This window comes from Lactuca saligna, chromosome 8, assembly GCF_052625555.1.
Source record: "Lactuca saligna cultivar CGN05327 chromosome 8, ASM5262555v1, whole genome shotgun sequence".
NCBI classification, from domain to species: Eukaryota; Viridiplantae; Streptophyta; class Magnoliopsida; order Asterales; family Asteraceae; genus Lactuca; species Lactuca saligna.
In genome coordinates this window covers 246,916,756-246,988,844 of record NC_136424.1, presented here as the reverse complement: position 1 = coordinate 246,988,844, position 72,089 = coordinate 246,916,756, and positions in this window count along the sequence as shown.

The following is a 72,089-nucleotide window of genomic DNA, read 5'->3' as shown; positions in this document are numbered from 1 at the left end:
GAGCTGGCACAATCGCTTATTGATTATGGAAATCATAACACTCAACAACTTCTGCACTAGAACCACACAAGGGAAACAACAATAACAACAACAACAACAACAAGAGAGGGTGGAATAAGGGGAAGGGTGGATCTTCCCAAGAATCCTCGAAGAAACAACAACTGGTTTCCGTAAATGCTGTGATGGTACCTACTACCATTCCTACAAATCTCTACCCAAAAAAGCCTTATGTGGGCAGCATCCCAAAGTGCACCAAGTGCAATTACCACCACCACGGACCGTGTCGGGAAATGCAGTGCTCCAACTGCAACAAAAAGGGACACACTGTCTGTTTCTGCAAGGCCCCCGCAAAACCGATCACTCAAGTTCCGGGAGTTGTTGTAGGCCAAGCATGTTACGGTTGTGGCGAGGTGGGCCACTACAAAAGAAACTGCCCAAAGGCAGCAAATACCGGCGGAGTGGGACGAGTATTAGCTATTGGTCACGAGGAAGTCGTAGTTGATCCTACAGTAGTTGCTGGTACATTTTTCTCGATAATTCATATGCATGCATCCTACTCGATAGCGGAGCAGAGAGAAGCTTTGTGAGCCAAAACTTTATTCACTTACTTAAATGTAAACCTAGCATGTTAGAAGAATCATTCACTATAGAAATGGCAAATGGGAAAACGAAAAACACTAATTGCATATACATGGGTTGTACATTAACTTTAGACGGTCACTCTTTCCCAATCAACCTTATGCCAGTCCAAATAAAAAGTTTCGACGTTATAGTTGGCATGGATTGGTTAAGTCCTCTTCGCGCCGACATCATGTGCTTTGAAAAAGCCGTTCGTCTAAATCTCCCTAACCATGAAACATTAGTGATCTACGGCGACAAATCAAGTACAAACCTTCGCATCATTTCATGCATCCAAGCTCGAAAGTGTATGCGGAAGGATTATTGGGCATTTCTTGCACACATCGTTGATACAAGTCGGGAGGTAAAGGATATAAACAGCATCCTAGAGGTACGGGATTTCCATGATATCTTCCCAGAAGAACTACCGGGATTACCACCACAACGCCAAGTCGAGTTCAGAATCGACTTAATTCCAGCGGCTACCCCTGTAGCAAAATGGCCCTATCGTCTGGCACCAGCAGAGATCCAAGAACTTTCCAGTCAGCTTAACGAACTTCACCAAAAAGGATTCATCAGACCAAGTTTCTCACCTTGGGGAGCACCGGTCTTGTTTGTAAAGAAGAAAGACGGATCGTTCCAGATGTGTATCGACTACCGAGAGCTGAACAAACTCACTGTCAAGAATCGTTACCCTCTACCCCGCATTGACGGCCTATTTGATCAACTTCAAGGAGCGAGCTACTTCTCAAAGATAGATCTACGATCTGGATATCACCAATTATGAGTACTAGAAGAAGACGTTTCCAAGACATCCTTCCGAACCCGTTATGGACACTACGAATTTGTAGTGATGCCGTTCGGATTAACCAACGCACCAGCACTATTCATGGATCTAATGAATAGAGTGTTCCGTCCTTACTTGGATCAATTTGTCATCATATTCATCGATGATATACTTATCTACTCCAGAAGTAAGGAAGAACATAGTCAACACCTACGGAGGGTCTTAGAAGCACTACGATCAGAGAAACTCTATGCGAAGTTCTCTAAATCTGAATTTTGGATTCGAAGAGTCAAATTTTTGGGCCACGTTGTTAGCGAAAAAGGGATGCACGTGGACCCCTCCAAAATTAAGACCATTAAGAACTGGTCGGCACCAAAGACACCTATTGAGATTCGTTAATTTCTATGTCTAGCTGGCTACTATCGCCGATTCATAAAGAACTTCTCTAGCAATGCGAAACCTCTTACTACATTATCCCAGAAAGGCGTGGTCTTTGACTGGGAAGCAAAACAAGAGAAGGCGTTCCAAACTCTGAAACAAGCCTTATGCACCACACCAATACTTGTTGGATTAATGTCTAAGTCCATAACTATAATTGGTAAGACTTGACCCGACCCAGCATGGTCCATTTGGGTTGCATGGCATCATGCACTTGGATAGACTATAATGAGAGAAATAAGACACTTATGGTTATTAATATATTATAAGTTCTAGTATATTAATAATAAGAATAATAAGATTATTTAATTATTATTGATCAAGAATTAATCTAGGATTAATTAAGTGATCAAAAGAAGACTAATTAAATATATGGGTTGATTGTGCAAATCATCCAAACTTATATAGTGGGCTAATGCTCCATGGATTATCTAGTTGGGCCAAAACCCATATGATGCTCCATGGATGCTCCATGGTGTATTTGAACCCATGGATCCAAAGAAATGGAAATTCATGACAATTAGGGTTTACCCTAATTGTATAACTATACAAGCATCTTATTCTTGATCTAAATCGGCTACTAGAGATAGTAAGAAAGGGCTAGCCGATTTCATGAAGTGTAGAATTCTCTCAAGTTATTCCAAGTGTATTTGGTGTTGTGTGAACCATTTGAGGTGTCACACTTGGGGCACTAGGCACTCAAGCTTCATGAAGACAAGCACTAACAAAAGGTATGTTATTCTAACTTGTGTTATTCAAAGTTTAGTATGCTAGAATAGAACAATACCTTGGAAAGTTGATATTTGCATGTATAATAGAGAAAACATAGATCCAAGGTATTTAGGGTTGCATGTACACTTAGGAGTGTTAGAATGCTCATAACCCAACAGTGGTATCAGAGCAACGGGTTGTTTTCTGTTATATTGATGCAAATATTTTATTTTCAAAGTTGAAAAAAAAAGAAAAAAAAACATGAAGTTTGTCAAATTTTAAGATAATTACTTGTTCTTGTGAAATACTAATTATTTGTAAAATTTGAATAATTTGCTATATGAGTTGAATTAGGTCAAATTTAGTAAAAGATAAAATGATATGATTATTTTATTAGTTTTAAAAGTTTGATCTAAAGAGTTTTATTTTTTGAAACCTCCATAAGTTATGGATATGAAAAGGTTTTAAAAAAAATGATTCAAAGTTTTTATGGAGTTACAAAATTTGGTGTTAATGTTTTAAAGAATTCCATAATTTAAGAATAAGTTATGGATCACCAAAAGTTTTTTGTGTTACCTTGTTTTATGAATGAATTTAGATTAATGAAAAAAATTATGTGATAGTTGGTTTTAATCCAATTTAATCCAAAAGAAGTTCATAAAATGTGTTTATGTAACTTAAAAGTCACATTTATGAATCTTAAAACTCATAAAAGTTATCATAGGTTACAAAAATGAAGAGTCTTGTTTTCATTGAATGCTTTGATGACTCCATAACTTGTCCTCAAGTTATGGAGGTTCAAGAGTCACTTTATTAAATCATTAAAATGTGTAACCTTAATTAATTCCATATGTTACAAATAAAGAAAAAGTTACATTCTTCTATTAGTTTAAAGTCTTCCATAACTTGTCCTCAAGTTATGGAACTTGAAGAGTTTTTGGATTAAAACTACTTTAAACACATAAGTTATGGAATTAATTAGTTTTGAATAGTTTCAAAACTTGCCCTCAAGAGGAAGTCAATCTTACCGTTAGTAGGCCTCATTCACGAAGCTGGTCTATAAGGGGGGTATAAGGTTACTGCCTATAAAATGGCAGTTTAATGGGTGTCCACCCTCACCCACCACTTCCTTTATTGGTGGAGGGTCATTAGCCGAATGGGTAGGATACGACTTTAAATATTCATTAAAAGTATAATGAAAAATACTAAGTAACTAAACACTTATAAATTCCCAATCTTAGTTACTTAGGAAAATGTGAAAAGGTGCTAGCCCATAAAATTACACTTTGTACCTTACCAAGTCGTTAGTGGAGTGTGTGTGGTTAACCGGCACACTAACATGGACTAGTAAGAGTGGCAAAGGGTAACTTGACTTTATTATAGATCGGTGGAGCGCGTGTGGTTAACCGGCACATCGATTAGGTAATATTGTTGAGGGTACCAAGTCAATTTGTATGGTTATTCACACCTTGTTTGTGATCCTCGGAATCCCAGTCACAAATTTGAAAGGGCATAATCGAGATTCAAACATGCCATTGAAAAGTTCAATGTATCTCAAAAGATCTTGGAGTTTCAAAACCAATAAAACCTAATAATAAAATATTTCGTTTTCATGGTGGAAATTAGTAAATCGTCATTTCCCTACCTTCAACTATTTTATAATTTGGATTACGGCATCCCTCTTCCAGTTATAAAATAGTTTGTTGGGTCCTAGCCTTAATATTTCATATTGGGTGTCATATTAAGGACTTTAGATCAACTATCTTGAATATCTCCCATAACATGTCTGGTTTAGACATTTATGGTCTTCCCAAATCTCTTGAAAAAAGCTTTCCTAATGAAGATGATGTCCCATGGATATCATACTTCTTTCTCCTCCTCCAATTATTCTCCCCAACCCACAAGTTCTTGAAAAGTTTAAGGTCACTCAAGTCCTATTGGCAAGGCAAGGTCTTGGTGTGGTCACATCTTGGAGATGTAGTCACATATTGACAAGCCAGGAGAGTTGGGTGTCAAAGTCTTGAGAAAGTTGGTGGTTCAATCACTTTCTAAGTCACATAGTGAGTTCTTTTGGAACACCTATGAAACAGACTATGACAAGACCCTTAATGATCTTATCTATTTGTTAAAATCAACTTCCTCAAAACTTGATGGACATTGACAAAAGTGACACAGGAAATCCAGAAAAGCATTCTCTTCCCAATGGAAAGGGATCGGCCATAGTCAACTCGGTTGAGCAAATGGTAAAGAGAAAAGGCTAAGTCTGTAGTAGTCCCGTGTACCATTATCAAAGAGTCCATATGTTTATATTGCCAAAGAAAGGGGCATTGGTTGCGAAGCTGCCAAATTTACCTAAGGAGGTTAAAGTCAACAAGTTTGACTCTACTTCAGGTAACGTCCACTAATCTAACTCTGTTAAGTTTTTATTCTGAGATTCTTGATACATGATGTGACTGGGTCACATGGTAATGTTTTAAGAATTAAAGAAAAGTAAAGGAATTTAAAGAAAGAATATGTTGAATCTGATCGCATAGATGGATTTCTATCGCGTAGTTTGAAAATCGGATTCTTGAGCTACTTCTTAGGAGTTATGAGATATTGCTTAGGAATAGATAACAACAACTTTTCATATGGATTGTAAGGATAAGTTTTTCCGCATAGTTTTAAAATAAAAGAAAATTTTTTGATTTTATTTATTTTAAAATATCCTTACAATGGCATTTCAGGAAAAATTGTTGCTTATATGATTCCATTAATAGCAAGGGTGGAAATATGAAATTGATTTTTTTATTTGTCGTAATGTCTAAATTTACCAAATAAGGAAGGATTCTCATCACCTAAGTTACAATTGGACCGGAACTTGGAATCATGCAAGTAGTATAACATGATGAATGAGAACTTTCAAGTATTGGAAAAATTAAGACTAATTACTTGTTCACATGGATGTTTGAGTCAAGTAATGGACTAAGGGATCGAGTACATAGTCATGTGCACTGATTAAGTCCACCACAAAAGATTGATAAGATTATTCATCATAGTTTACTAAAGCTCAGTAAATATGATTATACTTACAAGCTTAAGTGTAACTCTGAGAAATTGGAAAAGGTTTCAATGTAAGGCAGAGCGAATAAGAAGAATCAAATTAGGCAGAAGGATAAAAGTTTCTCAAATCTGAAAAGATGGGAGAGTACTTTAGTATCAACTTTGTGATCATCTTAACGCTTAAGAAACCATATCAAAATTTGTCCTCAAAGGAAAGAAGAGGAACTTGAATTGTTGAAGTGGTTAAATCAAGAAGATGAGTCGTACTTCGTTCCAATACAAGTCTTAGAGTTATACTCAAAGATTGTAATTTGAGTGACATGTCTTAAAGAAGGTTTAAAAACACTTGCCAAATGTAACAGTAAAAGTTTCGTTTCCTACTATTGTACATTTGAAATTGGTAAGTTGTGATGTTTTGGATAAAACAAAGACCAACTAAGGCCAATTTTGTGAAGTGTTTTTCTTGATTAGAATCCACACTATCTATTGAATATCTGACAAGAGAGTCTTATATGTCAAGAGGACAGTGGGAGTCTTAAAGGTCTTGAAAGTCTCAAGAACTAATCAAGAATAGAACCTAGAGTTCGTCTCTAGCACACGACTTAAGGTTTATAACCTATCGTGTTGACATATTCTGTGCCCATTCCAATTAAAGTTGGCTTTGCATATGAGTTGTTAGAGTTCTCAATTGGTTGCACAACAACTTGGAAGCAATGGCAGGCCCTTGAGCTGCCAGGTGGCAAGAAATTAAGATTGAGTTCAATCCATATGAGTTTGGATTTGTCATTATCCTTGTCTTGTGACTATGGTTTTGACAATTCAAATGGATAAGATCACATACACAATTAAATCTAAGTGTCATAAGGTTTCTCTCAGATTCATGAAAATGATGGTGAGGAAACACTTTCACTATGTAGATTTTAGTTAGATAGCAATTGTGATATTTGCATTCTCAAAGTCGTTAGTGGAGCGTGTGTGGTTTACCGGCACACTAACCTGGACTTGTGAGAAATGGAAAAAAGGTCTAACCATTATGATTACGACATCCCTCTTCATAATTGTGTAGACACACGAGTGTGCTATCTAAAGGAAGGTGTATGATTTTGATAAAGTTTTATCAAAACAATCTAGTATTAGAAATCTGAACTTTGGTAAGAAAGTTAAATGATTTCTGAGTACATGTCAAAGCTAGTGGGAGCATAAGTGTTATGCTAATAATCATCATGTTAGTGGGAGCATGATAATTATGATAAGTATTGCAGGTTAGCAATGTTAATTATAGAAAACAAAAGGTTTCAATTGGGAAAAGTTGTTTTGCTATAAATAAGGGAGAGGAAATTATACTTCATATTAAATCTATAAGCTTAGATCGTGAGGCTTTAGTCATTTAGTCAAGGAAATATATATGAATTTCATGTTGGAATGGCTCAACATAAGGAAATTCTGTATATGGGTCCATTATTTGCGTTCTTAAATTCGATTATGATTACGGCATCCCTTTTCATAATCTGAATTATGAGAACTTGGCAAATAGAAATGGAAATGTTATAGCAAAAGACTGGTTTAGTCTTTATGTGAGACATCATGAATCGTGTCCCATATGCTTCGGATATAGGATCGATTACATGTGCTATATTCATCCTTTCTAAAAGTTTCCAAATGCCTGGGGCGTTAGGAAGGGAAAAGGTTTAGAACTGGATATGACCAAAAGGATTAAACAATTGTCGAGGACAATCTAAGGTTTACCAAAGATTGGTTGCTCAAGGATAGTTGGAAGTATAGTGATAATTCTGGAAGGACCATATTGACCTAATCTGTAAGGAGGCAACTCTTGTTCAGAAGTGATAGTCAAAATGAATCTGGAAATGTTTCAAAGTTAGATTTTTCAATCTATGTAAGATTAAGGAAACTTAATGCAAGAAGGATGTTTCCAAGGACTTGATCTCCTTTGGAATGCTCTGTAATGTTTGTTGTCAAGTCTTTATGACTTTGTGCATAATCATTACAGGAGGACCAATGCATATAAGTTTAGAATCTAACAGATTTCAGTAAATGGCATGAATTTGGAATTCTTGCATTTGCAGGAGGGTTTTGGGAGTGTGAAAAGAGAATCATTGAAGTTATGTTCAATTGATCTAGTTCACAAAGTAAAGATCATAGAAAAACATAGTATGCATACTTGGTGTATGGCATGACTAGTGTTTAGAAAACATAGTGTACATGCTTGGAGCATGGGACAACTATTGTTTTAAATTCAAGAATAAAGTTGATAGCTGAAACAGTATACAATGAATAATGTGTAATCATATGGTGATAAATCAAAGGTGTTTTATTTATGTTCAAAGGTTTTGATACCATATTGGATTCAATTATTATTGTGTTTCACTTTGCATGTTTTGACTTCCCGAATAAACTAGGTTATCCTTCCGGAATGACTAAGTTATTCAAACCATCCACAGTCGGTCATATGTTGGAAGTAGATATGAATTAAGACTGTCATGGGTTGGCTTGTAGAGGTTTAAGGTGTTGGATAAAGGGCTACAACACTCATGAGTGCTCATAAGTTCTGAGTATTGGATTCAACCCGCGCTCATTGGAATCACTTCATGCATTTTACCACGAGTGATCATGAGACGATAATATCTTATATTCTTCAAACCTAGAGATATGAGTTGTTACTATGAGTTGGTTGTACATTGATTGCACGAAACCACATTTGGTAACTCGGTGCTATAAAACGTGCCTTTGTGTATGATTCAACAAGTAGTAGAACAAGCCATATGAGTCGAAGTTTATCCATTCCTTTTACCTTCGGGATAAAAGCGATATCTGTGGGCCCCTCGATGATTTGATGATGACAAATGGAAGTGCTCGGCCGGGCCAGGACTGATTTGATTTGTTCAATTAGTCAGTCGTCATAAATCGGAAATCGGGAAACAGTAAATGGACAGAGAGAATGATTATAATCCATGTCTCAGTCCATATGATATCTAGAATGAAGGAATATATGATCCCTTATCTAATGGACAAGTCATTGACAAAGGTTAGCGTTTATCGACAAGGTCAGAGTTCGATAGAAGCTTTTGAGAGCTACGATTGCCAGTTGGTTCCTGAAGTCATACGCAATAATAGTTTTAGAGTTATCCAAGTGGGAGACTGTTGGATTAATGTCTAAGTCCATAACTATAATTGGTAAGACTTGACCCGACCCGACATGGTCCATTTGGGTTGCGTGGCATCATGCACTTGAATAGACTATAATGAGAGAAATAAGACACTTATGGTTATTAATATATTATAAGATCTAGTATATTAATAATAAGAATAATAAGATTATTTAATTAGTATTGATCAAGAATTAATCTTGGATTAATTAAGTGATCAAAAGAAGACTAATTAAATATATGGGTTGATTGTGCAAATCATCCATACTTATGTAGTGGGCTAATGCTCCATGGATTATCTAGTTGGGCCAAAACCCATATGATGCTCCATGGATGCTCCATGGTGTATTTGAACCCATGGATCCAAAGAAATGGAAATTCATGACAATTAGGGTTTACCCTAATTGTATAACTATACAAGCATCTTATTCTTGATCTAAATCGGCTACTAGAGATAGTAAGAAAGGGCTAGCCGATTTCATGAAGTGTAGAATTCTCTCAAGTTATTCCAAGTGTATTTGGTGTTGTGTGAACCATTTGAGGTATCACACTTGGGGCACTAGGCACTCAAGCTTCATGAAGACAAGCACTAACAAAAGGTATGTTATTCTAACTTGTGTTATTCAAAGTTTAGTATGCTAGAATAGAACAATACCTTGGAAAGTTGATATTTGCATGTATAATAGAGAAAACATAGATCCAAGGTATTTAGGGTTGCATGTACACTTAGGAGTGTTAGAATGCTCATAACCCAACAATACTATCCCTCCCCGAAGGGATAGAGGGTTTTGTAGTGTATTGCGATGGATCGAACCATGGGCTCGGTTGTGTTCTTATGAAACGAGGGAAGGTTATTGCTTATGCCTCCCGTCAGCTCAAGACAGACGAAGTAAACTATACGACACACGATCTCGAGTTGGGAGCAGTGGTATTTGCTTTAAAGATCTGGAGACACTACCTATACGGAACGAAGAGTACTATTTACACCGACCACAAGATCCTTCAACACATTTTCGATTAGAAGGAGCTCAACATGCGACAACGATGATGGGTCGAGTTACTCAATGATTACGAATGCGATATTCGTTATCACCCTGGCAAGGCCAATGTAGTAGCTGACGCTCTCAGTCGAAAAGAGTACACTGGTCGGAGAGTCAAATCTCTGAATATGACCATCCATTCCCACTTATCCACACAAATTAAAGAGGCTCAACTGGAAGCTTTACAACCCGAGCATGTGACGGGTGAATCCCTGAGAGGAATGGAAAATAATCTAGAAGTCAAGGGTGGTGGAGCCTATTATCTCATGGATTGTATCTGGACACCAAGACATGGTGGTTTCAGGGATGTGGTCATGACTGAAGCGCACAACACGAAGTATTCCGTTCACCCAGGTTTAGATAAAATGTATTTGGATCTTAAGAAACTGTACTGGTGGCCTAACATGAAAGTAGAGATTGCTATCTTTGTAAGTAAATGTCTTACTTGCGCTAAGGTTAAGGTCGAGTACCATAAACCTTCAGGATTACTACAAAAACCAGAGATACCGGAATGGAAATGGGAACAGATCACTATGGATTTCATAACCAAGTTGCCCAAGACAACGGGTGGACTTGATACCATATGGGTCATCGTCGACAGATTAACCAAATCCGTGCATTTTCTACCAATCAAGGAGACTGACAAGATGGAAAGGCTTACAAGAGCTTACATAAGGGAAATAGTACGCTTGCATGGGGTTCCGATGTCCATTGTCTCCGATAGAGATAATAGATTTACATCAAGGTTCTGGCAGTCACTACAAAGTTCCCTAGGGACTAGATTAGACACGAGTACAACCTACCATCCACAAACAGACGGGCAAAGTGAGAGAACGATGCAAACTCTGGAGGATATGATGAGAGCCTGTGTGATTGACTTTGGAAAGGCATGGGATATCCACTTACCTCTTGTCGAATTTTCATACAACAATAGTTATCATACGAGCATAAAGGCTACTCCATTCGAAGCCATCTATGGCCGAAGTGCAGATCCCCTCTATGCTGGACCGAAGTTGACGACACACAACTAGCTAAAGGACGAGATACTGAAAGCACTCTCACTGGTCCGGAAATCATATGAGAAATGACAGAGAAGATCGTTCAGATTCGTGAACGGTTGAAAGCATCTAGAGACCGTCAGAAAAGCTACGCTGACCAACGGAGAAAACCTTTGGAATTCCAAGTAGGAGACCGTGTTCTATTGAAAGTCTCGCCTTGGAAAGGTTTGATATGCTTTGGAAAGCATGGAAAGCTAAACCCAAAGTACATAGGGCCTTTCGAGATTCTCGCTAGAATCGGCCCTGTAGCTTGCAAACTTAATCTACCACGTGAACTTAGTAACATACACCCAACATTCCACGTATCGAATTTGAAAAAGTGTCTGTCCGATGAAACTCTTGTTATCCCACTCGACGAGATTGAGATCAACGAGAGCCTCAACTTCGTGGAAGAACCGGTAGAAATCATGGACCGAGAGGTCAAACAAACAAAACAAAGTCGCATACCCATCGTGAAAGTCCGCTGGAACGCCAAGCGAGGACCTGAATTCACATGGGAACGCGAAGATCAGATGAAACAAAAGTACCCACATCTTTTTCTCTGATTCACTTGTATCTTTCTTGCTTTAAATTTCAGGACGAAATTCTCTAACGGGGGGATGATGTGACAACCCAATATTTCAACTACATATAAACGACCTAAAAAGTAAAGTGTTGTAACCACGTTAGTTGTAATAAAATTTACTTCGAAAATAAAATATCCAAAAACCACTAATTAAATTACCTTTTATGATAGATGTCATTAAATCGTGATCGTACGTAAAAAGAACGCTCAAATCCGACTTGGTATAAGAAGGTTAACAATTTTTAAAGTTCGGCTTAACGGCAGACGACTAAAAACTTGAATCAGAGATCGAGCAACTTTTGGCCGGAATGACCTAAACGACAATCGAAGGTCTCAACAATGGTATTTCAGCGGTAAAAAGTCTGGCAAAAGCCGACGTCAGATAAAGAAGTTATGAATTTCTAAAGAAATTTTCTTACCGCGATCTTTTAAAAATAAATAATAAAAATGATTTCGGAATTTGCCAACGGGATCTAAATGAAAGTTGTAGAGTATGGTCGCACCTTCGCGGGGATATAAAGAACGTCGAAAACGGAGTTCGTATGAAGAAGATATGAATTTTTGAAGTTTATTAAATAATTTATATATAAATTTATTTAAAAATTCTTGGTATTATCCGAAGGGGATTCACCAGATAGGGCCGAGCTACGCCTCGCGTAACCCCGTACGCCCAGCGTACGCGAGGCCTTGGCATCGGTTCATCCACGCCGCCCCTATGCGAGCTACCCCGGCCCATCCCATCCGAAGCCGAGGCAGTCGAGGACTCGGTCACGCATGACGCACGAGTACGCCCCGCGTATGTGAGTACGCCCTGCGTACCGAGGCCTCTCAGCCCCTTATAAATAGAGATGCGAGGGTTCCAGGAAAAACACCCCATTTCTCTCATTTCTCTCACGATCTTGCCTCGTTTTCCGTGCCCGCACTACCCCGAAGCCCCGATCACTTTGCTCGAGTCCCGAAGGTCGTTTGTGCCCTCGAGATTCCCAAGAATCCCGAGGAAATCCACTTTTGCAAGCCGAAATTCTGTCTGGTTTTCATCCCGCAACCTCCGATCTTACAAGTGAGTTCATACCCCTATAATTCACACTTTTAAAAGTTTTATGATTACTTTTACATGCTTTTAAGGGGGGAAATACAAGTAAAACACTCGATTATTATCGTGTGTTATATAAACTTTCACTATACACGTTTTATCAAAGGAATCACACATGATTTAAAACTATTATAAGGAAACTTTCATATGCAAATTATACCACGACAACATTTTATCTTTTGAAATGAGAAACGATTTATGTATTTATATAAATCAGATATTTGCTTACACTACATTTCTGTGTGTCGGTTTTGGCACTGCAAAAACTACACTTTTCATAACAAGTGAACATTTTTACTGAGGGTTTATTATACAAACGAACCATACTTTTAGGAAACTATAATAGGTATAGTTTCATGAGAATACTACGAACTTTTACATACATGGGAATACTATTTCAAGAAGATACTTTCATATACAATAACGAACGAACGTTTTCACACGTAAATCAGTTTTATACTAAGTTTTGTGAGACATTAACTTCACGTACGTTCGAGTACACATTTCAAGTCCTGTATTATATACCAGAATCCCTTGGAGGGGGAGCATGGTGTTTGTGTATAGATCTATACGGGCTTGACAACCCGCGCCCTTACTGTTAGCTACAGTCCACCATTTGGAGTGACAAACGTTAGAACATTCCAACGTCTGAAGAATGTTGTGTATAGGCATTCCTTGTCAATAGCATGGTTATAAAACTCACATGAAGTATTAAAAACACAATTATTTACGGGGTTTTTCAGACATATTGGAATTTTTATACGTACATACATTTACTAGAAACAAACATTTGTCCTGAAAGAAGGTTACATATATACTAGTAGAAAATATAGGATTTTCTAGGAACATGCAAACAAAGAACAAAAACATATCATTTCATACAAAAATTGTCATTAAATACTTATGAAACTCACCAGCTTAAATGTTGATCTACTCTTTCAGAACTACTTGTATGTCCTAGGGATTCAGTAAGTACAGGTAACAAACGGATTTAAGAGAAGGGATGTTGCGGCGCCAGTTTAATTTCATATTTTTATATCATAATGTAATTGATTTTGAACATGTCCACTTTTAAACTATGTAAACTTTCAATTATATATATATGATGGTTGTATTGCTTTCTTTACTATGTATTCATTTGTTATGTTACCACCTGAAGTCATCCGCCCCCGAACGTTTCCGCCGTTCCGGTTTGGGGGTGTGACAGTCGGGTTTAACACAGAATAGAAGACGCTTTGGTTGAAGGCTACGATTAAAGGTTAGGATCATGATGCTAACTTTATGATTCCTTAATGTATACACTATAGGATACATATATGCTATGTAGATCCTGACAGCTAATAGGATGTGTGTTCTTCGCTGTATGTCCTGTTCCCGTTGGATGTGGGCTTGCACCTAGGTCACCCAATCTATTATCTACCCAAATTTATATATATATATATATATATATATATATATATATATATATATATTTATACTTAGTATACATTAAGTCATCATAAGGGTACCAGGTATGGATCAGGTCATAGGAAACAGAGTCAATGCGCAGTTATTCTAGTACAAAACTTACTTTTCAAAGCCAGTACGTTTGGTATACAAAACTAGCGATTTCCCAGTTAAGGCCTTAATCCATTTTATTAAGCCAACACAGTTTTAAAGACTTTAAGTGAGTTAACTATATAACACCTTAGTTTATACACCATGTTTATATATAAGACTAATATCCAATAGATAGTTAAATGTGTGTCTTCCCCCGACGTCCTGTTCCCATTGGATGTGGGCTTAGGTTAAATTCCCCCAATTAACTATCTACCCGATATCAAATTATATATAGTAGTATAAACAACGCTATTATAAAAGTAATCACCGTAGTCAATGTTTTACTATAAGAAATATAGATTTTATTAAAAGAACTCTCCATTAGATTTAAAGGAATCATTAAAAATAACTCCGTGAGTAACAAGTGAATACACTAAGGTTATATATGACAACGATATAACAACCAATGGAATGTGGGCTATCCGCCTTACTTGATGTTCCCCGTTGGGTTGTCAGTTTAGGATAGGTAAGCACAATCGATTGTTTATTTAATCTAAGTACATATAACTTGTACCCACATAGTATGCATAGAAAGGTTTGTAGTGTCATTTTACTTAACTTCCATTAAAGTAGGAAATATAGGATTTTCTAGAGGAACAGGCAAACTTTTCAAAACAGAACTTACAGCGTACATCACTTTTACATATATATTTTCCACACTTTACAGCTTACTCATATCACTAAAATCTTATGAACTCCCAGCTTAATTGCTGATCAACTCTTTCAAATAACTTGTATTCTCAGGAGACTAGTAGACAGGGGCTCGCGCTAGGACATCAAAAGATGGAGCATTATAGCTTCAAGTCTTGTTTTGATATTTGTTTATGACTTATATGTTTTCTGAATACACACATTGTGAACACTTTCTTTCTAAATGAAATGGTTGTTCATTACTTTCTTACCATATACATATCTCGTGATACTTGACATGACGTCCTCCACCCCTGAACGTTTCAGCCATTCCGGTTTTGGGGTGTGACAGATTGGTATCAGAGCGTTGTTTATAGTGAACTAAGTATATCAACCGATAAAAGATATACGTCTATAAATACAATGGGGCTTGAGTGCTCAGGATAATGATATATTTTAGAGTATAACTACAAGTTATAAAAATATACCTACTTGCTCATACATGTACATAATAGAACTAGGGTCACGAGGAGAACAAAACTAAAAGTATTTAAAGGGTGGACACTATCGTCAACCTAAATAGTTATCTAATCATAGCTAGGATCAATATAGCCTGATCAACTATATTCATTCGACATGTGACCGACATGTGTTTGGGAATGATGTGGTGTTGCATCAGAGTTAAAACTTACTGAAAAACCAGCCAAGAGAACGCCAGAACAAGTACAGTTAGAGTTAGAGTACTATGGGAGTATTCTATGATACGATAGCACGGTAACAAGTTTAGAACATACCAACTACATTACGTTAGAATACTATAGGAGTATTTTAGTCCAGATAAATAACTTGTGTGATATCTTAAAAGACCCTTGCGGATAGACCTATAATCTTAAAGAGTATATTCATATAGTTTTCTATATAATCAAGATCTTATTGACATAGAATCTGTGACCGACGCTTCGCTATCCATTCCTTTTAAGGAGGTAGTGTTGAGGTGGGATCAATTGTTCGAAGGTCTATTTGATCTTCAATTATATACAATCCAAGCTGGTGTACCTTGTACAATTATAGGAGGATTTCGTAAGGATCACCCCATAAAGTTACCTTAAAAGCTCATACGTTCTTTAGTCACTTTCATTCTCGCACGACAAGCCCAGATAAACATAACCACTTCCTTATAGTAGACAACAGAAGAGTTCAGGAGGAACAAGGACAAATTCATGAGAAGATTTCAAGGAAAGATCAGCTGAAGTGACCAAAATGTCTTATGCGTCACACTAATAAATATTAATTAGGTTAATTTATCGAGCAAGTGGAAACATTGCTCACATTACATCTGTTGGAATTATTTTCTTACATGCAACTGGTAACAGTTATTCAGGAAACAGATATTCATTCGAGGATAGTTATTTCAAATTCATAAAGTTTATTTGGTATAGACTCATTTATGAATTGTTCCTAGAACCCTGTGGAAGTCAGGACCCGATACATCTAGAACTAGGATAACCTTGTCTTTTCATCTTTCGGCTTGTGTCCGTTGCTATAGACTTATTCCGTCTTAAATTTGTTTTCTTTTAGCAAAGATGCCTCCTCACAGATCACCCAGACACGCCACTCCGATAACTCCCATACCTTCTCCCCAAATTGATGCAACAACTCTAAACGCTGCAGTCACCGCGGCTATGGCAACAACCATGGCACAATATCACCCCATCGGTACAGGTGGAGGTGAAATGCCATGCTGATTCTACTGATGGTGAGGTCCCTGTGCGCCAGGGAGAGTTCTCCTACAAGGACTTCACCAGATGCCAACCATTGTCCTTTAAAGGGACTGAAGGAGTCATTACTCTCATGCAATGGTTCTAGAAAACACAGTCGGTTTTCGAAATCTGTTTATGCCCAGAAGGAAGCAAAGTGAAGTTTGTTGCCTGCACCTTCGATGGCAAGGCCCTAACATGGTGGAACAGCCATGTTAAGTCACTGACCCTATCAGTGGCAAACTCAACAGGTTGGGAAAACCTAAAAGAGTAAATGCAGGAAGAATATTGCCCGTTAGGCGAGATTGAAAAACTAGAACAAGAGCTGTGGGATCTCACTATGGTCGGGTCAGACATAGTGACCTACACAGACCGATTCATTAAACTAGCAGCTCAATGTCTCGAGATGATTACCTCGGAGAGCAAGAAGATAGAAAGGTACATTTGGGGTCTGACTACTCCGACCCAAGGAAATGTGTTGTCTTCTAACCCAACCATGTTCACTAGTGTTAAACGCTTGGCTCAGCGACTCATCGATCATGGAGTCCACCACAGTGTGAAATTCCCTATTCTCGAGTCATCAAGGGAAGAGGACTATAATCAGGAGTCGGAGAACAAGAGAAGGAAGAAGCGAACAACACCAGACACCCCACAAGAGCAACAAGCGAGTACTATGTACGCCCCTACAACGCCTACTGCTTCAGCACCTACCAGTCGATATGCTGGAAACCTTCCGAAATGTTGAAACTGCAATTTCCACCACACCGGAGTATGCCAAGAAATGCAGTGTCTGAATTGCCACAGAAAAGGACACACTGTCCATTACTGCAGGGCACCGGCTCAACCTATCTCCTAAGTCCCCGAAGCTAGAGAAAACCAAGCCTGCTATGGCTGTGGTGAGACTGGACACAGTCAAAAGGACTGACCGATAATCCGGAAGTCAGGCGCGGATGGACGCATTCTGATGATCACCGCAGGAGAATCTACCTCAGAGTCGTCAATGAGTAGTGGTACGTTTTCCAAATGGTAGTTACTTTTAAAATTAATTTATATTCATATAAGATTAAAAGTTGGGGATAACTCTTAAAAGTAACTATAACAAATCACATGTTGAAATAGGTCGTAATATTCAAGAGAATTAAAAGATCCCTTAAGGAAGCTATTATGACTCACCATATACATCAGGGTTTTGAACAACTAAGATGTTGCAGACCTAGAGTGAGTGACTCCGCTTAGGTCCCCTTTCCTTAATTGGTTGAGGATTTGAGGCAGAGATGCTCAGTCGGCTGCCTGGCTCATCTTAAGTATTCACAACTTGTATATGACGGGCGATGGTAGTGGTACCATAGGGGATAATGGTATAAAAGTATCCCTTCAGTAAGTAAAGCAATTTTATTTGTATGTATGTGCACATAGCGGTACGATACATAGGAGTGTTGGTTTCAAAATAGAAAACAGGAAACTCGAGAACAGTTACAAGGAGTACATTTTTGGACATACTAGGAGTGCAGTACAAATCGTACGAGGGATACATCATCGTATATCAGATGTTTCTTTCATTTGACCAAAACGTTGTTTAGTATAAAGTCCGTTGTTTTCTTTCATCATGAGTTGGCGTGGACCTCACCATACTGAGTTCATATGTTTCTATTGCCTCGATCGGCAAGTTCTCGAAACTTTCGTCATTCGTATCAAAGGTCCGACCTAAACCTAGATTTTATCTTTCGCATTCTAAACCCTCGAAGTACTTGTGCGAAGAGGACTTTGTCCTCCAAAGCCTTATCGTCAGATGTTTGTAGACCGTCACGACATACCACTCGTCCAGCAGACCAAGTTCTAGCACAGAGGCTAAGGACAAATACAGCCCGCCTATTATTATTTAGTGTATACGTAAGGGTGGTATATGAGTTTGATTACGTAGATCTAGTATGTGTGTTTCTTCCCTATCTCCTATTCTCCGTTGAGTTGTGGACCTGGGGTGGAATCGCACATCCGATAGTCCTACTAATCCTAATTATATACGGCTTGTATACACGAGGTAATGAAAGATGGACCAAGTATGAATCCTATCAAGAACACTATGGCAAGTTGCCAGGTCTACGAGTGAGTATTCTGCAAATCAAAAGAGCGCAACCCCAGTAGTAATACTAAGAGAGCTAATTTCGGGACGAAATTCATTCTAACGTGAGGATGATGTGACAACCCAAAACTTTCCATTCTGTACAACCATCCACTTCAATAGAAGTCAAAACTGTTTCTACTAACTTTCAATCTTGTTGGAGTAAGTGTGAGTGTTTTAAAGTTAGTGCTTCAAGAGATATCAGGAGAGAGGATACCCTAGGGTTTATTATGTAACAATAAGTGTCCAAAACTTCAAGAGTAGGAATTTACAGTGCAACAATGATATTTAGACCAAAAACCCCCGAGACTATATAAGGAAAACTTAGCCATTTGGAATTCATTTCTTACATTTCCAACTAGAGAAAACCCGATTTCTCTCTCAAGGATCTTCACCCGATCACCCCCAATTGTGATTACTTCAACCTAGAGTGTATATAAGTGTGTTATATGCCTTAATAACATGAAAAATCAAGCCAAAACACCAAGGAATTGGTGTTCACGGCCCAAGATCTTCTTGGACCGTGAACACTAAATCTAGGAACAAAGTGTGCCCAATGTCCCCCTAAACCTTGGAAACCAAACATGGAACAACCCTTGACATGTCTAGGCGTCAAAAACATTAAGATTCAAGGGTTAAAAGTGAGTTCACGGCCAAGGATGCTCTTGGGCCGTGAACTCCATTTTATGGTGCTAAAGTGCCCTAATGCCTTCCTTAAGCCAAGAGACTAGCATAGCATTTTACCTTGATGTCTTTAGGACTCAAAACAATCAAAATACCATCACCCATAGGTGATTACGGCTGCAAACACATGACCAAATGGTCCATGGGCCAAAAAGTCAAGTTACGGGTGTTTTGATGCCACAAACACTTCGTAAGGCTTAGGCTTGAATTTAGGATGCTTCTTTATGACCTTTACGACCCTCATTCACATAAATGACCATGAGTTTATGGTAGTAAACTCATTTGCACCGTGAACTCCTCAAAAACTCCATAGAAGGTTGTATTTCTCATCCTACCGTAGAGCTAATGTCCCTAAATCACCTACTAGCCTTCAAACTTTCACTAACCCATGAGTAACCATGAGTTTACGGCCGTAAACTCTCTTGGACTGTGAACTCATGGTATTAAACTCATGTGAGTGCCATTATACCTTCCTATGTTGAATCACATGTGATTCCAACACTATATGTGTCCTTATATGTCATTTAGGACTTATTGTGTCTCGGGACTTCATTCGTGGAACTTCTCATGCTTACACGCATACCCGTTTGAATCGCCCACATCAGATGAGTTTGTACCCCGTAATGAATATTTTAACTATTTTAACTGTTTTAAGGGCGGGGGGGGGGGGGGGGGGGATACAGGTTGAACACAATCATAATTGTATAAACGTTTGTTATTAAACATCTTTCAAAATGTTACTTATGTTAATTAAGTTGTCAAAACATTTCAAAACTCGTTTAAAGTTATGTTACTTGATAGTTATACAAAACTCCGTTTTTAAAGTAAAAGCATAACTTAGTAGAGAAATGAGTATTTTCAGTAACAATCCAAGTAGAGCATTAGTAAACTATTATAGGTATAGTTTAGGAGAATGCTATTCATTACTTCTAGTACAATGAAGCACACAAAGAAACAATATCAGAACAGAACGAATAGTGAAGAGAATCAAACATTACCAGAACAGAACATAACAAATTAAGTTGCTATAGCATGAGAACACACAGACAGGATCTAGTTATACCAATGAAACACTAACGCATTAGTGATAGTTATATTGGGTATACATGATCATATAACTTTAATGTGAATTACACGGCTTGCATGGATTTGCTGGGGTCACGTTGGGTTCCATTAATCTCCTTTCATTGAGAGCATTTAGTAGGGGTTCTAGCTTTCACATTATGGCCGTAATAAGACAAATATGTTTTTAGATTATTAGTACATCCGCATGTCATTATAAATGACATCTGTGTACTTACTTCTCCCATTACATTCATAAAGTGACAATACCACTTGAAAGTTAATCTATTTTCTAGTCAAGATAGTTATAAACTAGGGATAATATACTTTACATTTGACAAAGGAACAGTCGGGTTTAATATAGAATAGAAGACGCCTTGGTAGAAGGCTACGATTAAAGGTTTGGATCATGATGCTAACTTTATGATTCCTTAATGTATACACTATAGGATACATATAAGCTAAGTAGATCCCGGCAGCTAATAGGATGTGTGTTCTTCGCTGTATGTCCTGTTACCATTGGATGTGGGCTTGCACCGAGGTTACCTAATCTATTATCTACCCAAATTTATATATATTTATACTTAGTATACATTAAGTCATCATTAGGGTACCAGGTATGGATCAGGTCATAGGACACAGAGTCAACGCACAGTTATTCTAGTACAAAACTTCCTTTTCAAAGTCAGTACTTTTGGTATACAAAACTAGCGATTTCCCAGCTAAGGGCTTAATCCATTTTATTAAGCCAGCACAGTTTTAAAGACTTTAAGTGAGTTAACTCTATAACACCTTAATTTATACACCGTGTTTATATATAAGACTAATATCTAATAGATAGTTAAATGTGTGTCTTCCCCCGACGTCTTGTTCCCATTGGATGTGGGCTTAGGTCAAATTCCCCCAATTAACTATCTACCCGATATCAAATTATATGTAGCAGTATAAACAAAGCTATTCTAAAAGTAATCACCGTAGTCAATGTTTTACTATAAGAAATATAGGTTTTCTTAAAAGAACTCTCCATTAGATATAAAGGAATCATTACAAATAACTCCATGAATAACAAGTGAATACACCAAGGTTATATATGACAACGATATAACAACCAATGGAATGTGTGCTATCCGCCTTACTTGTTGTTCCCCGTTGGGTTGTGAGTTTAGGACAGGTGCGCACAATCGATTGTTTATTTACTCTAATTATATATATAACTTTTACCCACTTAGTACGCATAGAAAGGCTTGTAGTTTCATTTTACTTAACTTCCATTAAAGTAGAAAATATAGGATTTCTAGAGGAACAGGCGAACTTCTCAAAACAGAACTTACAGCTTACATCACTTTTACATATACATTTTCCACACTTTACAGCTTACTCATATCACTAAAATCTTATGAACTCCCCAGCTTAATTGCTGATCAACTCTTTCAAATAACTTGTATTCTCAGGAGACTAGAAGACAGGTGCTCGTGCTGGGTCTTCAGAAGATGGAGCATTATAGCTTCAAGTCTTGTTTTCTTATTTGTTTATGACTTCTATGTTTTGTGAATACAAACATTGTAAACACTTTCTTTCTAAATGAAATGGTTGCTCATTACTTGCTTACCATATACATATCTCGTGACACTTGACATGACGTACTCCACCCGTGAACGTTTCGACCATTCCGGTTTTGGGGTGTGACAGATTGGTATCAGAGCATTGTTTATAGTGAACTAAGTATATCAACCGATAAAAGATATACATCTATAAATACAGTAGGGCTTAAGTGCTCTGGATAATGATATATTTTAGAGTACAACTGCAAGTTATAAAAATATACCTACTTGCTCATACATGTATATAATACAACTAGGGTCACGAGGAGAATAGAACTAAAAGTATTTAAAGGTTGGACACTGTCGGCAACCTGAATAGTTATGTAATCATATCTAGGATCAATATATCCTGATCAACTATATTCATTCAAGATGTGACCGACATGTGTTTGCAAATGATGTGGTGTTGCATCAGAGTTAAAACTCACCGAAACACGAGCCAAGAGAACGCCAGAACAAGTACAGTTAGAGATAGAGTACTATGGTAGTATTCTATGATACGATAGCCTGGTAACAAGTTTAGAATATACGAAGTACATTACGTTAGAATATTATAAGAGTATTTTAGTCCAGATAAATAACTTATGTGATAACTTAAAAGACCCTTGCGGGTAGACCTATAATCTTACAGAGTATATTCATAAAGTTTTCTATATAATCAAGATCTTATTGACATAGAATTTGTGACCGACGCTTCGGTATCCATTCCTTTTAAGGAAGTAGTGTTGAGGCGGGATCAATTGTTCGAAGGTCTATTTGATCTTCAATTATATACAATACAAACTGATGTACCTTGTACAATTATAGGAGGACTCCGTAAGGATCACCCCGTAAAGTTACCTTAAAAGCTCATAGGTACTTTAGTCACTTTCATTCTCGCACGACAAGCCTAGATAAACGTAACCACTTCCTCACAGTAGACAACAGAGGAGTTGAGGAGGAACAAGGACAAATTCATGAGAAGATTTCAGGGAAAGATGAGCCGAAGTAACCAAAATGTCTTACACGTCAAACTAATAAATATTAATTAGGTTAATTTATCGAGCAAGTGGAAACACTGCTCATATTACATGTGCTAGAATTATTTTCTTACATGTAGCTGGTAACAGTTATTCAGCAAACAAATATTCATTCAAGGATAGTTATTTTAAATTCATAGAGTTTATTTGGTATAGATTCATTTATGAATTGTTCCTAGAACCCTGTGGAAGTCAGGACCCGATACATCCAGAACTAGGATAACCTTGTCTTTTCAGCTTTCGGCTTGTGTCTGTTGCTATAGACTTATTCCGTCTTATCTTTGTTTTCTTTTAGCAAAGATGCCTCCTCGCAGATCACCCAGACATGATACTCCGACAACTCCCATACCTTTTCCCCAAATCAATGCAACAACTCTGAACGTTGTAGTGGCCGCGGCTGTGGCAACAGCCATGCCACAATATGTCACACCCCAAAAACCAAAGGTGGAAACATTTACGGGGTTGACTCCACGTTGTGTATCAAATCCAATGCACATAGTACGTTAAGTAAAACAACCATTACATTACATATAGAAAAGTTTACATTTGTTTCAAAAGTTAAGTTATACAAGTAATACATAGTATATATGAACAAAATGAAACGGATCTTCTGAGCACTCCATCTTCGAAAAAAAGGACCTTCGAGTACCTATCTAACGCTGACCTGAGAATACAAGAGTTTTGAAAATCAGCATAACGATGGTGAGTTCATAAGCGGTTTTGTTTTGCGAAAAATGTACAAGTTTCCTGTCCGTTACTGAAAATGTTTCACATACCAAGAAAATCCCATATTTTCTTAAGAAGGTTGGTTATTGGATTCCCAAAATGTAATGTAAAGTTGTACATTGAAAATATGTTTACTCTTGTGAATGTAAAGTTATCTGGTTTGTTACACTTTTCTGGTTATGTACAATGTTCCCCAGGAAAATCCCATATTTTCCTAAATGTTGGTTACCAATGTGAAGATGTATATTGAAAACCTGGTTATCTTGTGAAATGTATTAGTTTTAACACGTATATAAAACTAATAGTTACAAAGTAAATTAATTATTTTATTCATTATTACTATTAAGTAAATCTTTGTTATCCTAATTGCGAGTCCCATAAGCATACAATAAGACTAAATATGGCAATAAGTAGTCCACATCACCTTATGACTTTCGTCACCCTTGAATCATTTCGGTTCGGCTGTAGCTAGCAACTAGGTGTGGGGTAGTTAGCCCCGTATAGATCTATACACTCAAGTCACACTCCCTATCTAAGAGATTCTGGTTACAGTTGCGTATCTCTGTGGAGTGTTCACCGAGGATGTGTCTCCAATTATATAGGACTAACAAATTTACTAGTAATAATACGATGATCGTCCACTCGCGTATCTCTGTGGAGTGTTACCGAGGATAAAACAGTGTACAAAGTTTTATGTTCAAAGGTTCTAATGTCATGCTTTTAACTGATAAAAATGTGGAAAAAACATTTGTGAAATAATAAACATAACAGTTTATAACTAATTTCACAAATAATGTATATGATTATCCTGCAAGTTTCAAACGGTTATCCGTTATGATTATTAGTGTCAAAAGCATATGAATTATGAAACACAAACACGTAAAACAAGTTTTGAGTACAAGTAATCCTTTGTACTTTTCTTGTATTCCCCCTGAAAACAGTGAAAACAGTGAAAATGGGTAGGGGTATGAACTCACCAGACGAGAAGGCGAAACTGATTCGAACACTAAACGTTGGTTCGGGGCTTGTTTACATGCGAGGTTCCTATGTCATATGAAATGGTATCCAAAGGTATCTAATTAGACTTTAAACCACTAATTAGATATGATAATACACTCCAATGAGCGAAAACACTTCAAAACAAGTGTTTGGAGTGACCCGGGTGACATCTACAGATGTGTAATGATGCAAGGGACTTGGAATTTGAGTTCACTCTTCAAGAGTAAACTCCCTAATGAGTTTTCAGCCACATATCCCCTACATACATGAGTTCACAGCCGTGAACTCGTGATTGGGTGATTTTGAGTGCTAAATGGCTTAAATGGACATGGGGAATGCTAGAATGGATTTTTCTAATGCCTTGGAATGAATTGTATGAACATGTACACCAATTATGGGAGTTCACGGCTGTAAACATGGAGTTTACGGCCATAAACTCCCCCAAGCTCAAACGATATTTATTTTGTGATCCTTAGGACAATCACATGTGATTCTAACTAATTTTCCAATCCTTGGTATGAATTTAGGGTACCATTTGACATGTTAAATGGAGTTTACGGCTCATGAATATATTCTTAGGGTGCCATGGCCGTAAACACCTAATTGGAAGGTGTTTGATATGTTTAAGGTCCCCAAACTATTTTTAGATGATTCTAGGATTTATTCCAAGGCTTTTGGTGAAGTTACATGGCTTTCTACATGATTAAATGAGTTTACTCCCCATGTTTGAGGGGTTTACTATTGGATTAATGTCTAAGTCCATAACTATAATTGGTAAGACTTGACCCGACCCGGCATGGTCCATTTGGGTTGCATGGCATCATGCACTTGGATAGACTATAATGAGAGAAATAAGACACTCATGGTTATTAATATATTATAAGTTCTAGTATATTAATAATAAGAATAATAAGATTATTTAATCATTATTGATCAAGAATTAATCTTAGGATTAATTAAGTGATCAAAATAAGACTAATTAATTATATGGGTTGATTGTGCAAATCATCCATACTTATATAGTGGGCTAATGCTCCATGGATTATCAAGTTGGGCTAAAACCCATAGGATGCTCCATGGATGCTCCATGGTGTATTTGAACCCATGGATCCAAGGAAATGGAAAGTCATGACAATTAGGGTTTACCCTAATTGTATAACTATATAAGCATCTTATTCTTGATAAAAATTGGCGACTAGTGAGAGAAAGAAAGGGCTAGCCGATTTCATGAAGTGTAGAATTCTCTCTAAGTTATTCCAAGTGCTTATGGTGTTGTGTGAACCAATTGAGGTGTCACACTTGGGGCACTAGGCACTCAAGCTTCATGAAGACAAGCACTAACAAAAGGTATGTTATTCTAACTTGTGTTAATCAAATTTTAGTATGCTAGTATAGAACAATACCTTGGAAAGTTGATATTTGCATATATAATAGAGAAAACATAGATCCAAGGTATTTAAGGTTGCATGTACACTTAGGAGTGTTAGAATGCTCATAACCCAACACTGGTATCAGAGCCTAGGCTTGTTTTCATGTTATACTTGTAAATGGAGCTGAAAAATCGAGTTTGGATGTTGTCTGCCCTGCAGCCTCGCCGAGTCCATGAATGGACTCGACGAGTCCAAGGAAAAAAGCATCCAACTCGCCAAGTTGGTTAGTGCACTCGACGAGTTGGAACCCCAGACAACATAAATTCGACCTTTTTGGTTGGAAGTTGACTAGGAACATTACCCTAAGAGGTTTTTGAACTTATAAACTTGTTTTTGATGTGGTAATGTTCATGCTAATCCAATTTCAAAGATAATTGTCAATAAATTCATGTTTTGTATTAGTTTAAGGGTTAGACAAATTACATGGAAAAGTTTGATTTGAATTATCTTGTTCTTATGATTTGCTTAGATTAATAGAAAAGTTGAGTGAAATAGTTGTTTTCAATCCAAATAAATCTAAGAGTTGATTCTAAAATGTGTTTTTGTAACTTGTCCTCACGTTATATGAAAAGTCGTATTTAAGTTTCATAAAACTCATAAAAGTTGGCAAAGGTTACAAAATGCAGAGTCTAGTTCTAACTAATTGGTGTTATGACTCCATAATTTGTCCTCAAGTTATGGAGGACCAAGAGTCTCTTCATTAAATAAAAAAATAAAACAAGTGTAACCTTAATTAATTCCATAAGTTATAAAATAAAGAAAAGTTAATTCTTTTATTAGTTTAAAGTCTTTCATAACTTGTCCTCAAGTTATGGAGCTTGAAGAGTTTTTGGATTAAAACTACTTTAAACACATAAGTTATGGAATTAATTAGTTTTGAATAATTTCAAAACTTTCCCTCAAGTTTTGGAATTTGAAAAGTGTTCACCTACGAATACTTTAATTCCAAGTTAGCCCTTAGAATTTTAAGAGTTAAAATTCAACCCTTATACTTTATAATATTATAAGTTAATAATATATATGTATAAGAGTAAAGTCACTCTTACCGCTAGTATGCCTCATTCACGAAGCCGGTCTATAAGGTGGGTATAAGGTCGTTGACTATAAAATGGCAACTTAATGGGTGTCCACTCTCACCCACCGCTTGCTTGACTGGTGGAGGGTCGTTAGCCAAACGGGTTTGACAGGACTATAATTCTCCCTTCATTAAAAGTATTAATGATAAATACTAAGTAACTAAACTCTTAATAATACCCAATCTTAGTTACTTAGGAAAATGTGAATAAGGTGCTAATCCATGAAATTACACTTTGCACTTTGTTTAAGTCGGTTAGTGGAGCGTGTGTGGTTAACCAGCACACTAACTCGTATTTAACAAGGTAGACAAAGGGTAACTTAATGTTTATCATAGTATCGATGGAGCGTGTGTGGTTAACCGGCACATCGATTGAGGGGTAAACACTTAAGGGTACCAAGTAATTTGCATTGTTACTTCACACCTTATTTTGTGATCCTCGGCATCCCAGTCGCAAAACCAGAAGGGCACACTCGAGATTGAAACATGCCATTGAACAGTTCAATGAATCTCAAAGATCTAGGAGTTTCAAAACCAATTAAAACCTAATTATCTATTTCGTTTTTCATGGTGGAAATTGGTGAATCGTCATTCACCTACCTTCAAATATTTTATAGCTTGGATTACGACATCCCTCTTCTAAGTTATAAAATAGTTTGTTGGGTCCTAGCCTTAATATTTCAGATTGGGTGTCATATTAAGGACTTTAGATCAACTATCTTGAATATCTCCCAAAACATGTCTGGTTTAGACATTTATGATCTTCCCAAATCTCTTAAAACAAGCTTCCTAAATGAAGATGATGTCCCATGGAAATCATACTTCTTTCACCTCCTGCAATTATTCTCCTTAACCCACAAGTTCTTGAAAAATTTAAGGTCACTCGAGCCCTATTGGTAAGTAAAGGTCTAGGTGTGGTCACATGTTGGAGATGTAGTTACATATTGACAAGCCGGGAGAGTTGGGTGTCAAAGTCTTGAGAAAGTTGGTGGTACAATCACTTTCTAAGTCACATAGTGAGTTCTTTTGGAACACCTATGAAACAGACTATGACAAGACCCTTAATGATTTTATCTATTTGTTAAGATCAACTTCCTCAAAACTTGATGGACATTGACAATAGTGACACAGGAAATCCAGAAAAGCATTCTCTTCCCAATGGAAAGGGATCGGCCATAGTCAACTCGGTTAACCAAATGGTAAAGAGAAAAAAGAAGCCTGTGATAGTCCCGTGTACCATTATCAAAGGGTCCATATGTTTATATTGCCAAAGAAAGGGGCATTGGTTGCCAAAATTTACCTGAGGATGTTAAAGTCAATCAGTTCGACTCTACTTCAGGTAAAGTCCACTATCTAACTCTGCTAAGCTTCATTTCTGAGATTCTTGATAAATGACGTGACTGGGTCACATGGTGATGTTTTCAGAATCAAAGAAAAGTGAAGAAACTTAAAGAAAGAATATGCTGAATCTGATTGCGTACATGGATTTCTATCCCATAGTTTGAAGATCGGATTCTTGAGCTACTTCTTAGGAGTTATGAGATGTTGCTTAGGAATAGATAACAACAAGTTTTTCATATGGATTGTAAGGATAAGTTTTTCCGCATAGTTTTAAAATAAAAGAAAATTTTTGATTTAATTTATTTTAAAATATCCTTACAATGGCATTTGAGGAATTGTTTCTTATATGATTCCATTAATAGCAAGAGTGGAAATATGAAATTGATTCCTTCATTTGTGGTAATGTCTAAATTTATCAAATAAGGGAAGATTCTCATCACCCAAGTCTCAATTGGACCGGAACTTAGAATCATGCAAGTTGTATAGCATGATGAATGAGAACTTTCAAGTATTGGAAAATTAAGACTAATTAGTTATTCACATGGATGTGTGAGTCAAGTAAAGGACTAAGGGATCGAGTACACATTCTTGTGCACTGGTCAAGTCCACCACAAAAGATCAATAAAATTATTCGTCATAATTTACTAAAGTTCAGTAAACATGGTTATACTTACAAGCTTAAGTGTAATTCTGAGACATTGGAAAAAGGTTCTAATGTAAGGCAGAGCGAATAAGAAGAATCAAATTAGGCAGAAGGATAAAAGTTTCTCAAATCTGGAAAGATGGGAGAGTACTTTAGTATCAGTTTTATGATCATCTTATTGATTTAGAGACCTTATCACAATTCATCCTGTAAGTGCCAATAAGAAGAGGAGCTATGAATTGTTGAAGTGGTTAAATCAAGAAGATGATTCATACTTCCTTCCAAAAACAATTCTTCGAGTCATACTCCAAGAGTATAACTTGAGTGACATGTCTTAACGAAGGTTTAAAACACTTGTCAAATGTAAGAGTAAAAGTTTTCTACTCTTGTACATTTGAAATTGGTAAGTTGTGATGTTTTGGATAAAACAAAGACCAACTAAGGCCAATTGTGTGAAGTGTTTGTCTTGATTAGAATCCGTACTATCTCTTGGATGTTTGACAAGGGAGTCTTATAGATCAAAAGGACAGTCGGAGTCTTAAAGGTCTTTAAAGTCTCAAGAACTAATCAAGAATAAAACCTGAAGTTCTTCACTAGCACACGAATTGAGGTTTATAACCTATCATGTTGACATATTCTGTGCCCATTCCAGTTAAAGTTGGCTTTGCATATGAGTTCTTAAAGTTCTCAATTGGTTGCGCAACAACTTGGAAGCAATGGCAGGCCTTTGAGCTGCCAGGTGGCAAGAGATCAAGATTGAGTTCAGTCCATATGAGTTTGGATTTGTCACTATCCTTGTCTTGTGACTATGGTTTTGACAAATTGATATGGGTAGGAACTCATACACCATAAAAATCTAAGTGTCATAAGGTTTCTCTCCGATTCATGAAAATGATGGTGAGAAAACACTTTCACTAAGTAGATTTTAGCTAGATACCAATTGCGATATTTGCATTCTCAAAGTCGTTAGTGGAGCGTGTGTGGTTTACCGGCACACTAACCTGGACTTGTGAGAAGTGGCAAAAAGGTCTAACCATTATGATTACGACATCCCTCTTCATAATTGTTTAGACACACAAGTGTGCTATCTAAGCGAAGGTGTATCATTTTGATAAAGTTTTATAAAAACAATCTGGTATCAAAAATCTGAACATTGGTAAGAAAGTCAGTTGATGTCTGAGAACATGTCAGAGCTAGTGGGACCACAAGTGTTATGCTAATAATCATCATGTTAGTGGGAGCATGATAATTATGATAAAGGTTGCAAGTTAGCAATGTTAATTATAGAAAACAAAAGGTTTCAATTGTTTTGCTATAATTAAGGGAGAGGAAATTATACTTCATATCAAATCTATAACCTTAGATCGTGAGGCTTTAATCATTTAGTCAAGGAAATATATATGAATTTCATGTTGGAATGGCTCAACATAAGGAAATTCTATATATGAGTCCATTATTTGCGTTCTAAAATTCGATTATGATTACGGCATCCCTTTTCATAATCTGAATTATGAGAACTTGGCAAATAGAAATGGAAATGTTATAGCAAAAGACTAGTTTAGTCTTTATGTGAGACATCATGAATCGTGTCCCATATGCTTCAGATATAGGATCGATTACATGTTATATATTCATCCTTTCTAAAATCTTCCGAATGCCTGGGGCATTAAGAAGGGAAAAGGTTTAGAACTGGATATGACTAAAAGGATTAGACAATTGTCGAGGACAATCTAACGTTAACCAAAGATTGGTTGCTCAAGGACAGTTAGAAGTATAGTGATAATTCTGGAATGACCATATTGACATAATTTGTAAGGAGGCAACTCTTGTTTAGAAGTGATAGTCAAAATGGAATCTAGAAATGTTTCAAAGTTCGAATATTCAATCTGTTTAAGATTAGGAAACTTAATGCAAGAAGGTTGTTTCTAAGGAGCTGATCTCCTTTGGAATGCTTTGTAATGGTTGTTGTCAAGTCTTTCTGACTTTGTGCATAATCATTACAAGAGGATCAATGCATATAAGTTTAGAATCTAACAGATTTCAGTAAAATGACATGAATTTGGAATTCTTGTATTTACAGTAAGGATTTGGGACTGTGAAAAGAGGATCATTAGAGTTATGTTCAATTGATCTAGTTCACAAAGTGAAGATCATAGACAAACATAGTATGCATACTTGGTGTATGGCATGACTAGTGTTTAGAAAACATAGTGTACATGCTTGGAGCATGGGACAACTATTGTTTTAAATTCAAGAATAAAGTTGATAGCTGAAATAGTATACAATGAATAATGTGTAATCATATGGTGATAAATAAAATGTGTTTTATTTATGTTCATAGGTTTTGATACCATATTGGATTCAATTATTATTGTGTTTCACTTTGCATGTTTTGACTTCCCGAATAAACTGGGTTATCCTTTCGGAATGACTAAGTTATTCAAACCATCCATAGTCGGTCATATGTTAGAAGTAGATATGAATTAAGACTGTCATGGGTTGGCTTGTAGAAGTCTAAGGTGTTAGACAAAGGGCTACAACATTCATGAGTGCTCATAAGTTTTGAATATTGGATTCAACCCGCGCTCATTGGAATCACTTCATGGATTTTATCACGAGTGATCATGAGACAATAATATCTTATATTCTTTAAACGTAGAGATATGAGTTGTTACTATGAGTTGATAGTACATTGATTACACGAAAACGCATTGGTAACTCGATGTTATAAAATGTGTCTTTGTGTATGATTCAACAAGTAGTAGAACAAGCCATATGAGTCGAAGTTTATCCATTCCTTTTACCTTCGGGATAAAAGCGATATTTGTGGGCCCCTCGATGATTTGATGATGACAAATGGAAGTGCTCGGCCGGGCCAGGACTGATTTGATTTGTTCAATTAGTCAGCCGTCATAAATCGGAAATCGGGAAACAACAGATGGACAGAGAGATTCATTTACAATCCATGTCTCAGTCCATATGATATCTAGAATGGAGTAATATATGATCCCTTATCTAATGGACAAGTCATTGACAAAGGTCAAAGTTTATCGACAAGGTCAGAGTTCGACAGAAGCTTTTGAGAGCTACGATTGCTACTTGGTTCCTGAAGTCATACGCAATAATAGTTTTAGACTTATCCAAGTGGGAGACTGTTGGATTAATGTCTAAGTCCATAACTATAATTGGTAAGAGTTGATCCAACCCGGCATGTTCCATTTGGGTTGCATGGCATCATGAACTTAGATAGAGTATAATGAGAGAAATAAGACACTCATGGTTATTAATATATTATAAGTTCTAGTATATTAATAATAAGAATAATAATATTATTTAATTAGTATTGATCAAGAATTAATCTAGGATTAATTAAGTGATCAAAAGAAGACTAACTAATTATATGGGTTGATTGTGCAAATCATCCATACTTATATAGTGGGCTAATGCTCCATGGATTATCAAGTTGGGCTAAAACCCATAGGATAGTCCATGGATGCTCCATGGTGTATTTGAACCCATGGATCCAAGGAAATGGAAAGTCATGACGATTAGGGTTTACCCTAATTTTATAACTATATAAGCATCTTATTCTTGATAAAAATTGGCGACTAGTGAGAGAAAGAAAGGGCTAGCCGATTTCATGAAGTGTAGAATTCTCTCTATGTTATTCCAAGTGCTTATGGTGTTGTGTGAACCATTTGAGGTGTCACACTTGGGGCACTAGGAACTCAAGCTTCATGAAGACAAGCACTAACAAAAGGTATGTTATTCTAACTTGTGTTATTCAAATTTTAGTATGCTAGTATAGAACAATACCTTGGAAAGTTGATATTTGCATATATAACAGAGAAAACATAGATCCAAGGTATTTAGGGTTGCATGTACACTTAGGAGTGTTAGAATGCTCATAACCCAACATTTACGGCCCAAACACATTCCTTGGCTGTAAACTCTTATTTGTCCCTCAAAATCCATGTCTAGGGTGTTCTAAGTCTGGGTTGGTAAGCCATAAGGTCATATCTAAGTCCTAATGATGATTTGGAAGGGTTAAATTGCTCAAAAACCCCATTATTAAGTGTTTACGGCCCAAGCATGCTCCTTGGCCGTAAACACATGTTCCGGGTCCAAAATGATAGATTAAACACGAATTTGAAGGCCTAAGAGGTTATACAACAAGCTAGGGATGTTACCTCAAAGATTTGGAGCCTTAAATCAATGTTTTGGACCTTGAATCTTTGGTTGAGGAGAGAGGTTAGAGAGAGAGTAGTGAAAGAGAGCAAAAGATTCAAATGGAAGCTTAAACATCTTTAAATAATGTCTAAGTTTTGGATACGGTGGAATTTTACCCGATACCGGTGTTATACGGTGCTTTTGGTTGCACCCGATTGAGTTACCGTAACCCGATATGGTCGATTCTAAAATGTTTCCGATTATTAATATGAAGTGTTAATGTGAGTTCTAGCCATGTTTAGACACTCATTAAGCTAAAATAGAAGTCCCACAATTATGACATAATTAAATGATGAAATCGGAAACGAAATTGTAAACGGCGTTTGGATTATCGAAATGAGTTACGAAAAGGGTTGCAAGCAATGATACGAATCTTCGGGTTGTTACACAATATCACCCCATCGGTACAGGTGTAGGTGAAACGCCTGCTGATTCTACTCAAGGTGAGGTCCATGAGTGCCAGGGAGAGTTCTCCTACAAGGACTTCACCATATGCCAACCATTGTCCTTTAAAGGAACTGAAGGATTCATTGCTCTCATGCAATGGTTCGAGAAAACAGAGTCGGTTTTCGAAATTTGTTTATGCCCAAAAGGAAGCAAAGTGAAGTTTGTTGCCTGCATCTTCGATGGCAAGGCCCTAACATGGTGGAATAGCCATGTTAAGTCACTGACCCTATTAGTGGCAAACTCAATAGGTTGGGAAAACCTAAAAGAGTTAATGCAGGAAGAATATTGCCTGTTATGCGAGATCCAAAAACTAGGACAAGAGCTGTGGGATCTCACTATGGTCGGTTTAGACATAGTGACCTACACAGACCGTTTCATTAAACTAGTAGCTCTATGTCCCGAGATGATTAACTCGGAGAGCAAGAAGATAGAAAGGTACATTTGGGGTCTGACTGCTCCGACCCAAGGAAATGTGCTGTCTTCTAACCCAACCACGTTTGTTAGTGCTAAACGCTTGGCTCAGTGACTCATTGATCATGGAGTTTGCCACAGTGTGAAAGTCTCTATTCCCGAGTCATCAAGGGAAGAGGACTATAATCAGGATTCGGAGAACAAGAGAAGGAAGAAGCGAACAACACCAGACACGCCGCAAGAGTAACAACCGAGTACTATGTACACCGCTACAACGCCTACTGCTTCAGCACCTACCAGTCGATATGCTGGAAACCTTTCAAAATGTTGAAAGTGCAATTTCCACCACACCGGAGTATGCCAAGAAATGCAGTGTCTGAATTGCCACAGAAAAGGACACACTGTCCATTACTGCAGGGCACCGGCTCAACCTATCTCCTAAGTCCCCGAAGCTAGAGAAAACCAAGCCTGCTATGGCTGTGGTGAGACTGGACACAGTCAAAAGGACTGACCGATAATCCGGAAGTCAGGCGCGGATGGACGCATTCTGATGATCACCGCAGGAGAATCTACCTCAGAGTCGTCAATGAGTAGTGGTACGTTTTCCAAATGGTAGTTACTTTTAAAATTAATTTATATTCATATAAGATTAAAAGTTGGGGATAACTCTTAAAAGTAACTATAACAAATCACATGTTGAAATAGGTCGTAATATTCAAGAGAATTAAAAGATCCCTTAAGGAAGCTATTATGACTCACCATATACATCAGGGTTGTGCACAACTAAGATGTTCCAGAATTAGAGTGAGTGACTCCGCTTAGGTCCCCTTTCCTTAATTGGTTGAGGATTTGAGGCAGAGATGCTCAGTCGGCTCCCTGGCTCATCTTAAGTATTCACAACTTGTATATGATGGACGATGGTAGTGGTACCATGGGGGATCATGGTATAAAATTATTGTTGGATTAATGTCTAAGTCCATAACTATATTTTGTATGTACTTGACCCGACCCAGCATGGTCCATTTGGGTTGCACTTTACCGACAAAATTTATATGGATAATATTTTGAGAATGGTATATTTATGATTAATATTAATATATTATAAGTTGTAATATATTAGTATGGAATCATATTATTTAATTAGTATTGGTCAAGAGTTAGTTTAGTATTAATTAAGTCATCAAAATGAACTAATTAAATATGAACTCTTATATATATATATATGGAATGGGCTAAGTTCATTTAGGTTGGGTTAAGCTTTCATGGATAGTCCATGGAGTGGTTAAACCATGGATCATATTAAATTAAAGGTCATGGGTTTAACCCTAGTCTCCATACTATATAAAGATGTCCTTGGTTAGTGAAATTGGCACTAGTGTGGGTACATTAAGAAGGGCTACCCAATTTCACTAAAGAGAACCAAGTATTCATATTCTCTAAAGTCTTCCAAGGTGTTTTGGTGATTTGTGAATCCACTTGAGGCTTCCACACTACTGGGGCTAAGCTCTTAAAGCTTGAAGACATCAAGCTACATCAAAAGGTATGTTATCTAACTAGTACTTTGTAGTATAAGAACTTCATAATATGCTAGTTAGGATTTAAGCCTTGGAAAGATGTTATTTGCATGTATAATAGAGAAAACATAGATCCAAGGTATTTAGGGTTGCATGTACACTTAGGAGTGTTAGAATGCTAAAAACCCAACATTGGTATCAGAGTCAGGTTTGTGTACTTGTTATACTTGCAAAACTGCTTAAAAAATCGAAGTTATTGTTGTCTAATCATCAGACTCGGCGAGTCCATCAGGTTACTCAGCGAGTCCATGCCTAAAAAGTGATCAAATTGATCCAACCCATCGAGTTGGTTAATGCACTCGACGAGTTGGAATCCCAAACAGCATAAATTCGACTTTTTTGGCTGGAATTGGACTAGGAACATTACCCTAAGATGTTTTTGGACTTATAAACTTGATTTTGATGTGGTAATGTTCATGCTAATCCAATTTCAAATATAATTGTCAATAGATTCATGTTTTCTATTAGATTAAAGTTTAGACTAATTACATGAAAAACTTTGATTTGAATTATCTTGTTCTTATGAGTTGCTTAGATTAATAGAAAAGTTATTTGATTATGTGTTTGATTCATTTTAATCTAAGAGTTGATGCTAAAATGTATTTTTGTAACTTGTCCTCAAGTTATATTAAAAGACACATTTAAGATTCATAAAACTCATAAAACTTGGCAATGGTTAAAAAAAATGAAGAGTCTTGTCATCATTAATTGTATTTATGACTCCACAACTTGTCCTCAAGTTATGGAGGTTCAAGAGTCACTTCATTAAAGAATAAAGTGTGTAACCATAATAATTCCATAAGTTATAAAATAAAGATAAGTTAATTCTTTTATTAGTTTAAAGTGTTCTATAACTTGTCCTCAAGTTATGGAACTTGAAGAGTTTTTGGATTAAAACTACTTTAAACACATAAGTTATGGAATTAATTAGTTTTGAATAATTTCAAAACTTGCCCTCAAGTTTTGGAATTACAAAAGTGTTCTCTTATGAATACTTTAATTCCAAGTTAGCCCTCAGAATTTTAAAAGTTAAAATTCAACCCTTATACTTTATAATATTACAAGTTAATAATATATATATATATATATATATATATATATATATATATGTATATATATATATATATATATATATATATATATATATATATATATATATATATATATATATATATATATATAAGAGTAAAGTCAGTCTTACCGTTAGCAGGCCTCATTCACGAAATCGGTCTATAGGAGGGGTGTAAGGTTACTGCCTATAAAATGGCAGTTTAATGGGTGTCCACTCTCACCCACCGCTTCCTTGACCGGTGGAGGGTCGTTAGCTGAACGGGTTTGACAGGACTATAATTCTCCCTTCATTAAAAGTATTAATGATAAATACTAAGTAACTAAACTCTTAATAACACCCAATCTTAGTTACTTAGGAAAATGTGAATAAGGTGCTAATCGATGAAATTACACTTTGCACTTTGTTTAAGTCGGTTAGTGGAGCGTGTGTGGTTAACCAGCACACTAACTCGTATTTAACAAGGTAGGCAAAGGGTAACTTAATGTTTATCATAGTATCGATGGAGCGTGTGTGGTTAACTGGCATATCGATTGAGCAGTATACACTTAAGGGTACCAAGTAAGTTGCATGGTTCCTTCACACCTTGTTTTATGATCCTCGGCATCCCAGTAACAAAACCTGAAGGGCACACTCGAGATTGAAACATGCCATTGAATAGTTTAATGAATTTTAAAGATCTAGGAGTTTCAAATCCAATTAAAACCTAATAATACATTTCGTTTATCTTGGTGGAAATTGGTGAATCGTCATTCACCTACCTTCAAATATTTTATAGCTTGGACTACGGCATCCATCTTCTAAGTTATAAAATTGTTTGTTGGGTTCTAGCCTTAATATTTCATATTGGGTGTCATATTAAGGACTTTAGATCAACTATCTTGAATATCTCCCAAAAGATGTATGGTCTAGACATCTATGATCTTCCCAAATCTCTTGAAACAAGCTTTCCTAAATGAAGATGATGTCCTTTGGAAATCATACTTCTTTAACCTCCTACAATTATTCTCCCTAATCCACAAGTTCAAGGTCACTCAAGCCCTATTGGCAAGGCAAGGTCTAGGTGTGATCATATCTTGGAGATGTAGTCACATATTGACAAGCCGGGAGAGTTGGGTGTCAAAGTCTTGAGAAAGTTGGTGGTTCAACTACTTTCTAAGTCACATAGTGAGTTCTTTTGGAACACCTATGAAATATACTATGACAAGACCCTTAATGATCTTATCTATTTCCTAAGATCAACTTCCTAAAACTTTATGGACATTGACAATGATGACATTGGAAATCTAGTAAAGCTCTCTCTTCCTAGTGGAAAGGGATCGGCTATGGTCAACTCCGTTGACCAAATGATAAAGAGAAATGCTAAGTCAGAGATAGTCCCGTGTACCATTATCAAAGGGTCCATATGTTTATATTGCCAAAGAAAGGGTCATTAGTTGTGAAGCTACCAAATTTACCTAAGGATGTTAAAGTCAATAAGTTTGACTCTACTTCAGGTAAAGTCCACTATCTAACTCTGCTAAGTTTCTATTCTGAGATTCTTGATACATGATGTGACTAGGTCACATGGTGATGTTTAAGAATCAAAGAAAAGGGAATAAACTTAAAGAAAAAATATGTTGAATCTGATCGCGTAGATGGATTTCTATCGAGTACTTTGAAGATCGGATTCTTGAACTACTTCTTAGGAGTTATGAGATACTCCTTAGGAATAGATAACAAGTTTTCATATGGATTGTAAGGATAAGTTTTTCCGCAAAGTTTTAAAATAAAAGGAAAATTTTGATTTTATTTTTTAGAATATCCTTACAATGGCATTTGAGGAAAAATTGTTGCTTATATGATTCCATTAATAGCAAGAGTGGAAATATATAATGGATTCTTTTATTTGTGGTAATGTCTAAATTTACCAAATAAGGAAAGATTCTCACCACCCAAGTTTCAATTGGACCGGAACTTGGAATCATGAAAATTGTATAGCATGATCAATGAGAACTTTCAAGTATTGGAAAATTAAGACTAACTACTTGTTCACACGGATGTGTGAGTCAAGTAACGAACTAAGGGATCGAGTACACATTCTTGTACACTGGTCAAATCCACCACAAAAGATCGATAAGATTATTCGTCATAATTTACTAAAGCTCGGTAAATATGGTTATAGTTACAAGCTTAATGTGTAATTCTGAGGCATTGGAAAAGGTTCCAATGTAAGGCAGAGCGAATAAGAAGAATCAACTTAGGCAAAAGGATAAAAGTTTCTCAAATCTGAAAAGATGGGAGAGTACTTTAGTATCATTTTTGTGATCATCTTAATGATTAAGAAACCATAGCACAATTAGTTCTCTAAGGAAATCTTAGTGCATTTTATGAATAAGAAGAGGGATCTTGAATTGTTGAAATGGTTAAATCAAGAAGATGAGTCATACTTCGTTCCAATACAAGTCTTAGAGTCATACTCCAAGATTGTAACTTGAGTGACATGTCTTAAAGAAGGTTTAAAACACTTGTCAAATGTAAGAGTAAAAGTTTTCTACTCTTGTACATTTGAAATTGGTAAGTTATGATATTTTGGATAAAACAAAGACCAACTAAGGCCAATTGTGTGAAGTGTTTGTCTTGATTAGAATCCGTACTATCTCTTGGATGTTTGACAAGGGAGTCTTATAGGTCAAGAGGACAGTGGGAGTCTTAAAGGTCTTTAAAGTCTCAAGAACTAATCAAGAATAAAACCTGAAGTTCTTCACTAGCACAAGAATTGAGGTTTATAACCTATCATGTTGACATATTCTGTGACCATTCCAGTTAAAGTTGGCTTTGCATATGAGTTCTTAAAGTACTCAATTGGTTGCGCAACAACTTGGAAGCAATGGCAGGCCCTTGAGCTGCAAGGTGGCAAGAGATCAAGATTGACTTCAGTCCATATGAGTTTGGATTTGTCACTATCCTTGTCTTGTGACTATGGTTTTGACAAATTGATATGGGTAGGAACTCATACACCATAAAAATCTAAGTGTCATAAGGTTTCTCTCCGATTCATGAAAATGATGGTGAGAAAACACTTTCACTGAGTAGATTTTAGCTAGATAGCAATTGTGATATTTGCATTCTCAAAGTCGTTAGTGGAGCGTGTGTGGTTTACCAGCACACTAACCTGGACTTGTGAGAAGTGGCAAAGGTCTAAATAATCGAGACTATGATTACAGCATCCCTTTTCATAGTTCTTAAAATTGTTCAGACACACAAGTGTGCTATCTAAGGCAAGGTGTATGATTTTGATAAAGTTTTATCAAAACAATCTAGTATTAGAAATCTGATCTTTGGTAAGAAAGTCATCTGATTTCTGAGTACATGTCAAAGCTACTGGGAGCATAAGTTTTATGCTCATAATCATCATGTTAGTGGGAGCATGATAATTATGATAAAGATTGCAAGTTTGCAATGTTAATTATAGAAAACAAAGTTTCAATTGGGAAAGGAAATTATACTTCATATCAAATCTAAAAGCTTAGATTGAGGTTTTCATCGTATTTAGTCAAGGATATATATATATATATATATATATATATATATATATATATATATATATATATATATATATATATATATATATATGAATTTCATATAAGGAAATTCTGTATATGGGTCCATTATTTGCGTTCTAAAATTCGATTATCATTACGACATCCCTTTTCATAATCTGAATTATGAGAACTTGGCAAATTGAAATGCAAATATTATAGCAAATGACTGGTTTAGTCTTCATGTGAGACATCATGAATGGTGTCCCATATGCTTCAGATATAGGATCGATTACATGAGCTATATTTATCCGTTCTAAAATTTTCAAAATGCCTGGGGCATTAAGAAGGGAAAACGTCTAGAATTGGATATGACTAAAAGGATTAAATAATTGTCGAGGACAATCTAACTTTTACCAAAGATTGGTTGCTCAAGTACAGTTGGAAGTATAATGATAATTCTGGAAGGACCATATTGACATAATTTGTTAGGAGGCAACTCTTGTTCAGAAGTGATAGTCAAAATGGAATATGGAAATGTTTCAAAGTTAGAAATTATTCAATCTGTGTGAGATTAGGAAACTTAATGCAAGAAGGATGTTTCCAAGGAGCTGATCTCCTTTGGAATACTCTGTAATGATTGTTGCTAAGTCTTTGTGAATTTGTGCATAATCATTACAAGAGGATCAATGCATATAAGTTTAGAATCTAACAGATTTCAGTAAATGGCATGAGTTTGGAATTCTTGCATTTTCAGTAAGGATTTGGGATAGTGAAAAAGGATCATTGGAGTTATGCTCAGTTAATCTATTTCACAAAGTAAAGATCATAGACAAACATAGTATGCATACTTGGTGTATGGCATGACTATTGTTTAGAAAACATAGTGTACATGCTTGGAGCATGGGACAACTATTGTTTTAAATTCAAGAATAAATTTGATAGCTGAAACAGTATACAATGAATAATGTGTAATCATATGGTGATAAATAAAAGGTGTTTTATTTATATTCATAAGTTCTGAGACCATATTGGATTCGATTATTATTGTGTTTCATTTTGCATGTTTTGACTTCCAGAATAAACTAGGTTATTATTCCGGAATGACTAAGTTATTCAAACCATCCACAGTCGGTCGTATGTTGGAAGTAGATATGAATTAAGACTGTCATGGGTTAGCTTGTAGAGGTCTAAGGTGTTGGACAAAGGGCTACAACACTCAGGAGTGCTCATAAGTTCTGAGTATTGGATTCAACTCGCGCTCATTGGAATCACTTCATGGATTTTATCACGAGTGATCATGAGACGATAATATCTTATATTCTTCAAACCTAGAGATATGAGTTGTTACTATGAGTTGGTTGTACATTGATTGCACAAAAACGCATTCGGTAACTCGGTGTTATAAAACGTGCCTTTGTGTATGATTCAACAAGTAGTAGAACAAGCCATATGAGTCGAGGTTTATCCATTCCTTTTACCTTCGGGATAAAAGCGATATCTGTGGGCCCCTTGATGATTTAATGATGACACATGTGAGTGCTTGGCCAAGCCAGGACTGATTTGATTTGTTCAATTAGTCAGTCATCATGAATCAGAAATCGGGAAACAACAAATGGACAGAGATAATGACTATAATCCATGTCTCAGTCCATATTATATCTAGAATGGGGGAATATATGATCCCTTATCTAATGGACAAGTTCGTTGACAAGATCAGAGTTCGACAACGAATTTAAGAGCTACGATTGCCAGTTAGGTTTTCAAGTCATACTCAATAATAGTTTTAGACTTATCCAAGTGGGAAACTGTTGGATTAATGTCTAAGTCCAAAAATATATTTGGTATGTACTTGACCCGACCCGACCCGACATGGTCCATTTGGGTTGCACTTTACCGACACAATTTATATGGATAATCTTTTGAGAATGGTATATTTATAATTAATATTAATATATTATAAGTTCTAATATATTAATATGGAATCATATTATTTAATTAGTATTGATTAAGAATTAATTTAGAATTAATTAAGTGATCAAAATGAACTAATTAAATATGGACTCTTATATATATGGAATGGGCCAAGTTCATTTAGGTTGGGCTAAGCTCTCATGGATAGTCCATGGAGTGTTTAACCCATGGATCATATGAAATGAAAGGTCATAGGTTTAACCCTAGTCTCTATACTATATAAATATTTCATTGGTTGGTGAAATGGGCACTAGTGTGGTACACTAAGAAGGGCTAGCCGATTTCACTAGAGAGAACCAAGTATCCATCTTCTCTAAAGTCTTCCAAGGTGTTTTGTTGATTTGTGATTCCACTTCAAGCTTCCACACTATTGGGGCTAAGCTCTTAAGCTTGAAGACATCAAGCTACATCAAAAAGGTATGTCATCTAACTAGTACTTTGTAGTATAAGAACTTCATAATATGCTAGTTAGGATTAAATCCTTGGAAAGTTCTAATTTGCATGTATAATAGAGAAAACGTAGATCCAAGGTTTATAGGGTTGCATGTACACCATAGGAGTGTTAGAATGCTCAAAACCCAACAGTTGGAACCTAAAGAGGAGCCTTGGGAGATTAAGAAGATGAACCTGGGAGTTATTCAGAAAGAGCACTAGAGTGTTGCGTATAATAGAAATTTTGGTGAAACAGTTCAGAAGAGTATATTCTTTCTAAGAGACAAACATCTTTACTCCACCAATGCTCTGATGAATATTCTTGCAATGGTTGAAACTTGCAAAGGGAACTCAACTGTGGATCTGAAGTGCTTTTCAAATATGATCAGTTGGTATCTATGTTTCCGAAGCACGCTTCTGAATTTGATGCTGAAACTTTTCAACGTGTAGAAAAAGCAACAGTGAAATCTCCCCTTCAGAATTTGACACAAAGGAAGAGATTGTTGGGCTTAATAGTGTTGTGTCAGATGTGTGCATAGTTTAGTATGTTTATTCCGGTTTGGGCATGTCCATTCTCGGATCCACTTAGGTATTTAGACTCTTACAGAGAAGTTGTTGTAAAGTCTTACAGACAAGTTCTTGAGAAATCTTCTAGAGGTTATTAGTCATAGCATTCGGTATCATTTTTATCTTTCTTTCTTTTCATTTAATTCATGTTCTTTATTATAGAATCCATCGATCTTATTTATTATTCTCACAATTACTTCATTGATTCAATCATGAGTAATTATAAGATGATAATATCTTCTATTCTTAAAACAAAGATACATAAGTTGTAATTTACGAGATGTTTGTGCATTGATGTTGTCTAATTGCATCAGTAACATGATGTTATAAAACACAATGTCATGTATGATTTGATGAGTAAGGATTACAATTATGGAGTCAAAGTTTATTCGTTCCTTTATCCCCAATAGGAAAAGCGATATCTTTGGGCCCCTTAGTGATTTGTTGTTGACATTATAGTGCTGGCCCAAGCCAAGACTAAATTGATGTGTTAAATTTGTAGTCTAATTACATCATCAAAAATTTGGAAATAGGGAAACAATATCATGTACAATGAAATTGATTGAATTCTATGCCTCATATCCATATGATATAATGAAGCACAAAGGGATAGCTTATCATTTATCTTAGGGCCAATGTCTAATTTAAGTAAGAGTTCAATAGTTGTTTCAGAAAGCACACTTTGCTATTTGGTTCAAGGTTGTACTTGGAATTATAGTTATAGACTAATCCAAGTGGAAGACTATTGGATTAAGGTATCTAATCTCATAACTAGTAACTGAGTAGAATGACATTTGGAGAGAGAGGATAATTTGTTAGTTTATTATATGAATAATAAACTATTGGAAAATGAAATAAATGATTTGGTTAATATATGATTTGGAAATAGTAATAATTATTTAAGAATTGATCAGAATTAATATGGGGGTTTAGTTATGGGTTAATTAGAATTATTTATGCAAGGACTCTTTGGTTTCCAAGGGGTTTCTTTAGCAGCTATAAATAAGACCATTTGGCCTTTCATTTTTGTATACTCCTAATAACAAAAGGATAGCTAAAATTTTTATCCTCTGTCCTCTTTCATCTTATCTTATAATTGTTAGGGTTTGGGTATAAGCTATTAGAGGCACTAAAATTTTGGTGCTATCTTTCTGAAGAAGCAAAGGGAAGGAATCAAGATTTATTTTCTATAATAAATCATAGGTATGTAAACCCTAATCCTTGTAAATTTAATTTCACTAGGTTTACTCTAGGGTTCTTCATATTCATAGTATGTTGCCTTTATTTTTGAATAGATTGATCCTTATAGTTTGCATGTACCCTCTTAGTTGATAAGTGTTTTTTGCATTGTACATGTTTATTATCACCAATAAAACTGAACGGTATCAACATATAATAAAAAATTAGATGCACAAACTTACAACATGGTTGAGCATTATCGTCTTCTGGTTAGTTTCAAAAGTCCCCCATCCTTCAAAAAATTCATGAGTTATCTCCAAGGTAACCTTCCTCTTCTTAGACTGAGGACTGCTTGGCTTAATTTCCAATTTTCTTGCACCTAGAGTCGGAGGCTTCTTAGTTTTACAAGAGGGATGAGAATATATAAAATCTTCAACTTTGAAAGAAGAAATGAAGGGAGCACCTGATTGAGTAAGCTGTGAACCTAAAGAAAAAAGACTATCATAAACACTTAGAAGATTAGAAACAAAGTTCTACACGTAGACATGTTGATTGGTTTAGGATCTTTGACCACTAAATATGTAATAAAATCTTCTTCAGACGAAGAATATACCAAAAGCTTGAAACTCCTCTTTTCCTCAGAAAATTACAAAAGTCTTGAACCTTATTTTTAAGTAGCCTTTTGAGAAGGAAATATCTCTTTGAACTTTGGAACTGCCCAAGATATGAGAAAAAAATTATGTTTAGTATCTAGAGAAAAAAATAATAAAAACCATAGAAAAAGAACTCCTACCCTCATCACCAAATCCTTGAGAAAAAGTACCCATATTCGAGAGAATCTAGTTTAAAAAAGAAACATTTCTTCTTCCAATCAATGTCAGTTGATGAACTCTTAAGATCCATATGAGGTTTTCTTAGTTTTATATTAAAAATTATGCAAGAAATGCTAAAGCTACGAGATCATACACAATTCCAATCTCTCATAAATGAAGATTCAAACCTTTAGATTTATTCAAGTAAGATACCCAAAAGCAGAATGCGCCAAGTCACGAGTATAACTTCGTAATAAGCAAATTTGGTTATATCAAAAAACATCAAAATCAATGGAGAAAAAGGGAATGAAAAAATAATATATCACGGTAAATGAAGAAAAAAATCCAAGAAGTATTGGAACATGAAGAAGTGATCTATATGTAATCCGACATGAAGACTTTCTAGATAAAGGAGTTCCTAAATGAAAGTTTTCCAAAGTAAAGATGTTTTCAAGTGAAGACGAGTCCGAGATCCATTTATGTTTAGAAATATTTTGAGTCTATAATGCATTATTTTTTTCAAGTACTATTTTGTAATTTTCTTATTGTCTTCTAGTATAGTACTAGAGACGAGATCAACATCAATGGCAGTTTCAGTCTGTTGATCTTCAGAAGTCTCTCAGTCCATTTGCACTTTATCATAGTTTTCTTTAAGTTACCCATTAGCTATTTAAATAGGTTTCTTCCCTATATCAAATTTGGGAAGTGTGAACCTTTTTCAATCTAATAAAGAATCATTAATTTAATCATTGTCTCTTGAATTCTATTCTGAGACAAGGTTGATTTACCAGACTTGACTGGATCTTTATTACAAGTAGAAATTAATCATAAGTTACTTCAAGGTTTGAGTTGTCAAACCTTGTCCGAACAAATTCTTGCATTCAAGATTGGTATCAGAACCTAACTCATTTTCCTTTGAATCCATAAGAACATATTATTGTTGATTGCTAATTACCTTGGTATCTCAATCATTTATGTGTTAGGACAAAATTTCATCTATATACCACTTCAACACTAATATCTTAACTTCAATGGTTGCTTCTAACCAATTTTAACAGATTTACTCGATACAAATAGCAAATAGCATGGATTGCCCATTACATACCACATTGCTACTTTTTGAGGATTATGATCACTGAAAAAGTTAGAATGGAGAGATTTTTCCTAGGTAAGGAAAAAGGTGAAGAAATATGGAGGACATGCAAATAAGTTCCCTATGTTCCTGTTAGATAAGTTATTAGAGATGTTATTTCCATGCTCATGGGTCAACAAGATGCTCGACTAGAGCAATTAACAGGAACCAATGTTGAGAAATTCCATGCAGATCCAGTTGCCTTCTCTGTAATGGTTTTGGGTGTTCCTCCTTCTTTCTTTGAGCACATTAAGTTGTGAAAATCTACATAAGAGATTTGGGATACACTTCAATATTTGTTCAAAGGGTTGGAGAAGAAGAAAGATGAGCATTTATGAACGCCCTGTTTCGATTCATTTCGTAATTCGGGGCGGTGACCCGAAAATCAAGTTTCAGAAGGCCTCGGGCTAAGGGTAAAGAGAGGGTTAGACCCATTTGGATGTGGGTAATGTAGATTATGTGATCTAGTAGTTCGGTTTATGCTTTGGTGTCAAAGGGTAGAATGGTAAATGTCACACCCCGCTAAAGCGGAAACGCAAGCTATGACATCGATAACGGTTTCAATGCAAAAGATAAAGATACATCACCATAGCAGTATTTAAAAGTTTACAACCCATAGCTTCAAAAGAAACAAAATACAAGTTTTTCAAATTAACATTGTTCAAAATATAGCTTCTTAATAGCTTCAGCACGATGCAGCATGCCCTATGATGATGAATCTTTACATCCACTTACTAATTACTTCCTGAAAAAGCATGTAAAACGAGCGTCAACTATGAAAATAGTTGGTGAGTATCACAAGTTTATAAATCGAGGGCATAATAATGCTTTTCGTAAGTACAAGTACATTGCTTTAATGATAAAACAAAGTTGAGTGCTATTAAGGTATACAAGTTTATTTCTAGAACGAGAAACGCGTTTGTATGTGTATGAGCAAACAATGAGTCTCAACCAAACCTATGACTGAAGCCCTATCGAGATCTATGCTTATCGTTCCATAGATGAATATGGTATCATGCACTCCAGCGATTCGGGCGAGTGAGGAGTTGTCAATTCCTAATAGCGCTATCCATAACGACCATTGGCTCAAAGAGTTAATGGTTAGAGATAAGGGAAGGGCCTTAGTACGATAAGTTCTCATGTTCCGTGTTGCATAGACATACATAAAGAAACATAGCAATACAATAGCAATCATGTTTGATACAATTCAATTTAAATACAACATGCAAACAGTAGTTTTTCTGGACATGCTTTTCCACCCCAAAACATAAAAACCGAAAATAGGGGAGTGCGTGAATACTCACGATGTTTTGTGTAGACACAAGCGGTACTTCGGGATGCACCAACGTCTTACTACCGGGATCCTACGACATCAAACACACGCACTAGTGAGTTTCCATGTCGATATCTAATGCTAATATACTAAACTCTACATATAGGGAAATGCCAATTTATGTTTTAGTATTGGATTTTATATCAATTAGTTACACTTTTTCTGAAGTAATGAAATTCTATGTATCGGGTGATTAATTACAACCTTGGAATATAAACTTTCTAAATTTTTAAGTCCTTATTACAACATAAATTCACGAAAATAGCATTCGAGGGATAAAAATTCTCAAACTTTTTATTTAACTGTTATTACACAATACTAAGCTGGGAAAATTATAAAAATGGATTTCCAAGCTGTTTAATTATATTTTATAATTTTTGAGCATTTATTTCAATAAAAATTGAAATAAATAGAAAACAGTTTCCAAAATTACCCAAACTTTTTTATTTAATTGTTATTATACATAAATAGGATGGGAAAAATATAAAAGATATTTTTCAGTGGGTATTTCTATTTTTCCTTGCTTTATTCCTTTAGATAGTCATTAATTAAAGAAATAATATTAAACAGTTAAAATAAATCACCATAAATTTTTGTAACATCATTTACAGTATAAATATCCTGGGAAAAATATCAAAAGTGGCTTTCATAATGTATAAACTGGTTTTGGGTATTTATGTATATTTAAATGTATTTTAGTGCAATTAACTTTAGAAAATAAGAGAAAAATAGTTTACAGTAGAGAAAAATATTCAAATTTTTTATGTAACCTCCTACTCTATAATATTATATCCTGGTAAATTTTCATGAGTTTTGGATAATCAGAACTATTTCTCCCATTTTTAGACCATTATAATTACCAAAAATTGGGAAAAATAGTAAAACATGATGGAAAATCTTGAAATTATTTTCTGGAGTCACCCATCACAGGTAAGGTATGCGAAAATTGTTAGATAGAATTTTCACATCCTATAAAGTGGTTTTGTAATTTATCATGTCCTAAATAAAAGAAAATTAGAAATCATATGAAACAGTAACAAAAATTGTTGAAATTTGGTGAGGGGTCATTATTCCCCATAAGGATCATCCATGAATTTATTTAGGATTTATTGACCTCTGGAGTATTTTATATGATTTATGCCCTTGGTTTTAGCAATAATTCTAATAAATCAAAGAAATAACAAAAGCTCTTGAAATTTTCCAGATTATCTCATGCGTGCAAGGGCTTTCAAAAGGAAAAATGTAAAAAATGTATTCAGGAGAGAAATGAGGGTAATGATTCCAAACAATTTAAGAAAAGTTGCATGCAATAATACATGAAGTGTAAATGTGGCTGAAGTTCATGAATTTGTGTAGCCCATTTAGTGAGGTTTTAAGCCACGAAATTTCAACCATAATTCACTAGACATGTTAATTTTCTAAGGTATTTTTCCTCAGATTTATGGTTGGGTTTAAGGCCATTGTTTAAGCAAGATAAAAATAGTGATCACAGAAAAAGAGCTAACCAATATTTTACAGTGATCTGCTAAAAATCGGCTATTTAATATTTTACAGTGAGACCAGTTGGGTTTGAAAGTTAACTCGTGGAACTAACCAATACAAAAAGAATATCATGATTTGGTTAAGAAATGACTGAGTTATGACTGTTCAAAGTTGAACAAAGTAATCTGGCAGATTGCATGTTTGCTTGTGTGCATTATTAGGGTATTTCAACAAGAACATCATGCATGTCTTTGGTAAGGCCCGATTTCTAACACATGCATGGAATGAATGAGCATCCAAGATGTACTAGAAATGGTTTAAATGCTTTTTTTCATGCATGAACACAAAAGAAATGGAGAAGAACATGAAATATTAGGTTTTGATGTCACATGATCATATGTGCATCTTTTCCACTCCTTGCATGGGTTTGATCCCGGATTTTCACCATCTCTAACACATGCATTGTGTTATGGTGAGAATCTACAAACCACAAGGGGAGAATAAAGATTTCTAGCCATGGAAAGGCATAGAATCCGAAAAAGTAGAGAAGACTAAGAAGAAAAAGAGGTTTAACCATGAAACTATGGAAGAAGATGTTGTTGTTTACCTTGGTTTTGACCTTGAGAGAAGTAAGAACACTTCAAGGGCTTCACAATCTCGAAAATTTGCAGAGAAATGAGAGGATTTTCGTGAGTTTAGAGAGAGGGAAGAAGAGAGTGAAGTGTGTGAAGAGAGTGAAGTGAGAGAGTGAAGAAAGAAGAGGTAGAATGAGGGAACGAGCTTAATGATTGAGTTTTGGGAAGAGAGAGGGCATGGGGAGGGGTGATGGCCGGTTTTTGCTTGCATTTTGGCCTCCTCTCTCCTAAATTTTAAACTTTATAAACTTCCCTCCTATATTTTATATAAAAACATTCATTTTTATAAAATGTTTATTAAGCAATTTGATTTATTTAAAAATCTTGTTTTCAACAAATAATTTATGATTAACACTTGTAATTTATATTTCTAGTTCATTGGTATAATCCATAATTTGATTAATAAAATTTGATATTAGGAAGTTTATAGCCAAATTTTATAAAGTTTTTAAGCTTTATAATTTATAACTTTGGATTTTTGGCTCTTTAGGGTTTTTGGAATATTGTTTGATATTCAACAACATGTTGAAGTATAATTAGAATGTTTAAATTTATTTTTAGAGTTTTATACCCTATTTCAATTATAACAAAGCTTGAAGCTTTATTCTAATTATAGTATTGGCATTTCCTATTGTAGCTAAGCAACTTACTAGAATTGTAAGTATCAATTATATTAGTCCTAGACCTTAGTTGGATCCTAGTTTATGCAAGATTTTTGACCTAATCTATACTACTAGGTCATGGCATGTTGTGCATGAATGGTTTTTATAAAGATGCATGCGTCCGAGAATAACCTGAATTGGCAGTTGTCACAGTATCCCCCACTTAAAAAGAATTTCGTCCCGAAATTCATTCTATGTCATAGCTTGTCATCGCAAGGGAAAAGTTGCGGATACTTTTCCTTTATGAAGTCCTCGCGCTCCCAGGTGTACTCCGGCCCGCGTTTTGAGTTCCATCGAACTTTCACAATCGGGATCTTACTCCGCTTAAGTTGTTTTACCTCCCTGTCAAGGATTTCTATCGGTTCCTCAACGAAGCTCAGCTTATCATTGATCTTAATTTCCTCCAGGGGTACTATCAATGTTTCGTCAGCTAGACATTTCTTAAGGTTGGAGACGTGGAATGTGTCGTGAATGGCGCTTAACTCTTGGGGCAATTGGAGTTTGTACGCTACTGGACCAATCCTTTCAAGGATTTCAAAGGGTCCAACATATCTCGGGCTTAGTTTTCCTTTCTTACCAAAATGCACAAGCCCTTTCCAAGGTGACACTTTTAAAAGTACCTTGTCTCCTACTTGGAATTCTAATGGTTTTCGACGATTATCCGCATAACTTTTCTGACGATCTCTAGCAGCTTTAAGCTTATCCATGATGATAGCAATCTTGTCGGATGTTTCCTGGATAAGTTCGACTCTAGTCAACTGTCTGTCTCCGATTTCTGTCCAGCATAAGGGCGAACGACACTTGCATCCATACAATGCTTCATATGGAGCACATTGGATACTCGTGTGGTAACTGTTATTGTAGGAAAACTCAATTAGGGGTAAATGAGTATCCCAATTTCCTTTGAAGTCAATGACACATGCTCGTAACATGTCTTCCAATGTTTGTATTGTTCTCTCTGTTTGCCCATCTGTCTGAGGGTGGTAAGCTGTGCTCAAATCTATCTTGGTTCCTAGTGCCCTCTGTAACATCCACCAAAATCGAGATGTAAAACGACTATCTCTATCAGAAATGATAGATAGGGGTACACCATGCAGAGAAACAATTTTGTTGATGTAGATTTGGGCCAATTTTTCCATCTTGAAATCTTCTCAAATGGGGAGAAAGTGTGCAGATTTCGTCAGTCGATCCACTATGACCCAAATTGAGTCATGACCTTTAGCAGTTCTAGGAAGTTTGGTAACAAAGTCCATAGATATTTGCTCCCATTTCCATTGGGGAATTTCAGGTTGTTGCAACAACCCGGATGGTTTCTGATGTTCAGCTTTGACTATTGAGCATGTCAAACACTTCCCAACGTACAAGGCAATATCCTTTTTCATTCCAAGCCACTAATAGTACTCTTTAAGATCCTTGTACATCTTATCTGCTCCAGGGTGGATGGAGTATTTAGATCGATGAGACTCCTCTAGTACCATGTCTCTCAGGTTGTTAACCCTTGGAATCCAGACCCTGTCTTTAAAATAACGAACTCCATCAGGTTTGGTTTCAAATCTTTCTTCCAAACCATGTAAAGTTTCGCCTGGAAGATTTTCCTTGCATAACGCTTTCTCCTGGGCATTAATGATTTGAGATTTCAAGCTTGTCTGAATTACCATTCCCAAAGCTCTCACATGGGAAGGTTTCACTCTTTCTTTCCTACTAAGAGCGTTGGCTACTACGTTAGCCTTCCCTGGGTGATATCGTATCTCACAATCATAATCACTAAACAACTCTACCCATCTTCTCTGCCGCATGTTTAACATTTTTTGATCCAGGATATGCTGAAGGCTTTTGTGATCGGTATAAATGGTGCACTTGGTTCCGTACAAATAATGCCTCCATATCTTAAGGGCGAAAACTATTGCTCCTAGTTCTAGATCATGGGTGGTATAATTCTTCTCGTGCGGTTTGAGTTGTCTGGAAGCATATGCAATGACCTTATCTTTTTGCATTAGCACACATCCTAATCCTTGATGAGACGCATCACAATACACCACAAAGTTCTCTAATCCTTCTGGTAAAGCCAGAATTGGTGCATTGCACAGCTTGTTTTTCAGGATTTGAAACGCCTCTTCGTGTTTCTCTTCCCAGAGAAATTTTCTATCCTTTTGGGTCAAAGATTTTATGGTTGAGCAATCCTAGAGAAATTCTCAATGAAGCGTCTGTAGTACCCAGCTAATCCTAGGAATTGTCGTATTTCTGTAGGGGTTTCGGGGGCCTCCCATTTCTTGATTGCCTCTATCTTAGCTGGATCTACATGGATTCCTCTTTCATCGATCACATGACCAAGAAAATGTACTTCCCGAATCCAAAATTCACACTTAGTGAACTTGGCATACAATTTCTGTTCCTTCAACAGCTCCAACACTAGCTTTAGATGTCTATTGTGATCTTCTATGGTCCGCGAGTAAACAAGTATGTCATCGATAAATACAATTACAAACCTGTCTAGGTATGGTCTACAGACCCTATTCATCAAATCCATGAATACAACGGGTGCGTTCGTTAGTCCAAAAGGCATGACTAAGAACTCATAATGTCCATAACGGGTTCTAAATGTTGTTTTGTGAATGTCCTCTTCGTGAATTCTTAGCTGATGATACCCTGACCGAAGGTCGATTTTTGAGAAGTAGGAAGCGCCCTGCAACTGATCGAACAAGTCATCTATTCTAGGGAGGGGATATCGATTCTTGATTGTCAACTTGTTCAATTCTCTGTAATCAATGCACATTCGGAACGAACCATCTTTTTTTTTTTTTGACGAATAACATTGGGGCTCCCCAAGGTGAAGAACTTGGTCAAATAAACCCTTTGTCTAGAAGTTCTTGAAGTTGTCCGGATAGTTCTTGCATCTCGGATGGTGCAAGGTGATATGGCGCTTTTGCTACCGGTGCCGCTCCGGGAATTAAGTCTATCCGAAATTCGACCTGTCTATAAGGGGGTAGACCGGGCAATTCCTCCGGAAATACTTCGGGATAGTTTTGAACCACTGGAATCTCCTTGAGTTGCTTTGTAACGTCATAAAATTACCAACCAAAAATTTTCATTTTTACAACCATCAAGACATAAGTAATTAGTTTAGATAACAACGTAGTCTCAAACGATTACATAACAGAAGATAAAATAGTTTCCCCGAGTGTGTGTAAGGTCATGCTGGCGCCTTCCCACGGTCCTCACTCGTACCTGAAACACATAATGCAACAACTGTAAGCATAAAGCTTAGTGAGTTCCCAAAATACAATATACGCACATACGCCTTTCCAGCCCTTGACCTTCCGGTCCACGTGTCTCAGGAGACTTCCGTCCCGACTGGGTAAACCTTCCGGTCCTACCCACATCAACCTTTACAGTCCATATGAACCCGCCTTCCGGCCCATATCAAACATATCATACATGACACATATAACAAATAACTTAGCACACATAAAGCATATATTCCATATCATATTCGACCTTTCGGTCACATAGTAAAAACCCTTCCGGGTACAGTATAGTGAGAAGACTCACCTCGTATGCCTCGCTAAGTTGCTAATCGTAAATCTTGGAATCACTCGGGCTCGAACCCTCGAGCTGCAATCCTCCTACGATATTATAAATCTATAAATATTACTTGCACCACTAAGGTGGACCATCCAAATCAAGTCAACACAGGTTGACCTGGTCAACAGTCTTTAGTCAATTTGGACTAGACTCGGCGAGTGCACAATAGTGACTCGGCGAGTCTACGCGTTTTTACCAACTCTCAAGAATTTTCCCTTTGACTCGTCGAGTACTCCCCCGACTCGACGAGTTCCACCTGGGCCTGAATCACAGGGCCACCGCGACTCAACTCGCCGAGTCGAAGGCCAACTCGGCGAGTCCCATCCTGACTCGGTCCACCTGTCAAAACCTTTCCAACTCTCTGCGACTCACTGAGTCGCCCACAACTCGGTCCAGTCTACACACAAGATGGTCTCAAGGACAATCTTCAAGTGACTCGTCGAGTCTGTTCTTCAGACTCGGCGAGTCCATGCCATGCACCAGCTAAAACTGGCTTTTGCGGTTAGATCCGTTCCATAAATACATAGATCTGGCCTTCCCAAGCTTATTTGTCACGTAAAGTCTCAGTCTTGGTTGCCATGCAATGCATACAAGGCTTATTTTGAAGAAACAACCTTTAATATGGCAAGTATAACTTCTAACTCAAAAGGATGGGCATAAAGCTTGTCATACGGGGTCTCCTGGACCTGCTAAAGTCCAGATCTAGGTCCCATATCCCCATGGGACCTCTCATACTTCTTATTCAAGCCAAGAAATGCAAGAAGAAACCCTAGATTTGGCCCATCAACACAAAACACGAAGATTGGCTCAGAAAGTTACCTCAAGAAGACCCCCTTGATGAAATAGCAACAGATCTAAGCTCCCCAACACTTCAAGCTTGCTCCTCTCCCTCCTTTCCTTGCACTAACACACAAAATGAAGAACAAAAGGCCTTCAAACACACACACAAGGGCTTACAGACGTATGGAGGCTCTTAGGGTTTAAGGTGGCCGCATATGAGGGCCATAAGGTCCTTTAAATAGAGCTTAGGACCGGGAAATTAGGGTTTCATTAAACAGCGCGGACTAGTCGAGTCCCTCCCTTGGACTCGCCGAGTCCGGACGCGAACCCCTGCTAAAAACCGCGACCCGACTCGGCGAGTTCAACCACCGACTCGGCGAGTTCAACCACCGACTCGTCGAGTCCCCTCACAGAATGTCAAAATATAAAAGAAATGAAGATACCTGGGGATCCGGGCTGTTACAAATCTCCCCCACTAGAATAAGACTTCGCCCTCGAAGTCCCGCTTAGGCAAAAAGCTCCAGATGCTGCTCCCGCATCTCCCGCTCCGGCTCCCAGGTCATCTCTGATCCCTTCCGATGCTGCCACTGAACCAATACCAGGGGCACCTCCTTGTTTCTCAAAACCTTGATCTTCCGATCTTTGACGGCTACAGGTCTTTCAGCATAATTCAGACTTGCATCCACCTGAATATCCCCTAATGGAACCACCGCTGATTCGTCGGCTATACATTTCCGCAGTTGCGACACATGGAAAGTATCGTGAATCTGTCCCAACTCTGCTGGCAAGTCTAAACGGTAGGCTACCCGACCCACCCTCGCGATCACACAAAAAGGACCAATATACCGGGGCCCCAACTTGCCCCTCTTCCTGAATCGAATCACTCCTTTCCAAGGAGAGACCTTCAGGAGCACGAGATCACCAACCTGGAACTCAAGCTCGGACCGTCGCCTATCTGCATAACTCTTCTACCGGCTCTGAGCGGTCAGCAACCTTTGCCTGACCATTTGAATTTGCTCGGTCGTCTGAAGCACGATCTCCATGCTACCCATAACCTGCTGTCCCACCTCACCCCAACAGATGGGGGTGCGACACCTCCGCTCAAAGGGCGGCATACCAATGCTCGAATGATGGCTGTTGTTATACGAGAACTCTGCTAAAGGTAGATAGGTATCCCAGCACCCTCCGAAATCCAACACACATGCCCGAAGCATGTCCTCGAGTGTCTGAATGGTCCGCTCACTCTGGCCGTCTGTCTGAGGATGATATGCCGTACTGAAATGTAACCTAGTACCCAACTCTTCATGGAATTTCTTCCAGAACCTGGAAGTGAAACGCACGTCGCGGTCCGAAATAATCGAGATTGGCACCCCGTGCCGAGATACTACTTCCCTCACATATAACTCAGCCAACTTCTCCGCAGAAGAGCTCTCACTAATAGCTAGAAAATGAGCGCTCTTTGTTAGTCGATCCACAATTACCCAAATCGCATCGACTCCTCTCGCCGTTCGCGGTAACTTGGTAATGAAATCCATAGAGATTTGTTCCCACTTCCATTCGGGAATCTCTAGCGGTTGCAGCTTACCGTGCGGTCGCTAGTGTTTGGCCTTGACCTGCCGACAAGCCAAGCACCTCTCGACGAACCAAGCGACATCCCTTTTCATACATGGCCACCAGTACTCCTTCTTGAGATCCAAATACATTTTCGTAGCACCAGGGTGAATCGAGAATTTCGATCAATGTGCCTCCTCCATCAAAATAGTGCGCGCACCGCCCACAAACGGCACCCAAATCCGCCCCTGAAAAGTCATAAGCCCCCGACCATCCGTAACAAATCCTGATACCTGACCTACCACCCGTTCCTTCTTCTGGTGTTCCGGCTTTGCAGCCTCCATCTGAGCCCCTCGAATAATGTCCAGAATCGGGGTCAAAACCGTCAACCTCATACAAATGTCTCGGATCGGGGCGCTATCCGCCCTACGGCTCAAAGCGTCGGCTACCACATTAGCCTTACCCGGGTGGTACAGGATCTCACAATCGTAATCCTTCACCACATCCAACCACCTCCTTTGACGCATATTCAGATTTGGCTGATCCATCAAGTATTTCAAGCTCTTATGGTCCGTGTAAATCGTACACCGAACCCCGTACAAATAGTGTCGCCAGATTTTGAGGGCAAACACCACCGCCCCCAATTCCAGGTCGTGCGTGGGATATCTCGACTCATGAGGCTTCAACTGCCTCGAAGCGTACGCTATCACATGACCCCTCTGCATAAGTACCGCCCCCAAACCCGATATAGAGGCATCACAATATACCACAAAGTCCTCCATCCCTTCCGGGAGTGCAAGCACTGGAGCCTCGCACAATTTCTGACGAAGCGTCTCAAACAAAGACTGCTGCTCCGGTCCCCATGAAAATGCAATACCCTTCCGGGTCATCCTAGTAAGTGGCACAGCGATCTTGGAGAAATCCTTGATAAATCTGCGGTAATATCCAGCCAAACCCAGAAAACTCCTGATCTCGGTGGGCGATCTCGGCACCTCCCACCTCAACACCGCCTCAATCTTGGCCGGGTCGACCAATATCTCCTTCTGGTTCACAAGATGCCCGAGGAATTGGACCTCTCGCAACCAGAAATCACACTTGGAGAACTTGGCGTACAGCCTCTCCGATCTCAAAACCCGAAGAATCTCCCGCAAATGCTCCTCATGTTGGTCCCTAGTCCTCGAATATACCAAAATATCATCGATGAATACGATCACCGACCGATCCAGCATCGGTCGGCACACCCTGTTCATGAGATCCATGAATGCAGCCGGGGCATTGGTGAGCCCAAAAGGCATCACTACAAACTCATAATGTCCATAACGAGTCCTGAAGGCAGTCTTTTGGATATCCTCCTCGCGAACCCTCATCTGATGATATCCCGACCTCAAGTCAATCTTGGAAAACCAAGATGCCCCCTGCAACTGATCGAACAGATCGTCGATCCTAGGTAACGGGTATCGGTTCTTAATCGTCAACTTGTTTAACTCCCGATAATCGATACACATCCGATGTGAACCATCCTTCTTTTTGACGAACAAAATCAGTGCTCCCCAAGGCGAGCTACTGGGTCGAATGAATCCCTTCCCCAACAGCTCCTGAAGCTGCGAGGATAATTCCTGCATTTCCGGTGGAGCGAGACGGTAAGGCGCCTTGGCGATGGGCGCCGCCCCCGGAACCAAATCGATACGAAACTCCACTTGCCTCTCCGGAGGCACGCCTGGTAACTCCTCGGGGAACACATCCGCAAACTCGCATACAACCGGAACGTCATCAATCGAATTGGGCCTCTCCGCGGTAACACGAGTATCCATCACATAGGCTATGAATCCATCACAACCCTGCTGCAAACTCTGCCTTGCCCTGGCCGCTGAACAAAATGCTGACCCACACCGGGTCCCTTCGCCATAAACCGTGAGCACTCCCCCACTAGGGTCTCTAATCATCACCAGCTGTCTCTCGCAGTCAATGACTGCTCCAAACTTACTCAACCAATCCATGCCCACGATAATGCAAACATCCCCCATAGCTATAGGGACTAAGTCTATAGGAAACTCAACCCCAAAAATCTCGAGTACGCATCCTCGAATCACCTCGGTGGCGTATAATTCTCTCTCGTTTGCTATAGCAACTCGCAGGGGACGACTCATCGTCTCCCGATCGATATGGATGTACTGGCTAAAAGCCAGCGAAACAAAGGACCGACTCGCACCTGAGTCGAATAATACCAAAGCAGGCACATGAATCACAAGAAAAGTACCTACGCATATAGGAATATAAGCATAATGTCTCAGCATAAATGTAAATACGTGAAAGAATACATACCGGCCACTACATCAGGCGCCGCGCGGACCTCCTCCGCAGTCAACTGGAAAGCTCTCCCACGAGCCTTCGGGGCCTCGGTCTTCACTGGCCGAACCTCAGGAACCCTCGCATCAGGCGATGATCCCTGACGAAGCTGGGGGCACTCGGCCTTCCGATGGCCAGTCTGGTTGCAATGGAAGCAGACCATAAATCCCTTGGGGCAATCCCTCGCAATGTGCCCCTCCTTGCCACACTTGTAGCAAGCACCCGATCGACATGCCCCCTCGTGACCCTTGCCGCATTTCCCACAAGTACGGCTCTTCTGTCCTCCGGATCTCAAATCAGCGGACTTGATCCGCTTGGTTGCCGGCTGCGACTGAGCCGGCCGCCGATCCATCCGTTGAGACTCGGCCTCCTCCCTGGCCTGGGTCTCCAACTCGATCTCCCGCTTCCTGGCATTCGCCTGAAGCTCAGCAAAAGTCTGATATGATGAGTTCGATACGAACTCCCGGATGTCTCTCCTCAGCACTCCCAAATACCGGCTCATCCGAGCCTGCTCCGTGGACACCTGCTCGGGGCAGAACATCGCCCTCTCATGAAACTTCCGCATGATCACTGCAACCGAATCATTACCCTGCTTGAGGGTTAAGAACTCCTGAACCAACCGTTCCCTCTCTACCGGGGGAACATACTTGTCTCTGAACATAGCAGTAAATCTCTCCCAAGTCAAGGCTGAAACCTCCGCGAGAGTGAAGTTCGCCGTCACGAACTTCCACCAATCCTTCGCTCCCAGGCGGAGCTGGTTCAGGGCGAACCGCACCCTCAGATGCTCCGAACATGAACAAGTATAGAAGCATCCCTCAATATCGGTAATCCACCTCATCGCAGCAATCGGATCCTGAGTCCCGTCAAACTCTGGTGGCTTCGTGTTGCTGAACTCCCGGAACAGCAACGAGTCACCCCCCTGTGGTCTGGCAGCAGCCACAGCTACGGTAGCTGCAGCTGCGGCAGCCTCAGACAATGCGGCGTACCGCTCATCAAATGTCTCCATCAGCGTGGTCTTAATAGACCCAAACATCTCCGGGATCTCGGCCCGGATCGCTGCAGCTACCTCCTCATGAATCATCTGACGAAGCTCCTCGTCAGTCACTCCACTCGTGCCAGGTCTGTGTAGTGGTCCAACCATGATGTCTCTGAAATACAACAAAAGAATATCAGAGACCCTATCGGGCAAAAATCGCACTCGATAACGCTGTCCTGCTCAATTTTCGATACTCAGGGGTTCCCACTTGGCTGCCTACTGACCCGGTGTCCTTGGTAGTACGGGCCCAATACTGCTAGTTACACCGCGTCGGTATTCACCCAAGTCATCCTCCCCAACCTCGAATCCTGAGCACTCTATTCTTTTCATACTCTAGTTACTCACTCGCTCTCGAGCACCTCATAGAAGCAAGTTTTCCTAGACTAAGGCATCACAAAATCAGGCCACTCTAGCCCTAACATGTATACCTAGTCTAATAGCATGCGTATCATACCATATCATATATCGTAACACATATAATAAGAGTATTTTGGGGATTTTTACCATTCGGGCGCTGGCTGACCGTACACACTTTTTCTTCTTTGGTCGTCTCACTTATCAAAAATTTAAATTTTAATTAATTAAATTTTTTTTTTTTTTTGTAAAAAAAAATTCTCCAATCCCCGGTTTGAGTCCAGTTACGCCCGAAGGTGTACCCGAATCCCTCAAACCAAGGCTCTGATACCAACTTGTAACGTCATAAAATTACCAACCAAAAATTTTCATTTTTACAACCATCAAGACATAAGTAATTAGTTTAGATAACAACGTAATCTCAAACGATTACATAACAGAAGATGAAATAGTTTCCCCGAGTGTGTGTACGGTCACGCTGGCGCCTTCCCACGGTCCTCACTCGTACCTGAAACACATAATGCAACAACTGTAAGCATAAAGCTTAGTGAGTTCCCAAAATACAATATACGCACATATGCCTTTCCAGGCCTTGACCTTCCGGTCCACGTGTCTCAGGAGACTTCCGTCCCAACTGGGTAAACCTTCCGGTCCTACCCACATCAACCTTTACAGTCCATATGACCCCGCCTTCCGGCCCATATCAAACATATCATACATGACACATATAACAAATAACTTAGCACACATAAATCATATATTCCATATCATATTCGACCTTCCGGTCACATAGTAAAAACCCTTCCGGGTACAGTATAGTGAGAAGACTCACCTCGTATGCCTCGCTAAGTTGCTAATCGTAAATCTTGGAATCACTCGGGCTCGAACCCTCGAGCTGCAATCCTCCTACGATATTATAAATCTATAAACATTACTTGCACCACTAAGGTGGACCATCCAAATCAAGTCAACACAGGTTTACCTGGTCAACAGTCTTTAGTCAATTTGGACTAGACTCGGCGAGTGCACAATAGTGACTCGGCGAGTCTACGTGTTTTTACCAACTCTCAAGAATTTTCCCTTTGACTCGTCGAGTACTCCCCCGACTCGACGAGTTCCACCTGGGCCTGAATCACAGGGCCACCGCGACTCAACTCGCCGAGTCGAAGGCCAACTCGGCGAGTCCCATCCTGACTCGGTCCACCTGTCAAAACCTTTCCAACTCTCTGCGACTCACTGAGTCGCCCACAACTCGGTCCAGTCTACACACAAGATGGTCTCAAGGACAATCTTCAAGTGACTCGTCGAGTCTGTTCTTCAGACTCGGCGAGTCCACGCCATGCACCAGCTAAAACTGGCTTTTGCGGTCAGATCCGTTCCATAAATACATAGATCTGGCCTTCCCAAGCTTATTTGTCACGTAAAGTCTCAGTCTTGGTTGCCATGCAATGCATACAAGGCTTATTTTGAAGAAACAACCTTTAATATGGCAAGTATAACTTCTAACTCAAAAGGATGGGCATAAAGCTTGTCATACGGGGTCTCCTGGACCTGCTAAAGTCCAGATCTAGGTCCCATATCCCCATGGGACCTCTCATACTTCTTATTCAAGCCAAGAAATGCAAGAAGAAACCCTAGATTTGGCCCATCAACACAAAACACGAAGATTGGCTCAGAAAGTTACCTCAAGAAGACCCCCTTGATGAAATAGCAACAGATCTAAGCTCCCCAACACTTCAAGCTTGCTCCTCTCCCTCCTTTCCTTGCACTAACACACAAAATGAAGAACAAAAGGCCTTCAAACACACACACAAGGGCTTACAGACGTATGGAGGCTCTTAGGGTTCAAGGTGGCCGCATATGAGGGCCATAAGGTCCTTTAAATAGAGCTTAGGATCGGGAAATTAGGGTTTCATTAAACAGCGCGGACTAGTCGAGTCCCTCCCTTGGACTCGCCGAGTCCAGACGCGAACCCCTGCTAAAAACCGCGACCCGACTCGGCGAGTTCAACCACCGACTTGCCGAGTCCCCTCACAGAATGTCAAAATATAAAAGAAATGAAGATACCTGGGGATCCGGGCTGTTACATGCTTAGCTTCAGGTTCTCTTTCTAGCACGTGGGCCATGAATGCAATACAATTCTTCTTCAGGTACTTGTGAACCTTCACGCTTGATACTATGTTTAAACTTCTTCGTGGCTTCTCACCGTGTATGATAAGGGTTTCTCCATTAGGGAGAGGCACTCTGATGACTTTCTCATAACAACTAATGTCTGCTCTATTTTTGGATAACCAATCCATCCCTACTATCACATCAAAACTACCTAGCTCTATAGGAATTAGGTCAATGCTAAAGAGTTTATCAGGTAAATTCAAAGTACAACCAGGAATTATATCACTAGCCCTAATTTCATACCCATCAGCAAGTTCAATAGCATAAGCATTCCTCATCTTTACCGATTTCAAGCCAATTAACGGTCTAAATGCTAAAGAAACAAAACTCCTATCTGCTCCCGCATCGAATATTACTGATGCAAAATGGTTGTTTAGGAGGAACGTACCTGTTATCACTTCAGGGTTCTGATGAGCTTCTTCTGCACCAATCACAAAGGCTACACCTCTTGGCTGTCCAACTTGATTTCCTTGAAAGTTTTGCCTGGCTTGGCCTTGTCCATTGTTACCAGGTCCATTGTTCAGTTTAGGACATGCTCTACGGAGATGATCATTACTCCCGCACTCGTAACATGTCCTTTTTCCCTCCTTATTCACCTTACAATACTTCGAGTAATGGCTTGTTTGCTTACAGTTTTGGCACACCGGGCAAGCTCCCTTGTGATGGAAGTTACACTTATTGCACTTCGGAAGCGGCCCTGAGTACTGCTTTCGCTCCTGCACTTCCATGACTCCCTTTTCATGAGTTTTCACTGGCTCTTGCTCCTGGGCTCTTACCATAAAGTTTCTTGAGACTTTCTGCTTCCTCCCTAACTTGCCTCCATACTTCTTCTCTCCCTGATCTGCTGGCTTCCTCTTGCTACTAGAGTTTTCCTTTGTCGATGCTCCCATCCTTATCACATCACAATCAGGAACAGCCCACCAAACACATAATATGCTGTCATCGCATGACCTGCCTCTCGTCTAGCAGCACTAGCAGTGTCAGCAGTCTCCATCGAATGCTGATACATGATTTCCATTCATGCCAAGACTTCATCCAAAACTTCTCGATGCCCAGCTATCACAGCGAGACTGTGACGTAGGCCCGCTGCTATCGATTGCAATCTCCGGGGTCATACCTGGCTGTCTGACAGGTATCCCTATGACTTGCTGAGGTGAGGGTGCTCTTGGTCCTGCAACGCTGGGTCCTACCTCGCTAGGTCCTGCCGTGCCATATCCTGCTGTGCTGGCGGGTATCCTTCCTGGAATGGGAACACTCTTCCTCGCTGTCCTCCGAATGCGAAGTCCATAGAGCGGTGGCTGTGGCAACACCGATGTCGGTGATGCCTCGCGTCGTTGACTCGGGGCGTTGTCATTGCTGATCTCCACCGAGTTCCCAGTATCTTCCGTATCCTCTGATGGGTCTTCTTCTACCGATGCGGGGGGATTACGTCGAGGGATAACAGTGACGTAGCCGGATTCATCAGCTGAGGCGGTAGCGCGGGAAGATGACGATGTTGACATAGTGGACTGTGACATAGTTTCAATGCGATATGAAATAAATGACAATGCATGCCTATAATATGCAATGCTTACACACACCAAAATTAACCTTTTGAAATTTTGAAATAAAGTTTTCTCAAATACTTTTGTTGAACATATTCCCATTATAATTAGCTCAAGCTTTGTATAAATCTTTTCTTAATTAAACATAGGTGATCAGGCTATGTTTAATCAAGGTCCAATAATACAACTCCCGACCTAATTATACTAGTAATATGTTTGATGTAAAAAGAATTTCTTTGTAAGTTTTAGTTATAGGTTGTGTTTTCTTAAAGAAAAACCGATGTTCTCTATAACTTTAGCTCTGATACCACTTCTGTCACACCCCGCTAAAGCGGAAACGCAAGGTATGACAGCGATAACAGTTTCAATGCAAAAGATAAAGATACATCACCATAGCAGTATTTAAAAGTTTACAACCCATAGCTTCCAAAGAAACAAAATACAAGTTTTTCAAAATAACATTGTTCAAAATATAGCTTCTTAATAGCTTCAACACGATGCAGCATGCCCTATGATGATGAATCTTTACATCCACTTACTAATTACTTCCTGAAAAAGCATGTAAAACGAGCGTCAACTATGAAAATAGTTGGTGAGTATCACAAGTTTATAAATCGAGGGTACAATAATGCTTTTCGTAAGTACAAGTACATTGCTTTAATGATAAAACAAAGTTTATTGCTATTAAGGTATACAAGTTTATTGCTAGAACGAGAAACACGTTTTTATGTGTATGAGCAAACAATGAGTCTCAACCAAACCTATGACTGAAGCCCTATCGAGATCTATGCTTATCGTTCCATAGATGAACATGGTATCATGCATTCCAGCGATTCGGGCGAGTGAGGAGTTGTCAATTCCTAATAGCGCTATCCATAACGACCATTGGCTCAAAGAGTTAATGGTTAGAGATAAGGGGAGGGCCTTAGTACGATAAGTTCTCATGTTCCGTGTTGCATAGACATACATAAAGAAACATAGCAATACAATAGCAATCATGTTTGATACAATTCAATTTAATTACAACATGCAAACAGTAGTTTTTCTGGACATGCTTTTCCACCCCAAAACATAAAAACCGAAAATAGGTGAGTGCGTGAATACTCACGATGTTTTGTGTAGACACAAGCGGTACTTCGGGATGCACCAACGTCTTACTACCGGGATCCTACGACATCAAACACACGCACTAGTGAGTTTCCATGTCGATATCTAATGCTAATATACTAAACTCTACATATAGGGAAATGCCAATTTATGTTTTAGTATTGGATTTTATATCAATTAGTTACACTTTTTCTGAAGTAATGAAATTCTATATATCGGGCGATTAATTACAACCTTGGAATATAAACTTTCCAAATTTTTAAGTCCTTATTACAACATAAATTCACGAAAATAGCATTCGAGGGATAAAAATTCTCAAACTTTTTATTTAACTGTTATTACACAATACTAAGCTGGGAAAATTATAAAAATGGATTTCCAAGCTGTTTAATTATATTTTATAATTTTTGAGCATTTATTTCAATAAAAATTGAAATAAATAGAAAACAGTTTCCAAAATTACCCAAACTTTTTATTTAATTGTTATTATACATAAATAGGCTGGGAAAAATATAAAAGATATTTTTCAGTGGGTATTTCTATTTTTCCTTGCTTTATTCCTTTAAATAGTCATTAATTAAAGAAATAATATTAAACAGTTAAAATAAATCACCATAAATTTTTGTAACATCATTTACAGTATAAATATCCTGGGAAAAATATCAAAAGTGGTTTTCATAATGTATAAACTGGTTTTGGGTATTTATGTATATTTAAATGTATTTTAGTGCAATTAACTTTAGAAAATAAGAGAAAAATAGTTTACAGTAGAGAAAAATATTCAAAATTTTTATGTAACCTCCTACTCTATAATATTATATCCTGCTAAATTTTCATGAGTTTTGGATAATCAGAACTATTTCTCCCATTTTTAGACCATTATAATTACCAAAAATTGGGAAAAATAGTAAAACATGATGGAAAATCTTGAAATTATTTTCTAGAGTCACCCATCACAGGTAAGGTATGCGAAAATTGTTAGATACAATTTTCACATCCTATAAAGTGGTTTTGTAATTTATCATGTCCTAAATAAAAGAAAATTAGAAATCATATGAAACAGTAACAAAAATTCTGAAATTTAGTGAGGGGTCATTATTCCCCATAAGAATCATCCATGAATTTATTTAGGATTTATTGACCTCTGGAAGTATTTTATATGATTTATGCCCTTAGTTTTAGCAATAATTCTAATAAATCAAAGAAATAACAAAAGCTCTTGAAATTTTCCAGATTATCTCATGCATGCAAGGGCTTTCAAAAGGATAAATGTAAAAAATGTATTTAGGAGAGAAATGAGGGTAATGATTCCAAACAATTTAAGAAAAGTTGCATGCAATAATGCATGAAGTGTAAATGTGGCTGAAGTTCATGAATTTGTGTAGCCCATTCAGTGATGTTTTAAGCCACGAAATTTCAACCATAATTCACTAGATATGTTAAGTTTCTAAGGTATTTTTACTCAGATTTATGGTTGGGTTTAAGGCCATTTTTTAAGCAAGATAAAAATAGTGATCACAGAAAAAGAGCTGTATGCGCAACCCTTTTGTAAAATCTGCTAAAAATCGGATATTTAATATTTTACAGTGAGACCAGTTGGGTTTGAAAGTTAACTCGTGGAAATAACCAATACAAAAAGAATATCATGATTTGGTTAAGAAATGACTGAGTTATGACTGTTCAAAGTCGAACAAAGTAATCTGGTAGATTGCATGTTTGCTTGTGTGCATTATTAGGGTATTTCAACAAGAACATCATGCATGTCTTTGGTAAGGCCCGATTTCTAACACATGCATGGAATGAATGAGCATCCGAGATGTACTAGAAATGGTTTAAATGCTTTTGTTCATGCATGAACACAAAAGAAATGGAGAAGAACATGAAATATTAGGTTTTGATGTCACATGATCATATGTGCATCTTTTCCACTCCTTGCATGGGTTTGATCCCGGATTTTCACCATCTCTAACACATGCATTGTGTTATGGTGAGAATCTACAAACCACAAGGGGAGAATAAAGATTTCTAGCCATGGAAAGGCATAGAATCCGAAAAGTAGAGAAGACTAAGAAGAAAAAGAGGTTTAACCATGAAACTATGGAAGAAGATGTTGTTGTTTACCTTGGTTTTGACCTTGAGAGAAGTAAGAACACTTCAAGGGCTTCACAATCTCGAAATTTTGCAGAGAAATGAGAGGATTTTCGTGAGTTTAGAGAGAGGGAAGAAGAGAGTGAAGTGTGTGAAGAGAGTGAAGTGAGAGAGTGAAGAAAGAAGAGGTAGAGTGAGGGAATGAGCTTAATGATTGAGTTTTGGGAAGAGAGAGGGCATGGGGAGGGGTGATGGCCGGTTTTTGCATGCATTTTGGCCTCCTCTCTCCTAAATTTTAAACTTTATAAACTTCCCTCCTATATTTTATATAAAAACATTCATTTTTATAAAATGTTTATTAAGCAATTTGATTTATTTAAAAATCTTGTTTTCAAGAAATAATTTATGATTAATACTTGTAATTTATATTTCTAGTTCATTGGTATAATCCATAATTTGATTAATAAAATTTGATATTAGGAAGTTTATAGCCAAATTTTATAAAGTTTTTAAGCTTTATAATTTATAACTTTGGATTTTTGGCTCTTTAGGGTTTTTGGAATATTGTTTGATATTCAACAACATGTTGAAGTATAATTAGAATGTTTTAATTTATTTTTAGAGTTTTATACCCTATTTCAATTATAACAAAGCTTGAAGCTTTATTCTAATTATAGTATTGGCATTTCCTATTGTAGCTAAGCAACTTACTAGAATTGTAAGTATCAATTATATTAGTCCTAGACCTTAGTTGGATCCTAGTTTATGCAAGATTTTTGACCTAATCTATACTACTAGGTCATGGCATGTTGTGCATGAATGGTTTTTATAAAGATGCATGTGTCCGAGAATGACCTGAATTGGCAGTTGTCACAGTAAAATTGGTGTTTCATACTTCTTTTATGAATTAAGGGTTTTAATTCGATGTGTTTTGAGTCAAATATAATTATATATGGTTGTAGAGATCCTCAATACCTTTCTGTGGATATAAAGATCGTTGAAAACGGAGTTGAAACGAACAAGTTATGACTGTTTGAAGTTAGGGTGGTTTTGGTCTTAGTCTAGTACGATGGGCGTATTGAGCCTCCCTAGTACGTTGGGCGTACTAGGAGTATGTTGGGTCTACACAATTAGAAACCAAACCCTATTTTCATTGTTTAAGCCCTATTAAATCTCCTTAACTTCCCTAAACCCATTCAGTTCTCAACCTTAATCTCTCCAACACCCTCCCTTAAAACTATAACTCTAGTTTGTGCATTGTGAGAAAAATTAAGAAGGTGTTCTTGAGTGCTTTGTAGTGTTCTTGGCATCTTGGAGAAGAAGGATCTCATTGGAGCTTGTAAATCTAGACTTTGTTCGCCTTGATCTTTCTTCTAGAGGTATAAAACATGAATCTTGATGATGTATTTGTTACATTTAGCTAGTTTTGGGTGTTATGAGCTTTTGGTCATTTTAGTGCATAAAGTTTAGACATTGAAAGTTTGAGATCTTGTTGTGGATAAAGTTGGAAAGTTTATCCATCTAAACATCATATTGTTTCAAATATAAAGGTTGGAGGCTTGGACATAGTGGATTAAGTTGAAAAGGATGCACCTTTGGTCCCATTTGAGACTTAAAAGACTAGATCTTGGTTGTTTGGACCATTCTAATGGATAAAGTTGAAAACTTTATGCATTATGGAGTTATTAGGAACCATAAAAATGTGATCTTTGACCTAAGTTTCCTTCCATGCATGAGCTAAGATGTCTTAAAGAGTTAAGAAGTTAGAATTTTTTGTATTAAGCATTTAATAGCCATGTAAGATCATAAAGTTGGAAAATTTATGATTAAAAACATCATTTGAGGGCTAGAACTGGATTTTATACAAAATACCTTAAGGTTTAAGCTTGTAATGGGAAGAAAGGGTGGCAACCACATCTGATGGGTGTACCAAAGGGTATGTTGCGCGTACGTACTTAGCCCCTAAACTTTTGTCAAACGCATAGTATGCCCCGTGTACCTATTAAGTATACATAGCGTACTCATCGAGTTGACCCGGTTGACTTGGTTGACTTTGACTTTGACTTTGATCAGGAGTTTGACATAGTTTGACCTAGCGGTATTTTAGGTATATTTATTATAATTTAAGTTTGGTCATGTTCCAATGAATAGGTGACAAGTAGAGTGTACTATTATTCTCGTATGTGCTTGTTGTGATTGTGACTCTTGCTGATATGATTGTACCCTTAGTTGTAGGGGTGAAATAGTCCCGATACCGGTTGAAAGACACTGAAGGGGGTGAAATAGACCCAGTACCAGTTGAAAGAGACTGAAATGCGTGAAATAGACCCAGTACTGGTTGAAAGAGACGTAAGGTTAGAATAGACCCAGTACCGATTGAAAGAGGCCGAAGGGGTGAAATAGGCCCGGTTATGCCTTGAACTATGATGTATGTATGGTATGGTGGTATTTTTGGGGTACTCACTAAGATTTGTGCTTACAATTTTACGTTTATGGTTTCTAGTAATTCTGGTACGAGACTACAAAAACATCTTCTTCAATCCTTGTCTCAGTTGTCATAGGAACCACTTCATTGACATCATCAAGCAGGTTGTCGAGGTTCAACTAAGACAAAAATTCGTCATTTCCACCAAGGTTCTATGGAATATCATCTCAATCAAATACCGATAAATCAACATTCTCATCATCTTTGTCATCATTTCTCGGTTCCTCATTATGCTCACTTTCTACTTGAACAGATTGTAGTTCAGGTTCATCATCAACTTGAGTCACTTAAGCAGGAGTCTCGTCATCTTCATGTTCGGAAGCAGTGATAATGAACTCAGAGGACACCTTCTCTGATGAGGTCGGTTCTGATTGAGTCTTTTCAGAAGTTTCATGATATTCATAAGACTCAATTATTTCAGTAAGTTATCCGAACTTAATCAAGGGATGAAGACCTTGAAATACCACTTTTCCCTTTCTATTTTGTTTAATAAGGCCAACGGTGTGAGGGCCTAGGGACTTAGTATCCATCTTTTCACCAGACTTGACCATGTCCGGAAATTGAACGTCAATAAAAGCTTGAATGAATCAAGGATACATAAGAAAGGAGTCTCTGGTTCCCCGGGTCATGGCACCAATATTTACTAAGAACTCATCAAAGATATACTTTGAAAAATTGAATTTGTTCCCGGATGCCAAAGATACTATCGCTCCTGTGTTTCTGATTGAGATCTCATCAGCTCCCGATCTCTATCCTGACATGCAACTAATAAAAACATGGGCCAAAAAGCGCCAGTACGGAGGCAAGAGCTTCTTCACTATAGATGATAAGATCCCTCATATCCCATTATTTTAAGAATCTTTGGAATTTCCGCAGCATCGGCTTCAGTTGGATTGTCAGAATCATCAAGAATCATCAGTGTGTCCCTGATATATTATTCTGAGATTTTGACATTGCAGTTCTGCACTACCGCTTCAATAGTCATCTCCTTGTTCTTCTCGACTACCTTGGCTGTCCTCCAAAATTCTTGAATTAGACTTCCATATATCACAGGATTTACTATTATAGCATAGGCCAAACAACATTCATGAATGCGATACATCATGGACATGAAGTCTTTGTGAGCCTCTGGAGGATCGTCCAAAACTATTGCAAGGTTGTGCATCTCAGTTGTTTTAAGAAAAGCCATAACAAGCTAAGTAAGAGAACATGATATTTAAAATTGAAATGCTTAAAGTTTTCTTAAGCTTCATAAGTAACCAAGACAATAGTGGTTTATGGTCAAAACCAGTCAAACAGATGTTTACGGTCAAACTAGGTCAATGGACCGTAAACAGGGTTTACGGCAGTAAGGTCAAATGTAGTTTACGATCGTAAGACCAAGGGACCGTTTACGGTCGCAAAGGTCAAAACAAGGTTTACGGTCCATGAAGCCAAAGATTTTTACGGTCTATGAATTTACACTAAAAAGGGTTTACGGAGTATGAGTTTATGGTCTATGAATATTCAAACACCGTTAACTCCGACAGTCTTCAATCGCAAAATTCGCCTATAATCTTAAGTCGATACGAACCAAAAATTACAAGTTCAGTGTGACAACTGTCAATTTAGGTCATTCTCGGACTCATGCATCTTTATAAAAACCATTCATGCACAACATGCCATGGCCTAGTAGTATAAATTAGGTCAAAATCTTGCATAAACTAGGATCCAACTAAGATCTAGGACTAATATACTTGATACTTACAATTCTAGTAAGTTGCATACCTACAATAGGAAATGCCAATACTATAATTAGAATAAAGCTTCAAGCTTTGTTATAATTTAAATAGGGTATAAAACCCTAAAAATAAATTAAACTATTCTAATTATACTTCATTATGATGATGAACATCAAACAATATTCCAAAAACCCTAAAGAGCCAAGAATCCAAACTTATAAATTATAAAGCTTAAAAACTTTATAAAATTTGACTATAAACTTCCTAAAATCAAATTTTTATTAATCAAATTATGAATTATAATCAATGAAATAGAAATTAAATTATCAAGTATTAATCATAATTTATTTGTCGGAAACAAGATTTTTAAATAAATCAAATTTGCTTATTAAGCACTTTTATAAAAGTTAGTGTTTTTATAAAAAAAAATAAAGGAGATAATTTTATAAAACTTGAATTAGGAGAGAGGAGGCCTAACCCACTCAAAAATCCAACCATCCCCTCTCCCCATGCACTCTCTCTTCCCTAAAACTCAATGATTAAACTTATTCCCTCACTCCACCTCTTCTTTCTTCACTCTCTCACACTTCACTCTCTTCACACACTTCACTCTCTTCCTCTCTCTCTCTCTAACTCACGAAATCCTCTCATTCCTCTGCAAA